This window comes from Rana temporaria, chromosome 10 (assembly GCF_905171775.1).
Source record: "Rana temporaria chromosome 10, aRanTem1.1, whole genome shotgun sequence".
Taxonomy (NCBI): Eukaryota; Metazoa; Chordata; class Amphibia; order Anura; family Ranidae; genus Rana; species Rana temporaria.
In genome coordinates this window covers 142,560,202-142,632,290 of record NC_053498.1, presented here as the reverse complement: position 1 = coordinate 142,632,290, position 72,089 = coordinate 142,560,202, and the positions used below count along the sequence as shown (strand labels likewise).

Below are 72,089 nucleotides of genomic sequence, written 5' to 3'. Positions count from 1 at the left end.
ATATATTTACATCGTTGGCTGAAAAAAGACACAAGTCTAGTTCAACCAATAAAAGAAAAACAAATAAATATATATATATATATATATATATATATATATATATATATATATATATATATATATATCTTGCCAAAATGTGCTTGGAATTTAAAAGATAATCAAAGCCCTGCCCTCTCTACTTACGATAGACATTTTTTTATATATATTCTTTATCTATAAGGTTATTCTTTGGACATATCCATAAGCGATAGAACAATAACATTGCAACAAGATGCTTGGAACATCATATTTCTTTAAGACCTCTAAAATTCCTTACAACGTTTACCCATACACATATGTGACCAGTGTTACCATGATATATCACAGATTAAAAAGACAAATAAGAAAAAAAAATCTGGTAGACTTATTTTCTAATAATGCACTTAAATATTTTTTGGTTTCGTCTGTTTATATCTATATATTTTTTTTTTTCTAGAAGATCACAAGCACTTATAAAGCTAGTTTTGAGGTCAAAATCAGAATATGACTTGATTATTCCCCCATATAATGTAACCATTATATGGGGGAATAATCAAGTCATATTCTGATTTTCAAAAAGTCCTGTTAAATTATTTTTTGTTAATTCTTTATTTAAATAATCATATTTCTTTACTACCAATTATTACATGTTATTATTATACAGGATTTATATAGCGCCAACAGTTTGCACAGAGCTTTACAGTACAGTTACAATACAATTCAATTCAAAAGAAGAGTAATCAAAGGCCCCTGCTTGTTAGAACTTAGAAGGGAGCATCTTTTTAACTAAAAGAAAAAAAAATAATAGCATGGGTCAAGTGATACAAAAGGTTATTTGACTCTCCATTTTATTTTATTTTTTGCTTAGTTTAAAAATATATATATATTATTATTTTTTTAAAGTTATACAAAAGGTTACCTTTTGTATCACTTGACTTTCCCTTCTTCTTTCTTTAGTTGAATTTTTTTTTACTATTTTTTAAATTATACAAACGGTTACTTTTATGTATCACTTGACTCTCCCTTCTTCTTTCTTTAGTTGAAAAAAAATGTTACTATTTTTTAAAGTTATACAAACGGTTACCTTTTGTATCACTTGACTCTCTCTTCTTCTTTCTTTAGTTGAATTTTTTTTTACTATTTTTTAAATCATACAAACGGTTACTTTTTGTATCACTTGACTCTCCCTTCTTCTTTCTTTACTTGAAAAAATTTACTATTTTTTAAAGTTTTACAAACGGTTACCTTTTGTATCACTTGACTCTCTCTTCTTCTTTCTTTAGTTGACAAAAATATAAAAAAAAAAAATTAAATGATACAAAAGGTTGACTCTCTCTTTTCGTTTTTTTTTTTTTTCTTTCTTTCTTTAGTTAAAAAAAATATGACTATATTTTAAGATTGAATAATGACATCAGAAGTGTCACTTTTTTTGCATTCACTGAGCATTAATTGAGTAAAAATTTCTGAGAAGATATTTCAAGCATGCTTTTAATTTATACAAACGGTTACTTTTTGTATCACTTGACTCTCCCTTCTTCTTTCTTTAGTTGAAATTTTTTTTACTATTTTTTAAAGTTATACAAACGGTTACTTTTTGTATCACTTGACTCTCTCTTCTTCTTTCTTCAGTTTAGAAAAAATATTAAAAAAAAATTACGGTAAATGATACAAAAGGTTGACTCTCTCTTTTCGTTTTTTTTTTTATTTATTTCTTTAGTTAAAAGAAAATATCACTATATTTTAAGATTGAATAATGACATCAGAAGTGACACTTTTTTTGCATTCACTGAGCATTAATCGAGTAAAAATTTCTGAGAAGATATTTTAAGCATGCTGACCAGAAGTGGAATGATAGAAACAAATTATATAAGATAATTATTTTCAATAAAATCATAAAATAATAGCTAATAATAATATAAACAAACAATAAAATACCATTGCCAATCCATGCTGATCACATGATCACTGATCAATAATTATTAAAAAGCGACAAGTGTTGTGTTTGTAAAACTTGTTTGAAAAGGCATTATTGTAGTGCAATAAATTCAAATTTTAAATCACGTTTGCTCACGTTTAAAAGATAAAGCAAGGAACAAAGTGCTGTAACCCAACGAATCAGAATTTACTGTCAAGCAAAGGAGGGTTCTGATTGGTTCAAACAAGTACTTCTTTTAGGCCATAAAGGTATCAAATTAACAAAATGCAGGATTTAAAAAACCTTACCCCCATACAATGGATCTTTAAATTACTTTAAAAAGTTTTATTATCAAAAACGTTACATATGACAAAGTAGCAAATATACCATTAAAAACCTTAATCATATAATATATATCTTTCAAAAAATGCACAATGGGGGCCAATATTTTTTCTGATCATTAAAGACTTTTTGCAAATTTCGTTGTTCTTTTTTTTTTTTTTTTTTTGGGGGGACAAAATTGAATAACCAATTTATATTTTTTGGAACCACAAGCTTTTTTTTTTTTTTTTTTTTTTTTAACCACGAAGATGAGACCTACTATATACAATAATGTTTATTTTTACAAGTTGTCCTCTTTGAAAACTGCAGTGATATTCATGAGATGGCTGTACATTACCGACCCATAAATTCTTTCTTCTCTTGTATCCCCCTGTTAAATTGTACATTGCTGGAAAGTGAAAACAGTTGTAAATGTCTGGATTTAATTTCAATGTTTTAGAGAAAAGAAAAAAAAAAAAAGATGTTTTTTTGGAACAACTTGATGCTTGTTCCAATTCCCTCTGGATTGTATATTGCTTCTGTTATGTTTCTAGGTAAATCTGTGCATGACTGGTGGGCTAGCCGTCATTGTGTCTGTTTGTGAATTTTTTTTTTTTTCAAAAGAGGAAAATCAAAAAAATCTAAAATAAAAAAAAAGATATTAAAAAATAAATAAAAAAAAATCTGTAGATGCACTTACTGTATATGTGATTAGGTTCTTTGTCCAGGACTTGATGCTTCGGCTGCCATTGATAGAGAGGGCGGCTGTTAATATGAACATTTTTAAATCGCTTATGTGGAAAAAAAAAATATAAAGAAAATGATATGAAGTGTAGAAAAAAAATTACAAAAAGCGATTTTTTTTGTGGGGAGGGAAAAAAAAATCTTTTTTGATGCTTGTGATAAATAAATAAAAAAAAAAAGACAAATGTACTTGAGTAGAGAAATTCCTTAAGATAATGAATAAGAAAAGCTGATTTTGAGTTTAATGCTGTAGAATAGGAATGTATACCAAATGTAATCTTTCCAATGCTACAATGAATTTATACATGAGATTGATATGCAATAAACCTGTGTGCTTTTTTAAAAGCTGCTTTATTTGTTTTTTGGGTTTCGATAAAAAAAATGTAACTAATTGACCATTTAATTAAACACATAAAAAAAAAAATATATATATATATATATCGATCTATATATCTATATATAGATAAATATATATATATATATATATATATATATATATATATATATATATATATACAGTATCTAGATAAATATATATATATCTATATATATATATATATATATATATATATATATATACTATGTTACCAAAAGTATTGGGACGCCTGCCTTTACACACACATGAACTTTAATGGCATCCCAGTCTTAGTCCATAGGGTTCAATGTTGAGTTGGCCCCGCCCTTTGCAGCTATAACAGCTTCAACTCTTCTGGGAAGGCCGTCCACAAGGTTTAGGAGGGTGTCTATGGGAATGTTTGACCATTCTTCCAGAAGAGCATTTGTGAGGTCAGGCACTGATGTTGGGCAAGAAGGCCTGGCTCACAGTCTCCGCTCTAATTCATCCCAAAGGTGTTCTATCGGGTTGAGGTCAGGACTACTACTACTACTAACCAAAAGATTGCCAGGACCCTGAAACTGAGCTGCAATGCCATACAGCAGTATAACAGGATGGGTTCCACTCAGAACAGACCTCGCCATGGTCGACCAAAGAAGTTGAGGTCACGTGCTCAGTGTCATATCCAGAGGTTGTCTTTGGGAAATAGACATTGCTGCAGAGGTTGAAGCATGGGCTTAGCATAAGGCATGGCAGGGGTCACAATCGTAACCCCGCCACTAGCTCCAGGGGGCCCCTAGCAGCCTCTTTGTCATATCATTTCCTCCACAAAGTCCAGCTCCAATCTGCCCTAGGGCCCCACAGCCAGGCTCCAGTATTGGGCTTCTACTTTGCCTTCCACAGTCCACACCCCTCCAATCTCATTGGCTGGGGAGAAGCTGTGGGGCATTTCCTGAATGGAGAGGAGCACAGGGTGAGAACAGCCCAGGATGCAGAAGTGTCTGTACTGTGTACATGAGAGGGCACACCTGGGACCAGCTGCATGGGGGGCCCCTGCACTTTCCCCATAGCAGCTGGTCCTTGAGCCCATGCTGCCCTAAAATTGGGGGTCACATGGTGGCACTGAGAGTGAAAGATACACAGGGGAGGCAGTCTGCCTCCTACCTACTTGATGTCTGTTTACCTGCACTGTCATCGTTGTAGGGGCCCCAGAGCATTTTTTCGTCCAGGGGCCCATGATGCTATTAAGACGTCCCTGTGCGTACTGGCGACATGGAATGGTAACCGCGCTTAGCGAGGCAAGAGGAGGAGAGTGCCGTCCTGTAGCCACGATGGGACCGATGTCACTGGTGAGGTAAGACACCGCTCAGTGTCTCCTAGTCACCACATGGGGTTCTCTACCCCACTTCCATGACAACTGGGGAAAAGACACACACCCCCGGGAGGTCACCTTCCCCCCAACACCTGCCAACACTGACAGAGAAACCTTCAGAAATTTCTAGAACAAATCCCTTTAACACATCCTGAGGGGGCCTCTGAAGGGCTGCAGGCCCAGGGCCGGACTGGGAATAAAAAACAGCCCTGGAAAAAATTCATACCGGCCCCATAGCATTATTATACCGGCCCAACAGCACAACATCATTATTTTCTTGTTCATGAAAGGTAAAACCATGCATTTTAAAGCACATTTGAAGAGTGCATTATATATAGAGAAGACAGATATGAAAGCACATAGGGCTAGGGATATATATATATATATATATATATATATATATATATATATATATATACCATATTTTCCGGCGTATAAGACGACTGGGCGTATAAGACGACCCCCTAATTTTCCAGCCAAAATGTTGGTTTTGGGATATACTCTCCGTATAAGACTACCCCCTTCCTACTAGTCATGCCTCACCTCACAGTGCCACCATTACATGCCAGACTGTGCCCCATTACATGCCAGACTGTGCCCCATTACATGCCAGACTATGCCCCATTACATGCCAGACTGTGCCCCATTATATGCCAGACTATGCCCCATTACATGCCAGACTGTGCCCCATTACATGCCAGACTGTGCCCCATTACATGCCAGACTGTGCCCCATTACATGCCAGACTGTGCCCTTACCTTATCCCAAGACATGCAGAATCGCAGCCGTACGATTTTTCAAAAGCCGCGCCTTCTACGTCTTCTGTTCCGTGATAGGCGGAAACACTCAGCTTCCCAGGAGGCACTGTGTTCAGTGTTCGCCTATCACGGAGGCCCTCTCGTCCGAGGAAGAGAGGGCCTCCGTGATAGGCGGACACTACATACAGGACGAGAGGGCCTCCGTGATAGGCGGACACTACATACAGGACGAGAGGGCCTCCGTGATAGGCGGACACTAAACACAGGACGAGAGGGCCTCCGTGATAGGCGGACACTAAACACAGGACGAGAGGGCCTCCGTGATAGGCGGACACTAAACACAGGACGAGAGGGCCTCCGTGATAGGCGGACACTAAACACAGGACGAGAGGGCCTCCGTGATAGGCAGACACTAAACACAGGACGAGAGGGCCTCCGTGATAGGCGGACACTGAACACAGGACGAGAGGGCCTCCGTGATAGGCGGACACTAAACACAGGACGAGAGGGCCTCCGTGATAGGCGGACACTGAACACAGTGCCTCCTGGGAAGCTGAGTGTTCCGCCTATCACGGAACAGAAGACGTAGGAGGCGCAGCTTTTGAAAAATCGTACGGCTGCGATTCTGGGATAAGGTTAGGTTACCGGCGTATAAGACGACCCCCGACATTTAAGAACATTTTAAGGGGTTAGAAAGTCGTCTTATACGCCGGAAAATACGGTATATACAAATAAATAAAAGCAAATTCCAGTTAAAAGTGCTAAAAGTGGTCAATGGGGGGACCCCAGGAACGTGGGGGGAGGGGGACTCTGTTGACCAGAGAACACCTTCCGCAGAAAGAATACACTAAGGTAAGGGGGATGGGTTTACTAATATAGGGGGAAACCTTTATATCAGAACCCCTTTTACATTGTTGCATTCACTCCCCCCCCTCTATATCAGTCACCCCCCCCCTCAGACTGGCCTTGAGGCGCTGTCACTGACCTCCTCTCACGTGCACCGTGCAGGTATCAGTCAGTCAGCTCCAGCTCTGGTTTTATCCCATAGTCTCCTCTCCACAGTCAACACAAGTCTGACTTCTCCCATGACCCCCATCCCAGCAGCACTCCCACTATTGAAACCTCTCCAGACTCCCTCAGAGACTGCAGACATGAGATAAGACAAGAGATGGCCAGAGACTGCAAACATGGTACAAGAGATGGTCAGAGACTGCAGACATGATACAAGAGATGATCAGAGACAGTAGACATGGTACAGGAGATGGTCAGAGACTGGAGACATGGTACAGGAGATGGTCAGAGACTGCAGACATGATACAAGAGATGATCAGAGACAGTAGACATGGTACAGGAGATGGTCAGAGACTGGAGACATGGTACAGGAGATGGTCAGAGACTGGAGACATGGTACAAGAGATGGTCAGAGACTGGAGTCATGGTACAGGAGATGGTCAGAGACTGGAGACATGGTACAAGAGATGGTCAGAGACTGGAGACATGGTACAAGAGATGGTCAGAGACTGCAGACATGGTACAAGAGATGGTCAGAGAATGCAGACATGATACAAGAGATGGTCAGAGAATGCAGACATGGTACAGGAGATGATCAGAGACAGCAGACATGATACAAGAGATGCTCAGAGACTGCAGACATGGTACAAGAGATGGTCAGAGAATGGTACAGGAGATTAATGCAGCCTCATCAGTGCCCATCAAATGCAGCTTTATGGTGCCCATTAATGTAGCCTCACTGTGCCCATCAATGCAGCCTTACTGTGCCCATGAATGCAGCCTGTGCCCATGATTGCAACCTCACTTAGCCCATGAATGCAACCTCCCTGTGCCCTTGAAAGCAGCCTCATTGTGCCCATCAATGCAGCCTCACTGTGCCCATGTATGCAGCCTTACTGTGCATATGAATGCAGCCTTACTGTCCATAAGAATGCAGCCTTACTGAGCGTATGAATGCAGTCTTACTGTCCATGAATGCAGCCTTACTGAGCGTATGAATGCAGTCTTACTGTCAATGAATGCAGCCCATGAATGCAGCCTTACTGTCCATGAATGCAGCCTTACTGTCCATGTCCATGAATGCAGCATTACTGTCCATGAATGCAGCCTTACTGTCCATGAAGCAGGCCCATGAATGCAGCCTTACTGTCCATGAATGCAGCCCATAAATGTAGCCTTACTGTCCATGAATGCAGCCCATGAATGCAGCATTACTGTCCATGAATGAAGCATTACTGTCCATGAATGAAGCATTACTGTCCATGAATGAAGCCTTACTGTCCATGAATGCAGCCTTACTGTCCGTGAATGCAGCCCATGAATGCAGCCTTACTGTCCATGAATGCAGCCCATGAATGCAGCCCATGAATGCAGCCTTACTGTCCATGAATGCAGCCCATGAATGCAGCCCATGAATGCAGCCTTACTGTCCATGAATGCAGCCTTACTGTCCATGAATGCAGCCCATGAATGCAGCCTTACTGTGCATGAATGCAGCCTTACTGAGTCCATCAATACATGATACTTGCCTGGATCACACACACCGGGCATCGCCCATGTGTGAGAGCTGGCCGGGTCTGTGTTCGGCTATGCTGTAGGAAGGTCCCGCACCTCTAGACCTACTCGTGTGATATTAGATAGAACACTGATTGAATCAGTGTTTTGCCTATCACACAAGTCGGTCTAGGGGGGCGGGATCTTCCTACAGCATAGCCGAACACAGACCCAGCCAGCTCTCACACATGGGCGATGCCCGGTGTGTGTGACATATAGGAGAGAGAGTGTGAGGGAGGGGAACGCTGCAGTCAGCCGCAGCTCAACGCAGCCTCAGGGCAGGCAGCCTACCGGTATCCCAGTAGGCCAGTCCGGCCCTGACTACAGGCTCCAGATTTTGTGTCACATGGCTTTGCCCTCCCAGATCTAGGTTGCAACCCCCCCTCCCCCCCAAAGCCCCCTGATCACCCCCTCTTCCCTGGATGCTATGCCCGGCTGCTGAGCTCCTTTCCCATTACAGCACTCTATACTGTTCCTCCTCTGCAGGGCTGAAATCACATTCCTTTACAACACAGCCAGTTAACCATGATCTACACAGGGTGTACCTACCTACTGAACTAAACTGCCATTCTAACCAGAGAATTGCACAGGTCAGGATGGCAACATAAAATCCAGAAACACCCTGTAAAGACTGACAGACTGTGTGTAAAGGAATGAGATTTCAGCCCTGTGTAGTGTTGGGGGAGGAGCTGTATACAGTGCATGGGATGGCAAAGGAGCTCTGCCAAGTGACCTGCCAGGGGTCCCTGTGCTCCGATTCTCTAGCGGTAATCCCTGTCCTCTGATTCTCCAGCGGTAATCCCTGTCCTCTGATTCTCCAGCGGTAATCCCTGTCCTCTGATTCTCCAGCGGTAATCCCTGTCCTCTGATTCTCTAGCGGTAAGCCCTGTCCTCTGATTCTCCAGCGGTAAGCCCTGTCCTCTGATGTAAAGAGGAACTCTGGAAACTCAAACCTCTTAAGCACCTTTGAGTATCTTGGCGTGCGGCGGATGTATCTGCACGCACGGTGGAAGTGGTGGTTGGTAATGGGGGGGGGGGGGGTCAGGTCAACTTTTGCATCGGGGCCCACAAGCTTTAAGTTTTGCCTCTGGGTTGAAGGGTTGGGAGGAGTCAGCCTGTCAGTGCTCAGACCATACGCCGCACATTGCATCAAATTGGTCTGCATGGTTGTCGTCCCAGAAGGAAGCCTTTTCTAAAGACGATGCACAAGAAAGCCCACAAACAGTTTTCTGAAGACAAGCAGACTAAGGACATGGAATACTGGAACCATGTCCTGTGGTCTGATGAGACCAAGATAAAGGTATTTGGTGTCAGATGGTGTCAGGCGTGTGTGGCGGCAACCAGGTGAGGAGGACAAAGACAAGTGTGTCTTGACTACAGTCAGGCATGGTGGTGGGAGTGTTATGGTCTGGGGCTGCCGGCACTGGGGAGCTACAGATCATTGAGGGGACCATGAATGCCAACATGTACTGTGACATACTGAAGCAGAGCATGGACCCCTCCCCCCCTCCCTTCAGAGACTGGGCCGCAGGGTAGTATTCCAACATGATAACAACCCAAAACACACCTCCAAGCCCAACACTGCCTTGCTAAAGAAGCTGAGGGTAAAGGTGATGGACGGGCCAAGCATGTCTCCAGACCTAAACCCTATTGATCATCTGTGGGACGTCCTCAAATGTAAGGTGGAGGAGCACAAGGTCTCCAACATCCACCAGCTCCGTGATGTTGTCATGAAGGAGGTGAAGAGGACTCCAGTGGGAACCTGTGAAGCTCTGGTGACCTCCATACCCAAGAGGGTTAAGGCAGTGCTGGAAAATAATGGCGGCCACACAAAATATTGACACTTTGGGCCCAATTTGGACATTTTCACTTAGGGGTGTACTCACTTTTGTTGCCAGCGGTTTAGACATTAATGGTTGTGTGTTGAGTTATTTTGAGGGGACGGCAAATTTACACTGTTATACAAGCTGTACACTCACTACACAACATTGTAGCAAAGTGTCATTTCCTCTGTGTTGTCACATGAAAAGATACAAGAAAAGATTTACACAAATGTGAGGGGTGTACTTACTTTTGTGAGATACTATACATAAACATATATATTCCTGCTGCATGCTTCATTTAAAGTCACAACCTTTCTCGTTTTGCTATATATATATACACACACATACAGATACATTTATAAATGCTTATATACAGATAACCACTAGATGGAGTATTTGCACATGAAATATAAGAGTCATTTAGAAGTATATATCATATAAACTGACAATTGCACGGTCATGCAACTAATGTTCCCAGACAAAATTTATAAAAAAAAAATAAAAAATTCACACAAATAGAGCTTTTTTTTGGTGGTATTTGATCACCACTGTGGTTTTTACTTTTTATTATATAAAGAAAAGACCGAAAATTTGGGGGGAAAAAAATATATATATTTATACATTTTATCCACTTCCCGACCGGTCAATAGTCAATTGACGCCCGGGAAGTGGTTGTGAAATCCTGACTGGACGTCTATTGACGTCCTGCAGGATTTCATGCCGGCGCGCAGCGCAGCGATCAGTGATGCGGGGTGTCAGTCTGACTCCCTGCATCTCCGATCTCAGAAAAGAGCCTCCGGCGGAGACTCTTTACCACGTGATCAGCCGTGTCCAATCACGGCTGATCACGATGTAAACAGGAAGAGCCATTGATCGGCTCTTCCTCACTCGCGTCTGACAGACGCGAGTAGAGGAGAGCCGATCGGCTGCTCTCCTGACAGTGGGGGTTCGCGCTGATTGTTTATCAGCGCGAGGATGCCCACACTGGACCACCAGGGATGCAAAACACACACTAGACCACCAGGGATGACATAAATAATGGATGCCAATCAGTGCCCGCAATGGATGCCAATCAGTGCCCACAATGGGCATCACTGATTGGCAGGCATTGTTTGGCACTGATTGGCATCCATTATTACAACACATACGTTAGTGCCACCTATCGGCGCCCATCTATGCCCAGCCGTGCCACCAACCAGTGCCCATTAATGCCGCCTATTCGTGCCCATCCCTGCCGCCTATCCGTGGCGCCTATCAGTGCCCATCCGTGCCGCCTATCCGTGCCCCCCTATCAGTGTCCATCCATGCCCCCTATCAGTGTCCATCCGTGCCGCCTATCAGTGCTGCACATTAGTGCCCATCATCAGTGCCCATCAATGCCACTACATCAGTGCCACCTCATCGGTGCCCATCAGTGCTGCCTTATCAGTGCCCGTCAGTGCAGTACCATCAGTGACCATCAGTGAAGGAGAAAACGTACTTATTTACAATGTTTTATAACAGAAGCAAAAAAATACTTTTTTTTTTTCGAAATTTTCGGTAATTTTTTTATTTATTTTTTGCAGAAAATAAAAATCGCAGAGGTGATCAAATACCACCAAAATAAATCTCTATTTGTGGGTACAAAATGAAAAAAATTTAGTTTGGGTACAGAGTAGCACGACCGCGCAATTGTCATTCAAAGTGCGACAGCGCTGAAAGCTAAAAATTGGTCTGGGCGGGAAGGTGCGTAAGTGCCCCCCGGTATGGAAGGGGTTAAAAAAAGGCAAATAAATAAATAAACGGGAGGGGGGTCAGCCAGGCCTGTAAGGGGCCCTGGGGACATTGCATTCAACATGTCATGTGACTTGGGGGTCTCACAAGTCAGGTCCCGGGTCGCAGCCGTGTAATCCGAGCCTTACTGGTGATCTGATTTCCCTGCTTAGCAGAGATCCCGCCTCCCTGAACACAGCTCTGTGTTGTTTACATTCACAGAGCTGTGTTCGGTGAGGCTCAGAGCTGATACCCGGGTGCCAGCGGTCAATCATTGGCCGGGACCCGGTGATTGGCATCAGGGCTGGTGCAAGGATTTTTGACACCCTAGGCGAAACCTAATTTCTCCGCCCCCCCTTTGGCTCCACCCCGGTCTCCACCCCCTTTACTTTTCCCTTGTAAACCCCACCTTTTTAATGAAGCGCCAATCAAATGCAGCCCACCAGCGCCCATCAAATGCAGCCTCACCAGCGCCCATCAAATGCACCCTCACCAGCGCCCATCAAATGCACCCTCACCAGCGCCCATCAAATGCAGCCTCACCAGCGCCCATCAAATGCAGCCTCACCAGCGCCCATCAAATGCACCCTCACCAGCGCCCATCAAATGCACCCTCACCAGCGCCCATCAAATGCACCCTCACCAGCGCCCATCAAATGCACCCTCACCAGCGCCCATCAAATGCAGCCTCACCAGCGCCCATCAAATGCAGCCTCACCAGCGCCCATCAAATGCACCCTCACCAGCGCCCATCAAATGCAGCCTCACCAGCGCCCATCAAATGCACCCTCACCAGCGCCCATCAAATGCAGCCTCACCAGCGCCCATCAAATGCACCCTCACCAGCGCCCATCAAATGCACCCTCACCAGCGCCCATCAAATGCACCCTCACCAGCGCCCATCAACGCAGCCTCATCAGCGCTCATCAATTCAGCCTCACCAGCACACATCAGTGCAGCCTCACCAGCACACATCAGTGCAGCCTCACCATCGCTCATCAAATGCAGCCTCACCAGCGCCCATCAAATGCAGCCTCACCAGCACCCATTAAAGCAGCCTCACCAGCGCCCATTAAATGCAGCCTCACCAGCACCCATTAATGCAGCCTCACCAGCGCCCATCAATGCAGCCTCACCAGCGCCCATCAATGCAGCCTCACCAGCGCCCATCAAATGCAGCCTCACCAGCGCCCATCAAATGCACCCTCACCAGCGCCCATCAAATGCACCCTCACCAGCGCCCATCAAATGCACCCTCACCAGCGCCCATCAACGCAGCCTCATCAGCGCTCATCAATTCAGCCTCACCAGCACACATCAGTGCAGCCTCACCAGCACACATCAGTGCAGCCTCACCATCGCTCATCAAATGCAGCCTCACCAGCGCCCATCAAATGCAGCCTCACCAGCACCCATTAAAGCAGCCTCACCAGCGCCCATTAAATGCAGCCTCACCAGCACCCATTAATGCAGCCTCACCAGCGCCCATCAATGCAGCCTCACCAGCGCCCATCAATGCAGCCTCACCAGCGCTTATCAATGCAGCTTCACCAGCGCCAATCAAATGCAGCCTCACCAGCGCCCATTAATGCAGCCTCACCAGTGCCCATCAACGCAGCCTCACCTGCACTCATCAATTCAGCCTCACCAGTGCCCATCAAATGTAGATTCACCAGTGCCCAACAATGCAGCCTCACCAGTGCCCATCAACGCAACCTCCCCAGCGCCCATCAAATGCACTCTCACCAGTGCTCATCAATGCAGCCTCACCAGCTGCATTGATGACTAACTAAGGTAGGGTGACCACGTGTACTGGCCTAACAGCGGCCCTGCCCATTGGGCACAGTACACCCTCCTAAAGTCTGAAGGACAGTAAACTGGCCCTTTGTTTAGAATGTTTGGAGACCCCTGCTCTAGACTGGTAAAGGAGTGACTGTGACTATGTGCCTGGCTGTGGGGCAACTATGGGGGAAAAAACCCTAGGGACCTAACCAGGGCTCATGTCGGCGTGAGCGCAGAGAACGTGTTTCTGTGTTCTGCATTGGTGACACACATGGTTCACATGAACACACAATGACATTAGAGGGGATGCATAGTACAGCGCATCCGGAAAGTATTCACAGCGCTTCACTTTTCCCACATTTTGTTATGTTACAGCCTTATTCCAAAATGGATTCAATTCATTATTTTCCTCACAATTCTACAAACAATCCCCCATAATAACAATAATGACAACGTGCAAGAAATTTGTTTGAAATCTTTGCAAATTTATTATAAAAAACAAAAAAAATCCCATGTACATAAGAATCACAGACTCCTCCCATGTACATAAGAATCACAGACTCCTCCCATGTACATAAGTATCACAGACTCCTCCCATGTACATAAGTATCACAGACTCCTCCCATGTACATAAGTATCACAGGCTCCTCCCATGTACATAAGTATCACAGGCTCCTCCCATGTACATAAGTATCACAGACTCCTCCCATGTACATAAGAATCACAGACTCCTCCCATGTACATAAGAATCACAGACTCCTCCCATGTACATAAGAATCACAGACTCCTCCCATGTACATAAGTATCACAGGCTCCTCCCATGTACATAAGTATCACAGACTCCTCCCATGTACATAAGAATCACAGACTCCTCCCATGTACATAAGAATCACAGACTCCTCCCATGTACATAAGAATCACAGACTCCTCCCATGTACATAAGAATCACAGACTCCTCCCATGTACATAAGAATCACAGACTCCTCCCATGTACATAAGTATCACAGGCTCCTCCCATGTACATAAGTATCACAGACTCCTCCCATGTACATAAGTATCACAGACTCCTCCCATGTACATAAGTATCACAGGCTCCTCCTATGTACATAAGAATCACAGACTGTTCCCATGTACATAAGTATCACACGCTCCCCCCATGTACATAAGTATCACAGGCTCCTCCCGTGTACATAAGAATCACAGACTCCTCCCGTGTACATAAGAATCACAGACTCCTCCCATGTACATAAGAATCACAGACTCCTCCCATGTACATAAGAATCACAGACTTCTCCCATGTACATAAGCATCACAGGCTCCTCCCATGTACATAAGAATCACAGGCTCCTCCCATGTACATAAGCATCACAGGCTCCTCCCATGTACATAAGAATCACAGGCTCCTCCCATGTACATAAGAATCAGACTCCTCCCATGTACATAAGAATCACAGGCTCCTCCCATGCACATAAGTATCACAGGCTCCTCCCATGGACATAAGTATCACAGGCTCCTCCCATGTACATAAGTATTACAGACCCCTCCCATGTACATAAGTATCACAGGCTCCTCCCATGTACATAAGTATTACAGGCTCCTCCCACGTACATAAGTATCACAGGCTCCTCCCATGTACATAAGTATCACAGGCTCCTCCCACGTACATAAGTATCACAGGCTCCTCCCATGCACATAAGTATCACAGGCTCCTCCCATGCACATAAGTATCACAGGCTCCTCCCATGTACATAAGTATCACAGGCTCCTCCCATGCACAGAAGAATCACAGGCTCCTCCCATGTTCATAAGTATCACACTCAGAAGCCTATGATACTTATGTAGATGGGAGGAGCCTGTTATACTTATGTACGTGGGAGGAGCCTATGATACTTATGTACATGGGAGGAGTCTATGATACTTATGTACATGGGAGGAGCCTACAATACTTATGTACATGGGAGGAGCCTGTGATACTTATGTACATGGGAGGAGCCTGTGATACTTATGTGCATGGGAGGAGCCTGTGATACTTATGTACATGGGAGGAGTCTGTGATACTTATGTACATGGAATTTTTTTGTTTTTTTATTTTTTTATAAATTTGCAAAGATTTCAAACTTCTTTCACGTTGTCATTATGGGAGATTGTTTGTAGAGTTTTGAGGAAAATAATGGATTGGATCCATCTTGGAATGAGGATGTAACATAACAAAATGTGGAAAAAGTGAAGTGCTGTGAATACTTTCCGGATGCGCTGTAGCTGTAAATTAAATTTGAACAGCAAAGTGAATGATGTCAATATTAAAAATAACCACTAGATGGCAGATGAGGACCACTTTATGCTTCATCATTGCAGAGCCAATCACACTTTTCTAGAATTAGAATAACTTTGCAGAGAAGTCAATCTCATACATTTGGACCCCGGATATCTCAATAAAGAGGACCTGTCATCCTTATTTCTATTACAAGGGATGTTTACCTTCCTTCTAATAGGAATAAGAGCCGGTCCACACCACAAAATCGCACTTTTTAACGCGTTTTTGGCTCGTTCCCTGCGTTTTTGATGTGTTTCCGGATGTATAAGTGTAAACAGACAGATCCCTATTCTGACAGGGGAAGAGAGAGAGATCTGCTGTTCCCACACCTCCCAACATTTTGAGATGGGAATGAGGGACACCTACTAACAAACGTATGCAGGCATAGGACACGCCCCCTGTCACGCCCTCTTAAAGGAGAATTAACCCCAAAAAAAGGTTAATTAAATCCACAAGGGAATTATTTTTATTTTTTTACCACTGAAATTCCTTTATATTGGCTTTTAAAATTTATAAATGCAGCCATTTAGAAATTGAATGAAAGGTTTAACACTTTTTGAAAGATATAAAGCGTATTTTTTATACAACTACATAGATCAGACCAAAATGAGGGACAAATGAGGAGAATGAGGGACAGAGGGGACATTGCTCCAAATCAGGGACAGTCCCTCCAATTCCGGGACAGTTGGGAGCTACAGTATGTGTTCCTAGTGATCAGGAACAGCGATCTCTCTCTCTCTCCTCCAGTCAGCCCCCTCCCCCCACAGTTAGAAACACCTCCCAGGGAACACATGTAACCCCTTGATCGCCCCCTAGTGTTAACCCCTTCCCTACCAGTGACATTCATACAGCAATCAGTGGCTATTTTTTAGCTTTGATCGCTGTATATATGTCACTGGTCCCAAAAAAGTGTCAAAAGTGTCCAATGTGTCCGCCGCAATGTCGCAGTCCACCTGCAATTTTTTTTTTTTAAGTCAGCAGCTACTAACACTGTAGCTGCTGACTTTTAATAAGGACACTTACCTGTCCGAGTCGCCCGCGATATCAGTCCCCCGCTGGCGATCACTCAGTTTTGGTCGCCTCTATCCTTAGTAAGAGAAACAGGCAGTGAAGCCTTATGGCTTCACTGCCCGTTTCCTACTGCGCATGCGCGACTCGCACGCCGCTTTGTGAATAGGCGCGTGCCTCCTGGGATACACAAAGGCCCAGATTCACAAAGCACTTACGCCGACGTATAACACGTTACGCCGACGTAAGTGCAAATGTGCGCCGGCGTATCTGTGTGCCAGACCCACAAACTAATATGCGCCTAAAAACAGGCTACACCTCGCCCACGTAGCTTGCACATGCCGGCGTAGGGTGGGCGCACATTTAGGCTGGGCACATGGTGCCGCTCCCATTGATTAGCCATTCAAACATGCAAATGAGGGAAATACGGTGATTCACGAATGTGCGTGTGCCGGCGCATGTTACGCGAGATGCGCATAAGTTGTACGTCCGGCGTAAAGTTATTCCCCATAAAGGAGGCGCAACCCAGCAGCAGACATGCTCAGGTCTACACCAGGGAACACAAGCCGGCGTATTGTGCGTTGGACGTGTGTCTGGCTGGGCGTACGTTATGTTCACGGCGTACGTGGTAATCCGGCGTAGCTTAGGCAGTTGTGCTGGCGTGGTTGTGAGCAGGCGCATGAGGGTGCTGTGCTTGCGTCCACGTCACAGCGCATGCGAAGTTCGTGATACGAACCTGTCTGGCGCTCAGCCCAGCATTTGCATGGGGTCACACCTCATTTGCATGGGTTCACGCCCACTTCCACCTACGCCGACGTGCGCCTTCGAAACCCACGCCACGCTGGCACAGTGTTGGGAGCACTGGCTTGCTGAATGCAATGCTTGCCTCTCTGCGCTGCGTTGGCGTAGCGTACAATGTTTGCTCTACGGCGGCGTAATGTGCGCCTTATTCTCTGTGAATCTGGGCCACAGTTCCCAGAAGGCAGAGCGGCTCATTCACCAGAAGACACGGCGACGGAGGATGAGGCAGAAGATCCACCGCGGTGGAAGAAGAGGCAGAAGAGCTACTTCCGACTAGCAACCGCCCTTTCAGGTGAGTATAAAAAAAACAAAAAAAAACGGGTGGAACACCACTTTAAAAACCACAGACCGCCATTACTAGTAAAAAAAAAAAATAATAATTAAAAAAATACCATAAAACTATCCCCTATTTTGTAGATGCGATTACTTTTGGGTAAACCAATCAATAAACGCTTATTGGTATTTTTCTTACCAAAAATATGTAGAAGAATACGTATCGGCCTAAACTTTTGTTTTTGTAATTTTTGGGGATATTTATTACAGCAAAGAGTAAAAAATAAAGTTGTTGTTTATATATAACATGGTTTCCTATGGGTCACGTTCACATTTGTGCCTTTTTTGGCCCAGATTCACAAAGAGATACTCTGGTGTATCTCGAGATACGCGGCGTAAGTGTAGATGTGCGCCGTCGTATCGATGCGCGGTACCCACAGAAGCACATACACGTGAACTTAGGCTTCACCCGTCCAACGCAACTGTCCTCCGCCGGCGAAACTTAGGCGCATATTTAGGCTAGGCGTATTCTTCGTTCCCATTGATTAGCTATTCAATTATGCAAATGAGGGAGAAATGCCGATTCACATGCGTACGATTGTCCGTCGTAGGCTACGCGCGGTGCGCGTAAGCTGCTAGCCCGATCTAAAGTTACCCTTCATAAAAGCAGGGGTAACTTTGCAACGGACTTGCACAGGTCAGCTGGAGAGCAGCAACAGCAGCAGCGTGACAGAGGAGCTGAGCAACAACACTTGCAGGACAACACATCTGTGTGCCAACATGTCAGGGGCAGCCGTGGTCATAGTACTACGGCGTCTACGCGCACGCAGGAGGAGGAGGAGGGCACAGGAGAGGGTACCCCGAGATCGCAGGGACCTCTTTGGCATGGTGGAATCGGAGGTGTTTCGCTTGTTGAGATTTGACACTGAAGCCATCATGGAAATAGTACGATCCCTGCAGGATGACCTCACCAGCCCAACACATCGATCACAAGCAGTGCCGCCACTGCTCAAGGTCATGGCAACCCTGCATTTTTTAGCCAGTGGATCATTTCAAAGAACCAGTGGAAATTTGGCTGGGATGTCCCAATCCACAATGAGTAGGTGCGTGCACCAAGTTGTACCAGCTATCCTGAGACGGATGTCCCACCACATTGTGAGACCCACCCAGGAGGTCCAGCAGGCAAAGGCAAGAACCGATTTCTATAAAATAGCCAGATTTCCACGCACTGTGGGGGCCATTGATTGTTCTCATGTGGCACTCCAGCCCCCCCGTGACGCTGAACATATGTACCGTAACAGGAAGAATTGGCATTCCATTAATGTACAAGTAATAACCGATGCTCAAGGCCTCATATGGCACGTCTGTGCTAAACACCCTGGGGCCACCCATGACAGCTTTATCTACCGGCAAAGCGACATCCCAAGACAATTTGAAGAGAACGTGTATGGGGACAGCTGGCTGGTTGGTGAGTGACATGGGTGTCAGGCATTACTGTCCCCCCCATGATGAGGACATCACGAGGGGCACATGCATGACTAACATCCTCCTGTCTTTTCCCTTCCAGGTGACTCTGGATATGCCCTGGGACCCCACCTGATGACCCCATTCCGGAACCCACAAACACCAGGAGAAAGAAGCTACAATGAGGCTCATATACGTACCCGGGGAGTGGTGGAGCGCACGTTTGGCCTCCTGAAGTCACGTTTCCGATGCCTAGATAGGTCTGGGGGTACACTGTTGTATGCCCCAGACTTTGTGTGCCAGATTATCGGTGCATGTTGCATTTTGCACAATTTCGCAATGAGAAGGGGCCTGCAGATTGAAGTCCGTCATGACCTGACCCCCGAACCAGACATTTCCCCCCCAACCGAGGGTCCCCCGTCTGCTGAGGGAAGAGCAGTCAGGAGATGCCTCGTGGTAGGCTTATTTTCACGTGCAACACGCACATGAAACATGTCACAATGCTAATGCACGCATGCACCCCACTGTGGTCCCTAACACACCCCCCCCCCCCCCCAAACACCAATAAATTGGATTAGACCGAAGTACACCGTGCGGTACTTGGGAGCAGCAACGCCACGTCAAGGCTCCAATTATGTTGCTGTATGTTTTTCAGAAAATATTTGTCAATATATATATCCCAAATAATAATAAAATAAATACAACTCCAATCGAGTATCATAATAACAAAATATCACTCATATCATGAGTATCAATTAATAACCAAAAATCAAATAGAATATAAAAATAAAATAATCTAAATGGCACTCATCTGGCCCGACGTGGACTACGCCTAGTGCCAAGGCTCCGTGCCCTCTGTTGCCTGGGGGCAGCCGCGGGTGGGGGGGTGGGTCATTGGGAGGAGGAACATCCCCCGGTCTCTCCCTGGCTGCCTGGATACCCTCTAAAGCCAGGGCTATGCGGGTAAGGACCGCAGTGGTCTGATTCCCCACCGCCTCAATGGCTGCTGTATTGGCCTGTATGGCCACTCCCAGGCTCCTCACCTCTGCCACAAGGCCTGAATTAGTGTCATCCAGGTCCCTAACGCAGGTCACCAACGCAGTGCTGTTGGCACTGACCTCCTGCACATTTTCGGTGATGGTGGCAGTGAAAGCAGCCTGGGTCTGCTGCATGGAGGCCAGGCTGGCTGCCACCCGGCGCATATCACATGCAACAGAACCCACATGTTGGGTCTGCCTGGCCAGGTCCATAGCCAAAGTGGCTTCTAAGGCATCAGGATCACCCCTCGTCTTCCTAATTGCCTTCCTGGGTGCAGGTGAGGCTTGGGGACGAATGTATGGGGAGGACCCTGAGGGAACTTCCCTTAGGGAGGATGGGCTTCCCAAAAGGTCGGAGGCCCTTAGGGGGCTTCCCAAAAGGGTGGAGGCCCTTGGGGGGGTTACAATAAAGTTTGAGTCCCTTGGGGGGGTATCCCCTATGGAGGTATGGGAGGGTCCAGCGACGGTGGTCTCATCCCCCAGATATATGCCATCATCCAGGTGCCCGTGCTCCTCCTCCACTTCCTCTAATGGAGAGGTGTGGACACTGGTATCCTGGGATGGGCTTGGTTGGCCAGCAGCCGAGGATGGGCCCGCTTCATCCTGCATATCTGTGGATGACACAAAACAGTAACATGTTGGTGGACCCACACACTTGTCACATATTCACCCCCCCCCCCCCCCCACATGCTATACACCAGATAAAATAAAAAAGACACTCACCTGTCCTCAAGGGCTGATCAACTGACTCGAAGCCCTCCAGGCCCTCCACCTGCTCCTTCTCCAGGCACCTGGCAATGACCTCCTCATCAGGTGTCAGTCTTAGTTTCAGGGCTGGTCCACCTCCGGTGCCCCTACTGTGTTTTTTTATCTTGGCCACCTTCTCCTTCACAAGACGCCGCAGGTCGTTGATCTTCTTGGCGATCTTGTCTGGGGTCCGGTTGGCATAGCCAAGGGCACTCACCTCCGCTGCAATCTGTGCCAAGATTTGATCCTTACGGACCTTGCTGGTCGAGCCACTTTCCTTGCCGTGGAGGAACTTGTTATATTTTCTCATGGCATCAATAATCACCGCCTTCTCCTCAATAATAAAGTTTTTTTCCCTCCTATCTTTCGTGCCAGCCTCAGACATCTTTTTTGATCTGAACAAAGCAAAAGTAGCCACACCAAACGACCAAAACCAGCAGGTGTACTTTTGCACTTGACTGGCGCATGTCCGTGCGGATTTATGCCCTGGGCGGAAACGGTGGGCTGGGTTATCGTGGGGGGGAATACGATCGGCGAATTGGGGCGCATGCGCAGTGGGACGCGGGGGATGCGATCACGTGACGGCGCATGCGCCGTTCGTTCGGACCTTAATTTGCATGGGGTCACGCTTCATTTAAATGGATCACGCCCACCTCCTTCCCAATTTGAATTACGTCGGGTTACGCCATCAAAATTACATTACGATGGCGCATCGCAGCGCGCATTTGCTTGCTGAATAGGCTGCTTGCCTCTCTAAGTTTCGACGGTCTAGTGTATCTGCATTGCGATACGCCCGCCTATTGATGCGCTGAGCTTCGTGAATCTGGGCCTTTATGTTTATGTTTTTTTGGTTCCATATACTTTAATGGATCAAAAACATGTATTGAAAAAGGCAAACTGCAACCTGCATAGGTGTGAATCCGACCTAAAGGAGAGACACAAGTAATGTTCATATTTCACCAGCAGAGGGCAGAGCAGTACAGCTGCTGATACAACGCTGTACATAAGGAGACCCGCCCCACCCTGCCATGACTTTATTTCAACAACCTGTACCTGTAAAACCTGTAATTACTGTTTGGATTTCTCAATCCTAGATGGTAAGAAACAAGCCGAGGACAAAGTGCAGCGACCTATGACCAATCAGAAGAAGTTCTTTTACAATCTGACCTAAAAACAGTGAAAGGTGAAAATATCGTTTGCAATTTATCCAGTGGCGGCTGGAGCTCAACCTTTTGTTTTTTGGGGGGGGGGGGGGGGGGGCGCAAACAAACTAAAAAAAATCTGGAAAAAAAAACATCAATTGCTGCCTCCAAATGCTGCCACTGTGCCCCAAATGCTGCCACTGTGCCCCAAATGCTGCCACTGTGCCCCAAATGTTGCCACTGTGCCCCAAATGCTGCCACTGTGCCCCAAATGCTGCCACTGTGCCCCAAATGTTGCCACTGTGCCCCAAGAGCTGGGCCCTAAATGTTGCCACTGTGCCCCAAGTGCTGCCACTGTGCCCCAAGTGCTGCCACTGTTCCCCAAGTGCTGCCACTGTGCCCCCACCCCCCCCCCCCCCCCCGCCCACCTGCCATCTACCTGGTCCTTGCCTTTCTCGGGTGGGCAGCGGGTGATGGCGGCAGGCGGCGAGCAGTGTCCTCCATTTCTTCCTCGATGTCTTCTCTTCTCCCGCCCACTCCTCCTTTCATCCTCTCCTATGATTGGACGCCTGTTCTTTCAGCCAATCAGGTGACAGGTAACACAGACCAGGTGCACCTGATTGGCTGAGAGGCGAGTCAGTGTTAGCAAAGCGAATTCCTTCGCTTTGCTAACACACAGCCAAGTGAATAGCGAACGCCCAGCATGGCGCCCGCTATTCACATTTTTGGGTGCCTATTAGAGCCTATGGCTCTAATCAAGTGCTTCCAGAAAACACCCCCCGCCGCTGTAATTCAGGCGCCCGGCGTTCAAAAAGGGGCCGGACACCTGAATAGGGGGTGTCAGCTGCGACCATAGATAGATTCATGAAATGCATGAATCTATCTATGGTGATTAGAGCGGTGCAGGAGGGAGGGGGCGGCGCTCCCGCGCCCTTTATGGACGCACCGCCACAGAATGTATGCCTGGTTACGTTTTTTTCTCCGCAATATCAAAGCACCCAACTGTCCCTGATTTGGAGCAATGTCCCTCTGTCCCTCATTCCTCCTCACTTGTCCCTCATTTTGGTCTGATCTCTATACAGGGTGGGTAGATGTAAATAAAATGCACTTGTTATCTTTCAAAAACTGTTTTCTAGTCCTAAACCTTTCACCTGATCTCTAAATTGCTACATTTGTAAATTCCAAAAGCCAATATAAAGGAATAGTAGTGGTAAAAAAAAAAAAGCCCTTGGGGGTTTAACCAATCTTTGTTTTTGTTTTTTTTGTACAATTCTCCTTTAAGGGGGTGTGGCAAGGGGTGTGTCCTATACCTGCATACTTTTGCTGATAGGTGTCCCTCATTCCCATCTCAAAAAATTGGTATAGGTAAAAGGATGGTAAGTAGGTGTAGAGAGAGAAAGAAGAAACTGAGATAGATGGGTTCCCTCGGCGTAAGCCGGCGTAGGTGGAAGTGGGCGTGAGCCATGCTAATCAGGTGTGACAGACAAGTACTTAAAACGAACGTCGCATGCGCCGTCCCGTGGACGCATCCCAGTGCGCATGCTCAGAATCAGAACTACTCCCTAAGATACAACGGATCACTGCCTACGACGTGAACGTAACCTACGCCCAGCCATATTCACGTACTACGTAATATAAGACGGCTGTGTTCCCTGGTCCATACCTTAGCATGAGTTGCACCTCCTATATGGGGAATAACTTTACGCTGGACGTACGACTTACGCAAACTGCGTATATTATGCGCCGGGCGCAAGTACGTTCGTTAATCAACGTATCTCCCTCATTTCCATATTTGAATAGGAAATCAATGGGGGCGCTCAGCGTAACTATGCGCCCACGATACGCTGGCGTAGCAAAGTTACGTCGGTCGTAGGAAGCCTATTTTCAGGCGTATCTCAGTTTATGGGAACGGCGCACAGATACGACGGCGCATACTTACACTTACGCGGCGTGTCTCGAGATACGTTGGCGTAAGTGCTTTGTGAATCCGGGCCTTCATGTATTTTGCAACATCAATGTTTATCTAATATTTGATTTGAAATGTTAATAATTTTACATTGAAGGTTCTCTCCTATAGGTAGATTCAGGTAGAGAGGAGCAAAGTTACGGCGGCGTAGCTTAGCGTGTTTAGGCTGCGCCGCCGTAAATTAGCTAGGCTAGTAATGATTCTCAATATACAGGCAGGCGTCCCAATACTTTTGGTAATATAGAGTATCTCTCAGAACCAAGGAAATAGAATGGATTGTGTGTGGCTTTTCCTGAAATGAGCCCAGTGAGGAGAAGAGGAGGGCACAGGTCATATATTGCCCCTTGTGCCCGTATTACCAGTCTTATCAATGAGCTCATTTTATCTGCACAGGATGGTGGGCGCCGTGCCATGGCCTGCCCTCTCCCGGCACCATGAGAACACTGGAGTGGTGTGATATCAGTGATTAGGAGACACATAACAAGCTCTTCACTTTGGAATGTTGGAGGAATTCCATTGCTGGAGGGTGTCGCGGGATGAACAGCCGGAGGGCCCTTCTCACAACAACGCTGGGAGAGATTTCTGGATTTAGTGTCAACCACCGTTCTAAAGGCCCTTGGGGGTACCAAGGGCCTCTTCCCCACAACCCTGGCCGGTGGTTGTGGAGGATCTGCAGGCGGGAGGCTTTTTGGAATTTGGAAGCCCCCTTTTAACCCCCCCGCCCGCCCCATGTGAATGAGTATAAAATAGATTGTACCCCTACTCATTCACCAAAAGAGTGTCAAAAATAAATAAAAACGAACCCCTCCCTCCCCCCTCCCATTTCCTTGGGCCCTCCCGAATCCACTTCTCAACTATTTGCAGGCAGTGCGGGCTCAAGGGGAAGCTGCCTTGGGCCCTACCACAGTGACTGGGCCCGGGGCAGCTGCCCCTTTTGCCCTGTGTTAAAGACGGCCCTGCTGAGACCTTGTAACTCTAACGAGTCACATGACACCGGGGGAGGGGAATGGATAATTGGGCCCAATTTGAACTTTCACTGATCACAGCGTGAACCAGGAAGTGCCGGTAAATGTCTTTCCTTGGTTTGTGCCAGGGAGAGCCGCATCAGTGTGCACTGATAATCAGCACATTAATTATCAATGCAGCCCCCATCAGAGGTGCCCACCACAATGGCAATCAGTGCCCACCCAAATGCTAATCTGTGCCCACCCAAACCGCCAATCAGTGCCCAAAGTGACAATCAGTGCCCATCAAAGTGACAATCAGTGCCCATCAAAGTGCCAATCAGTGCCCATCAGTAATGCCTGTCAGTACCTCATCAGTGCTGCCTATTAGTGCCATCTATCAGTGCCCATCAGTGCCTCCAATTAGTGCCCATCAGTTCCGCCTATCAGTGCCCATCAGTGCCACCTATCAATGTCACCTATCAGTGCCCATCGGTGCTGAATATCAGTACAGTCTATCGGTGCCCATCAGTGCTGCATATCAGTGCTGCCTATCAGTGCCACCTATCAGTGCCCATCGATGCTGCATATCAGTATAGACTATCGGTGCCCATCAGTAATGCCTGTCAGTACCTCATCAGTGCTGCCTATCAGTGCCACCTATCAGTGTCCATCGGTGCTGCATATCAGTATAGTCTATTGGTGCCCGTCAGTGCCTCCTATTAGTGCCTATCAGTTACGCCCATCAGTGCCACCTATCAGTGCTGCATATCAGTATAGTCGATCGGTGCCCATCAGTGCTGCCTATCAGTGCCCATCAATTCTACATAATAGTGCCACCTCATCAGTGCCCATTAGTGCAGCCTCATCAGTGCCCGTCAGTGAAGGAGAAAAACACATTTTATAACAGAAACAATGAAAAACGTTTTTTCTTCAAAAGTTTCTGTCTTTTTTTTTAGTTGTTGCGCAAAAAATAAAAATCGCAGAGGTGATCAAATATCACCAAAAGAAAGTTCTATTTGAGGGAAAAAAATGATAAAAAAGTTGTTTGGGTACAGTGTGGCACGACGGCGCAATTGTCATTCAAAGTGCGACAGCGCAGAAAGCTGAAAATTGTCCTGGGCATGAAGGGGGAAAAGTGATTTCTCAGCAAAATAAAGCAGGGAGACATGGATGGATGGACGGGGGGGGGGGGGGGGGGGGGGGGGAGTCGGCTTTGAGTAATAAAAATGAATAAAATAGCGCCCGGTTTCGGTTTGTGGTGATCGGATGCAGCGCAGTTCCACTTTAGAAGTAAAAGCCTCAGTGCAGCGCAGGGGATCTTGATTTTTCCTGCTTGTCCAATCTATTCCTGTGGCGCGGCGCGGCGAAGGTTTGCCGCGGCGGAGTTCTTTTTCCCCCCGTAGCTGCGCTCTTCTTCGGTGAAGTGACAGTGGCTGGAATGTCACCCTTCACCTCCAGCAATAAAAGAGTTAATTGTCTTCCTCCCACTCTCTGTCCTCCTCCGCTGCACTCCCAGCCGCAGTCACATGACCGCCCACCGACACGCCGCCCGACGACACGCTGCCCGCCGACACGCCACCCGACGCCACGCCACCCGCGTCTATTGGAGGGGCTCAACCGATAAAATGACTTTAAAGTTACCGAAAGTTTTTTTTTTTTCCTTTAAGTTACTGAGTTTTTCTTTTTTAGTGCGTTCATTTCATCCGCGCTTTTAAAATCTCACAAAACGCTCTCTGTCCGATGACGTGCGCTGTCAGCTGACAGCGCTGTTCACGCGGCCGCGTTCGCGTTTGGTCACGACAAAATGTATCCCCAGGTGTAAAGTTTGGCTCGCTTTTGCAAACGCATTAAAAAAAAAAAAGAAAAGAAACGGCGTAAGCGCATCAAAAAATTCATTTTAATCCCATTCGGCGTTTGCGGTGTCTAAAATTTTAAAGCACGCCCAAATGAGACCTTAGCCCCTCCCCCAAGTACAGAGACCCCCCCCCCCCCCCGGTGCGATTATTATTTTTAATGTAGCGCAGGAACCTTTTTTTTCAAAGTCGCAGCGCGCGATTCGTGGCAATTTGGACGATTCCATTGCCGGGCAATGGGGGTGCGACTTGTCACGCCATTTGGAACTGTCAAATCGCACGTCTAGTCGCCCCCCCCCCCCCCATTGCCTGGCAATGGAATCGTCCAAATTGCCACGAATCGCGCCGCTGCGACTTTGAAAAAAAAAGCTTCCTGCGCTACTTTCTTCCCTTGCGACTTGCATAGACGTCTGTTAAAAAACGAAGTCGCAAATTACACAGGAGGTGCAGATTTTCCGAATGCATGTCGCGGTAAAAATCGCAATAAAAAAATACAGCAAAAAGCACTGCGGAAACGCTCAAGGGCAACATGCACAGGTGTGACTGGAGCTTAAAAAAAGAAGACGAATGCAGCCGTCACATTTAAGAACTGGTACGCTGCAATATAATAAATGTTTGCTTTTCGATTTAACCGTTTGCCGACCGGCTGGCGCCGATATATGTCAGCAGAATGTCACGGCTGCGCAAAGCGACCTATACATAAGTCACTTTGAATTTCGCGCCGCCGGTGGCGCGTGTGCGCCCATGCCGCGAGCCCCGCGACCGCGATGTCCGCCGGTGTCCCGTGATTGAGTCACCGAGCAGCAGAATGTGGAGATGTCTGTGTAAACAAGGCATCTCCCTGTTCTTCCTAGTGACAGGACACTGATCTACTGCTCCCTGTCATCGGGAGCAGTGATCAGTGTCTTGTCACTGGTAGCCCATCCCCCACGCAGTTAGAATCACTCCCTAGGACACACTTAACTCCTTCCCCGCCCCCTAGTGGTTAATCCCTTTACTGACAGTGTCATTTACACAGTAATCAGTGCATTTTGCATCAGTGCATCAGTGCATAATGTGGCAGTAACAATAAAAATCGCTGATCGCCATAACTAGTAAAAAAATATTAATAAAAATGCCATAAAACTATCTCCTATTTTGTAGACGCTACAACTTTTGCGCAAACCAATCAATAAACGCTTATTGCGATTTTTTTTTTTTTACCAATAATATGTAGAAGAATACGTATCGGCCTAAACTGAGGAAAAAAATGTTTTTTTTTTACCGTATTTATCGGCATATACCGCGCACTTTTTTGCCCTGAAAATCAGGGCAAAATCGTGGGTGCGCGATATATACGCCGATACCCACTTTCCCGCGCCGAGTTTGAATACTGCGCCGGCATATACCGAGCGCAGTACACTCATGTATAGTCGGGCAGTCTCGGCTCCTTCCGCGCTCACGTCCTGGACGTACAGGACGTGAGCGCGACAGTAGCCGAGCCTGCCCGAGTGTACTGCGCTTGGTATATGCCGGCGCAGTATTCAAACTCGGCGCGGGAAATCGGGAAACGAGCGAGGAGGGCGCCGCAGAAGGACGCCAGACCCGACGAAGAGGACACCCGAAGCCGCAGACGGACGCCGGAACCCGACGAGGCCGCCGATGGACGCCGCGCAAGACACCAAAACTGTAAGTACAAAATCCTTTTTTCCACAGGAATTTCTGGCCAACTTTAGGGGTGCGCGCTATACGCGGGAGCGCGCTATACCCCGATAAATACGGTATATATTTTTGGGGGATATTTATTATATCAAAAAGTTCAAAATATTTTTTTTTTTTTTTTTTCAAAATTGTCGCTCTATTTTTTGTTTAGATCGCAAAAAATAAAAACCGCAGAGGTGATCAAATACCACCAAAATAAATCTCTATTTGTGGGGAAAAAAGGACGTAAATTTTGTTTGGTTGCCACGTCGCACGACCGCGCAATTGTTAGTTAAAGCGACGCAGCGCCGAATCGCAAAAAGTGCTCTGGTCAGGAAGGGGGGTAAATTCTTACGGGGCTGAAGCGGTTAAAGTTGGACATGTGTGAAGGGAGCCTTCGTGATCGTTTCATGCATGCTGGGAGTTGTAGTTGCCCTTTCCGCCGCAGCGAACGCTTCCCAACGCAGCAGTCGCAGTCCTAAGCAGCTTGGGAAGGGGGGGGGGAGGAACCATTCCAGTGTGATGGCAGCTCTGCAGAGAGCCCTCCCTCCCCCTTTTTCTGGGAAGTGCTGCAGCTTTTGTCCCGCACACACCTGAGTGATGTCAGCAGCTGAGTGGGGCCGACCTAGAGAGGAGAGACGTACACAGGAAATGACTGCAGGGAGGAGACACTGCACAGCCAGAGCACAGTAATGTCTTCTCCTGCAAGGACAGCTTCATTATGAAGAGCCTGAGTCCCCCCAACCCGGGTCCCTTCTAACCTTCGCCCCATCCCCCCCCACCTGGAGGATTCTGGGAACTCCCACACAGGTAAGGGCCAAACTTCCCGACAACAGCTGCAAGTAATCTCTGCACCGTCTCTGCATGTCCCCTCCCTCTATACTCCTACAATAGATCCTGCACACTAACCGATTGCTGCTGGTTGTCACCGATCTTCCCCCCCACCGCCTATTGCCACCGATCTCCCCCCCGCCGCCGCCTATTGCCACCGATCTCCCCCCCGCCGCCGCCTATTGCCACCGATCTCCCCCCGCCGCCTATTGCCACCGATCTCCCCCCGCCGCCGCCTATTGCCACCGATCTCCCCCCGCCGCCTATTGCCACGATCTCCTTCCGCCGCCGCCTATTGCCACCGATCTCCCCCCGCCGCCTATTGCCACCGATCTCCCCCCCGCCGCCTATTGCCACCGATCTCCTTCCGCCGCCTATTGCCACCGATCTCCCCCGCCGCCTATTGCCACCGATCTCCCCCGCCGCCTATTGCCACGATCTCCTTCCGCCGCCGCCTATTGCCACCGATCTCCCCCCGCCGCCTATTGCCACCGATCTCCTTCCGCCGCCTATTGCCACCGATCCCCCCCCGCCGCCTATTGCCACCGATCTCCCCCCACCGCCTATTTGTCACCGATCTCCCCCCGCCGCCTATTTGTCACCGATCTCTCCCCCCCCGCCGCCTATTGCCAGCGATCTCTCCCCCCCCCCCCCCCCCCACCGACTATTGTCACCGATCTCTCCCCCCCCCCCCCCCCAACCGACTATTGTCCTTCCTTGTTAACCATATTCACTAAATGTTCCCACCTGCTTAGATTGTAAACTTTTCTCCGGTTGGGTTGTTGTGTGTGTGTGTGTTTTTTTTTTTTTATTCCCATTTAAGTATGCAAAGCTGTCATTGCCATAGCCCCCCCCCCCCCCCCCATTATAGACTTTGTACTTCGTCACTGAACAAGTTGGCCCTATACTCCAAAAATTCCATCCACTGGAAGCTTTCTACTCTCTAGTCTCTTCCCGGGTTTGGGTGTTTGTGTTTATTCCCTATTGGTTTATAGGTATGCTCTACTTACTGTCATTGTTCAATTGTGCTCTCCTGTCACTGTAACCCCCCCCCCCCCCCCTTTATAAACATTGTACATCGCCGCAGAACATGTTGGTGTTCTATGCGGAAGTCATAGCAATATTTAAACTTGAACATTTAAACTCAGGTTGGGTTGTCATAATAATAATAATACTAATACTAATGATATTATTATGATGACAACCCAACCTGAGATGATTTTCAAGTTTAAATATTGCTATGACTTCTGCATAGAACACCAACATGTTCTGTGGCGATGTACAAAGACTATACTGAAGGACTAATAATAATATTTTTTTTTCCTTTTCCCATTTACGTATTGTCTACTGTTAATAATAATAATAATAATAATAATAATAATAATAATAATAATAATAATAATAGTAGACAATACGTAAATGGGGGAAAAGGAAAAAGTAAATAAAAAAAAAATATTATTTTTATTATTATTAGTCCTTCAGTATAGTCTTTGTACATCGCCACAGAACATGTTGGTGTTCTAAGACTATACTGAAGGAATAATAATAATAATAATAATAATAATAAATAATCATCATTATTTTTTATTTTTTCCTTTTCCCTATTTACGTATAGTCTACTACTGTTATTATTATTATTTATTATTATTAATAATAAAAATAACAGTAGACTAACTATACGTAATTGGGGAAAATAAAAAAATAAAAAAAGATGATTATTTTTTATTAATAATAATAAAAAATAATCATCATCATTTTTTTAGTTTTTTCCTTTTCACATTTACGTATAGTCTACTGTTATTAATAAAAATAATATATTTTTTTTCCTTCTCCCATTTACGTATAGTCTACTGTTAATAATAATGATAATAATAATATTATTATTAACAGTAGACTATAAGTAAATAGGAAAAAAATTTATTATTATTATTAATATATTTTTTTCCTATTTACTTATAGTCTACTGTTATTATTAGTATTATTAACAGTATACTTTACGTAAATGGGAGAAGGAAAAAAAAAATTATTATTATTTTTATTAATAACAGTAGACTATACGTAAATGTGAAAAGGAAAAACTAAAAAAAGATGATGATGATTTTTTTTTTTATTATTATTAATAAAAAATAATCATCTTTTTTTTTTATTTTTTCCTTTTACCCATTTACGTATAGTCTACTGTTATTTGTATTATTAATAATAATAACAGTAGACTATACGTAAATGGGGGGAAAAGGAAAAAATAAAAAAAGATGATGATTATTTATTATTATTATTATTATTATTATTATTATTATTATTAGTCCTTCGGTACTGTATAGTCTTTGTACATCAGCCCACAACATGTTGGTGTTCTATGCGGGAGTCATATTAAAGCGGAGGTTCACCCAAAAAAAAAAATTTTAACATGACATTCAGCCGCGTTGTCAGAATGACAATCGGCTGTTTTTTTTTTTTTTTTTCAGTGCCGTACATACCGTATTTTCACCGCCGCTTCCGGGTATGTAATCTGCGGGACTGGACGTTCCTAATTGATTGACATCCTTCCGACCGTCGCATACAGCGCGTCACGAGTTGCCGAACCAGAACATCCAGGTGTCCACTCCAAAAAAAATGCGCGGAGGTCCCCGCAAATTCAATAACCAGACCCTTTAGGTCTGGTATGGATATTAAGGGGAACCCCGCCGTCAATTTAAACAAAAAATTACGTGCAGTTCCCCCTAAATATCCATAACCAGACCCGTTATCCGAGCACGTTGACCGGCCGCAGAAAAGAGGGGGGGACAGAGTGCGCCCCCCCCCCTCTCCTGAACCGCACCAGGCCACATGCCCTCAACATGGGGAGGATATCCCCATGTTCATGGGGACAAGGGTCTCATCCCCACAACCCTTGCCCGGTGGTTGTGGGGTTGTTACCCCTACCATTTCACGAAGGAAGTGTAAATTCTTGTAAAAAAAAAAAAAAACACACACACCGTAGAATAAAGTCCTTTATTAATAAAAAAAAAAAAAAGAAAAAAAGAAAAAAACTCCAGCGGTGATAATCCACTCGTTCCCGGCTTCCTGCTCCAACGTTGTCTGTATCCAGCGACGGGTGATCTCAAGCGATGAGAAGATCCATCCATCCAGAGCGCAGCATCGCCGACCTCCTCTCACCGCTGGACACAGCCCAGCGAATGACGCGTGAAGCTGTGACATTACTTATATAGGGGAGGCAGGGCCACCCGTCACGTGACCCCGCCCCCTCTGACGTACCCTCTGCTACGTCACTGGGGAAGCCCAGGAAGAGGGAAGCCGGGGCTTCCCCAGTGACGTAGCAGAGGGTACGTCAGAGGGGGCGGGGTCACGTGACGGGTGGCCCTGCCTCCCCTATATAAGTAATGTCACAGCTTCAGCGCGTCATTCGCTGGGCTGTGTCCAGCGGTGAGAGGACGTCGGCGATGCTGCGCTCTGGATGGATGGATATTCTCATCGCTGGACCGGAGATCACCCGTCGCTGGATCTTCTCATCGCTGGAGATCACCCGCATCCGTCGCTGGATACAGACAACGTTGGAGCAGGAAGCCGGGAACGAGTGGATTATCACCGCTGGAGTTTTATTTATTTTTTATTAATAAAGGACTTTATTCAACGGTGTGTGTGTGTGTGTTTGTTTTTTTTTATTTTATTTTTTTACAAGAATTTACACTTCCTTCGTGAAATGGTAGGGGTACAGTGTACCCCATTACCATTTCACACTGGGGGGGGGGGTCAGGATCTGGGGGTCCCCTTTGTTAAAGGGGTCTTCCAGATTCTGATAAGCCGCCCGCCCGCAGACCCCCACAACCACCGGGGTTGTGGGAATGAGACCCTTGTCCACATCAACATGGGGACATCCTCCCAATGTTGAGGGCATGTGGCCTTTTCTGCAGTCAGCCAGGTCAACGTGCTCGGATAACGGGTCTGGTTATGGATATTTAGGGGGAACCGCACGTCATTTTTTTTTTAAATTGACGGCGGGGTTCCCCTTAATACCCATACCAGACCTGAAGGGTATGGTTTTTTTGAATTTGCGGGGACCTCCGCGCATTTTTTTTCTAAAAGTCCGTGTCCCATTGACTACAATGGGGTTCGGGTTCCCGAACTTTTTTTTTTTTTTTAAAGTTCGGGTTCGGACCCGAACCCGAACATCCAGGTGTCCGCTCAACTCTAGTTGTAAGTCAAAGTAAGTTGCACCATCGTTGCTGTAGGCCCCAACATAGCCGTACATCGCCACAGAACACGTGGGTGGTATATACAGAAATTCTATTCGCCGAACGTTCCCCGGAGATTGTAAACGCCACTCGGGTCAGGTTGTCGTGCTTCTTTTCCAATTTAGGTACGCTCTACTGTCTTTGTTATAGCCCCCAAAGTAGCCGTTGTACATCAAAGTAAGTTGCACCATCGTTGCTGTAGGCCCCAACATTACCGTTGTACATCGCCACAGAACACGTTGGTGCTTCCTATCCTATCCACTGAAAATGTTCATGTCTCCTGAAGTTGTAAACTCTTCATTTTGGGCTTTCTTGTCATATTTATTCTCTTTTGCATTTAAACACGCTTTTAGCCCCTAATGTAGCCGTTGTACATCGCCACAGAACAGGTTGGTGCTATATGCAGAAATCCTATTCGCCCAAAGTCCCCCTGAGATAGTAAACTCCTCCCAGATCGGGGTTGTTTTCCTTTTTTCATATTTAGGTATGCTCTAATGTCTATGAGATTCGCCATTGTACATCGCCACAGAGCATGTTGGTGTTATATGTGTAAATAACAACATCCTGACGTTCCTCACGGACCATCTGTTCCCTCTTCTGAATCCTCACATCTCGTCTTCTCCTCCCCGCTGATGGAGGAAGTTTATTCCAAAACAGCATTCCAAATCCCAAAAGTTTGTTTTTTCGTCCAACATGTAGCGCAGCCGGCGGTGGCGTAGATCCCGCCCTCGGATTACATTGGTGCAGCGGCCGGAAAAGGACCAATTAAAATTGAAGGAAAGGTCGTAAAAGAGCAAAGTCGGGACGTTTGATGTGCAGTCAGGCTCCGTCCTGATATCGCGTTGTGAAAACCGGCGTTCCTGCTTGCGATTTTTTTTTTTTTTTAAAAAGCGTGATTTACGCGCAATTTTGAGTGTTGCGCACAGAGTAGCCAATTCACTTCAATGAGCAGCCCTTTTCCGCGTTGGTCGCCCAAAAGAAGCTCCTGCTCCTTTTTTGGGGGGGGGGGGGCCAAGATTAACGCTTTTTTTTTTTTTTTTTTTTTTAAATGCACATTTTGCCACATGACAATTGCGGCAGAATCGCATCTGAGATGCCATTAAGGTGCCGTTTACTTTAAAAAAATTGAGCAGTTTGCATGCGACTTTGTTTTTGTGTCGCATAGGGCCAGCCCATTCTTACACGCCTTTGTCGTCTCCAAAAAAAATAAAAGTATCTCCTGCTCCTTTTCTGGGCGACCAGCTTTTTGGATTTAGAAAGGCGTGTTTTGCTGGGATTTGCCCTGCGACAATCGTATCGCATTTTGGGGTGCCATTAAGGCTGCGTTCACATTATGGCGTTTTTGAATCGCGGGCAGATGTGCCGCAATTCTCCTGCGATCTCAAAGTGCCGAGGTGTAAATGATTAATTGCAGAAAGCACATTTTTGAATAACGCCTAAAATCGAGGTGCGGTTCTACCGCGATCGTCGCGATTCAATCACGGCAAACCCACGTTGCCCGAAGCTGATCTCTCAAGAAAAGTGATGCGGGTTGCCGCGATTGCAGCACAATTTTTTTTTGCTACAATCGCGGCAGAACCACACTGCGATTTTTTTTTTTTCCTTTTTTTTTAAGTGTGAATGGAGCCCAAGAATAACGGCACCCAAACACGCGTCACTCAAAATCATGGCGACTTTGGCCCGCGATCGCCTAATGTGAGTGGAGGGGCCCCAGGGTCAGGCGTCTAGATAGAAAGTTTGTGTTCTCACTTTTATTGATGATCTGGAAATCTTATGCTGTGTATTTTGTTGCACTTTCGTGTTTTGTTATTTTGTTGCACTTTGTATTATATTGTTGTTGGGAAGTGCTGAGTGTTGCATTGTAAATGATTTTGCTTTGTGGTTATCTGAGCCGTACCTCCCCCATCCCCCTCCTCTGATCTGCTGTCTTTAGCCTGCAGGCATACAGTTGGATTATTACAAGTTTGGAATGTCGCAAGACCTTCTCTACAGATTGGTTGTGATCTTCTTTTGTGGTTTTGTTTTCCTTTTTTATGGGAGATTTTGACACCCGATGAGCTGCGAGTACAAGTTTTCTTCTAGTTGTGTTTGATTGCTTTTGCTTGTGTGAGGTTTTTATATATAATTTATTTTTGTATATATTCTATGTTATATTTTTATATAATATAATTATGTATTATACTTTATTTTATTTTTTTATATTCTATTAGAATTTTTTATTATTATTATTAAAATATATATATATATATATATATATATATATATATATATATATATATATATATATATATATATATATATATATATATATATATATATATATATATATATATACACACACACACATAATAAAAAAAAAAATTGGCGCTATAAAAACAATATTTTTTTATTTTTGGCTATAAAACATACCCAGTATATATTTTTTCTTCATTTTATTTTAAAATCTAAAATTTCTTCATCAGTTTTTTGCCGATATGTATTTTTCTACATACAATAAATAAAAAAAAAAAATAATCCCAATAAGCGTATATTGAGAGAGACATATAATATATCTCGGGGTATTGGGCGCACCCCCAACCTAGAAGGGAAATTTTAGAAAAAAAAATTAAATACTTGCAGTTTGAATGCCCCTCGTCGGTGTCTTGCCCGGCGGTCTTCTCCGGTCCGGCGTCCGTCTGCGGCCTCGGTGGTGTCCTCCCGCGCTGTCTCTCAGTCGAATCCCCACTCTGTGTTTGAACGCCGCCGCCGACCTATACCGAGCGCAGTACACTCGGCTTCTCACGCGTAAAGGCTAGGAGGCGTCACAGAGTGTGACCGCGAGTGAAGCCGAGCCTGGCCGAATGTACCCGAGTGTACTGCGCTCGGTATACGTCGGCGGCGCAGTTCAAACTCAGCGCGGGTATCGGCGTATATCGCGCACCCACGAATTTGCCCTGATTTTAAGGGCAAAAAAGTGCACGGTATACGCCGATAAATACGGGTACATACATTTATATATTATGCAAGATAAATATTTGTATCTATTTTTTCATTGTACTGGGGTCTAGTGCATTTTTGATGCGTTTTTTTTTTTTTTTTTTTTTTTTTTTACCACGTTCCAGTGTAGAAAAAAAATGCTTTTCCTTATTTTTGTCAATGAGCACAGCAGGGGGAGGGTGGGAGCCCCTCATAATGGGGGAGATTCACAAAGAGATACGACGGCATATCTCCTGATACGCCGTCGTATCTCTGATCTCTGAGATTCATAAGAATCAGTTACGCATAGATCTCCCTTAGATCCGACAGGTGTAAGTGACTTACACCGTCGGATCTTAGGCTGCAATCTCCCGCCGTCCGCTAGGTGGCGCTTCCATTTGTATACGCGACGAATATGCAAATGAGGAGATACGCCGATTCAGAAACGAACGCCCGCCCGTCGCTTTTTTTTTTTTTACGCCGTTTGCGTTCGGCTTTTTCCGGCGGAAAGTTACCGCAGGGGTAAGTGCGGCGTATCCCATGTTACGTATGGCCGTCGTTCCCGCGCCGAGTTTTGAATTTTTTACGTCGATTGCTTAAGTCGTTCGCGAATACGGCCGGACGTAATTTACGTTAAAGTCGAAACCAATGACGTCCTAGCGACGTCATTCGGAGCATGTGCACTGGGAAAAATCGCGGCCGGCGCAGTACGATCGGCGCGGGGACGCGCCTGATTTAAATAATACACTCCCCCTAGCCGTGGAATTTGAATTCCGCCGGGGGAGTTACGATCCGCCGGCGCAAGTTTGGAGGTAAGTGCTTTATGAATACTGCACTAGCCTCTCAAATTTGCGCCGGCGGATCGGAAATCGGATAGATTACGCGGATCTAAGGCTGCATTCACACCTGAGCGACAAAACGCCCGACGCCGGACGCTTCTGCCGCTAGAGGGGAGAATTCCCATTGCTGTCTATGGAGATGGTTCACATCTCATAGACGCCGAACGCCTGTCGCCTGAAAAAAAGTCCCTGACCCTTTTTTTCAGGCGACAGTGGCGTTTTCCCATTGACAGCAATGGGAAGACTTTTAAAAAAAAAAAAAAAAAAAATTGAAAGTTTCACACCCGCGGCAAAATACGCCGCTACCGCCGAACGCGGCTGTCGCTCAGGTGTGAATGGGGTCTAAAGACCCGCTAATCTATCTGAATCTGCCCCAATGAGCGCCTAATCAGAAGATGTCCATTACCAAAAGCCCAGTTTGTCCTGAAAAAGCGCGGTATAATCCACCTGGACGCACAAAGTGGTTGTGGTGATCTGTACGGTTTTACTAACGCACGTCAAAGTTGAACAATTCTGCTGTAGGCATTATAGATTTGTTTTACTCTTAGGCGCGAAGGATTTTTTTTTTTTTTTTGTCATCACTTTTTCTCCGATGTTGGAAGTTTCTGTGATCAGAACCTTCTATGGAGTCCCCACTCCCCGGCAGACGATAAGCCCCGGGGAGCTCCGATCTGCTTTTGTTTAGGAGTAAAAAAAAAAAAAGCAAACAAAACGCCCTGTCGCTGCGATCGGACAATAAAGTTTGCACAGCGAGGGCGTCTCCGTACTCCGGGGGATCTACACTGTAATCTGAAATCCGGGTGTGAGCTCCCGACTCGCCTCCCCTGCAGCAGGAAGAGCTTTGTATGTACGGGGAGATCGGGACGGCTGGACGTAGACAATCGGGTCTGCCTGTGTGAGAAGCCACAGATGGAAGCTGTCGTGCTCAGCTGACGTCTGGAGCAGGGAAACCGAACCTGTCCAGCTTTGCCTCGAGTTCTGACAACGGTATGTCATTCAGGGGGGGTGGGTTCAGCTTCCATCTGAGGCTTCTCACCCAGGTATTTTTTATTTGTGAAAGCTAGTTGTAGATCTCGTTGAACGATCTCGTATGGGTGGTGATATCTGCAGACTCGGCTTTATCTGTGAATTCTGCAGTCACACGAGTGCCCCTGTCGAGGGTTCGGAGCAGAGAGGGTCCAGATGGGTGCAGTTCTGGTTTATCTGCAGGAACGGGAGAGATTGGACAAGATTTGGTAACCTCAGATCTAGACTAGAAAGGGTAAAGGCTGACCATACACTATACAATCTGATTGTACAATCTCCTTTTAAGGCTGACCATACACTACAATCGCCTTTAAGGCTGACCATACACTACAATCGCCTTTAAGGCTGACCATACACTACAATCGCCTTTAAGGCTGACCATACACTACAATCGCCTTTAAGGCTGACCATACACTATGGGCTAGATTCAGAAAGAATTTACGTTGGCGTATCTATTGATACGCCGGCGCAGCTTTGAATTTACGCGGCGTATCTTCTTTCTGTATTCGGAAAGCAAGATGCGCCGAAATTAGGCTAAGATCCGACTGGCGTAAGTCTCTGACGCCGTCGTATCTTAGTTGCATATTTACGCTGGCCGCTAGGTGGAGCTTCCGTCGATTTACGCAAGGAATATGCTAATTGGGTAGATACGCCGATTCAGAAAACGTACGTCCGCCCGGCGCTTTTTTTTTTTTTTTTTTACGCCGTTTACGTAAGGCTTTTTCCGGAGTAAAGTTACCCCTGCTATATGAGGCGTATCCTATGTTAAGTATGGACGTCGGGCCAGCGTCTAATTTTCCGTCTATTACGTAAGTCGTTCGCGAATAGGGCTGTACGTAAGTTACGTTCACGTCTAAAGCATTGACGATTTGCGGCGTCATTTCGAGCATGCGCACTGGGATTCTTTCGCGGACGGCGCATGCGCCGTTCGTAAAAAAACGTCAATTACGCGGGGTCACAAATTTAAATAAAACACGCCCACATCATCCACATTTGAATTAGGCGGGCTTACGCCGGACCACATACGCTAGGCCGCCGTAACTTAGGGCGCAAGTTCTTTATGAATACGGAACTTGCGCCCTAAGTTACGGCGGCGTAACGGATCTGAGATACGTTACGCCCGCAGAACATTACGCCGGGCTATCGGAATCTAGCCCCTATATATACAATCTGTTTTAGATCTAAAACTATAGAGTAGGAGGACAAACCTGCCCAACCCATTCAGTTTGTATCCAATCGGGCAGCTCGGGTTCTTGCACTACTTTTTTGTTTGCTAGTAGAGCTAAAGGAGAACGTACAATCCGATTGTCTGTCCAGTGTATGGTCCACTTTACAGCTTGCCCATACATCATGCGATCTGATTGTTTGATCCCCTTTTTTAAGGTCACCGTGTGTATTACAATCCTGATTTAAACAATTTCCTTTAGCTCTATCCAACAACTCTGTAGTGCAAATTCCTGCCGATTGGCCGCTAACTGATTGGTTAGATTAGGTGCTCAGATTACCTAGAGTCGCCATACAATCTGGTTGTACAATCGATTTTTAGATCTGCAATAAACTTTGTAGTATAAGCGCCAGTCGATTTCAATACAAATTGGTCGTAATGGTTAGGAATTGTCCTCGTATTGCATATCTAAATTGTCTTGTACAGTCAGATTGTAACGTGTGTGTGTGGTTAGTGTAAAGGAGAATGCACAATCAGGTTGTATAGTCAGCTGTAAGGCGGTCATACACTATACAAGTGACACCACTGGCCTGAGTTATCGTGCTGCCAAAGTCTTCTCTTCTGTTTACTTCTTGGAGGGGTCCTTCTTCAGCTGCCCATGTCTCTGCCTGTGTGATGTAGACACTTCCTATTGGGTGGCTTCTCCTCTGTTTTACTTCCTGAACGGGTCCTTCTTCAGGTGTCTGTGTGGTAATTCCTGTGCGATGCTGACATCACATTCCTATTTTATGGTTGCTGCCAGAGTCTTCTTTTCTGTTTACTTCCTGGAGGGGTCCTTCTTCAGGTGTCCACGTCACTGCCTATGGGATGTAAACATTTCTCATTGGATGGCCACCACTGGAGTCTTCTTTTTACTTCCTGAGGGGGTTCTTCTTCAGGTGTCCATGTCTCGGCCTGTGTGATGTAGACACTTCCTATTGGATGGCCTCTACTGGAGTCTTCTCTTCTGTTTACTTTCTGGAGGGGTCCTTCTTCAGGTGTTCGCACCACTGCCTATGTGATGCTGACAATTCCTATTGGATGGCTGCTGACAGAGTCTTTTCTTCTGTTTACTTCTTGGAGGGGGTTCCCCTTCAGTTGTCCATGTCACTGCCTATGAGATGTAAACACTTCTCATTGGAGGGCCACCATTGGAGTCTTCTTTTTACTTCCTAAAGGGGTCCTTCTTCAGGTGTCCATGTCTCTGCCTGTGTGATGTAGACACTTCCTATTGGGTGGCTTTTCCTCTGTTTTACTTCCTGGACGGGTCCTTCTTCAGGTGTCTGTGGTAATTCCTGTGCGATGCTGACATCACATTCCTATTTGATGGCTGCTGCCAGAGTCTTCTTTTCTGTTTACTTCTTGGAAGGGGTCCTTCTTCAGGTGTCCGAGTCACCGCCTATAGGATGTAAATACTTCTCATTGGATGGCCACCGCTGGAATCTTCTTTTTACTTCCTGGATGGGGCCTTCTTCAGGTAACCATGTCTCTGCCTGTGTGATGTGGACACTTCCTATTGGATGGCTGCTGCCACAGTCTTCGCATTTGTTTACTTCCTGGAGGGGTCCTTCTTCAGGCATTTACGCCACTGCCTGTGTGATGCAGGCACTTTCTATTTGATGGCCACCACCAGAGTCTTCTCCTCTTCTTCTGCTTCTTCATGGAGGGGCCCTTCTTTAGGTACAAACAAGTGACCAACCAAATTGACCTGTCTAATAATATGCATTAAGAATAGGGGTTTAGGCCAGGGCCATCTTAATAGCATCGTGGTCCTCTGGGCAAAGTAATGCTCTGGGGCCCCTACAAAGGAGACGGTGCAGGTAAACCGATGGACACTGCCTATTGGATACAAACCACTGGAGTCTTTTCTCTTTTTCATGGAGGGGTCCTTCTTTAGGTTTTCACATCCCTGCCTGTGATTTCTCTTCTGTTTACTTCCTGGAGGGGGTCCTTCTTCAGGTGACCATGGCATTGCCTGTGTGATGTGGACACTAACTTTTGGATGGCCAGCAGTGGGGTGCTCTCAGGAGAGAGAAGAGGACAAGGTCATCAGGGAGATGGCAGGAGACTGGCGGGGCACCATTGCAGCGCTGGATCAGCAGGGCCCCCGCACTGGAAGTAAGGGACTTGGACTAGAGCTGCCACCTGTACGGGATTTACCCGGACAGTTTGGGTTTGGAAACGTACATCCGGGTTTCAGACTGCCTGAAACCCGGACACATTATTCAGACCTGTCTATGGCTTCCCAGCAGGGTTACTGGCTACAGTTGTCTAAGCTGAGTGTGTCTGTCACACTTTGTCATGCTGCCCAAAGCCAACATTAACAAACCCCCCCCCCCCCCCCCCCCCCCCCCCCCCCAACACACACACACACACACACACACACACACACACTGGAGAAGAGAAAGGGCTCGGGTCTGCACCTCTCCCCTCTACCCCTCTGTGTGCCCACACTCCAATCCCCGGTGCTGTGCCTCAGAAAAGGAAAGTGCTGACTGCCAGTGAGCTCACCATCCATCCCTGTCTGTGACTAAAGCCCCCTCCCCTCTCTCTCCTGTCTCTGAGTGAGTACACTAAGGAAAATCAGGGTTCTCAGAGCACCCCTTACATCAGAGTTCCCCTTTACACCAGAGGCCACTGTGTTCCCCTTACATCAGAGTCCTCTCCATACAGAGTTCTCAGTGTTCCCCCTTAGATCAGGGATCCCAGAGTATCCCTTATGTCAGAGTCCCCAGAGTTCTCCCTCACATGAGAGTCTGCAGAGTCCCCCCCCCCCTTTTATAGTGAAAGGGAACTCTGTGGACTGTAAAGGGGAACTCTTGTGATTAGAAATGTTATTTAATGGCAACATCTATGTATAATTTATCTATGCATATTATTTAAAAAATGTTAGGGTTTGACATGAAGGAAAGGTGGCAACCCTACCTCGACGGGGGTCTTAGGTGGGTATATCTGCCTTCATCGGGTACGGGGGGGGATAGTGAAAAATGTGTTTTTGGTCAGGGTGGGGCTTTAAAATTAGCCTCCTTTATGGCATGTAAAATGCAGACACCGTGTGATGTGTTGCATTACAAATTGTGTGACATATCCAATTTTCAGGACGAATTATTATTTTCAATGGGCGGCCTTAACACAACGCATGTCGTAACACGCTGCGCAAATGTACAGTCAATGGGCCCAATTCCACTTTTTAATGACATTTTTGTTTTGGAATGCATTTAGCAAATTGTAAAGGGTTTGATCGCCCTTTTAAAAAATAAAAGGTAAACTAACGCTTGGGGGGGGGGGGGGTTCTGTACTGGGGTTCAGTGCATTTTTCATGCATTCCAGTGTGGAGTTGGCTGCACTAGTGTGAAAACTATGCCTATTGATAACCATATAACCTACTTTTTCATGCGGTTTTGATACAGAAAAAAAATGCACTGGACTGCATGTGGTCTAACCCCTTCCAAACAGGGCATTTTCACCCCCTTCCTGCCCAGACCAATTTTTAGTTTTCAGCGCTGTTGCACTTTGAATGACAATTGCGTGGTCATGCAACACTGTACCCAAACTAAATCTTTGTTTTTTTTCCCCCACAAATAGAGATTTATTTTGGTGGTATTTGATCATCTCTGCAGTTTTTTTATTTTTTGCGCTATAAACAAAAGTAGAGCGACAATTTAAAAAAAAAAAACACTTTTTTATTTAATAAATATCACAATTTAAAAAAAAAAAATAATAATTTTCCTCAGTTTAGGCCGATACGTATTCTTCTACATATTTTTGGTAAAAAAAACACAATAATTGTATATTGATTGGTTTGCGCAAAAGTTATAGCGTCTACAAAATAGGTGATAGATTTATGGCATTTTTATTTTATTCATTTTTTTTACTAGATTTGCGTTTTTTTTTGTTTTTTTTCTGTGACCGTGACATTGCAGTGAACACATCGGACACTTTTGACACGTTTTTGGGACCATTCACATTTATACAGCGATTAATGCTATAAATATGCATTGTAAATGTGACTGGCAGGAAAGGGGTTAAACACTAGGGGGCGCTGAAGGTGTTCCCTAAGGTGTGTTCTAACTGTAGAAGGGAGGGGACTCTCAAGGGGAGGAGACCGATGTGTGTTCCTCTGTACTGGGAACACACATTGGTCTCCTCACCGCTGACAGGAGGTGGATCTGTGTGTTTACACACACAGATCCACACTCCTGCCGTGATCACCGACAATCGCGGGCACACGGCGGCAATCGCGGCCGCCGGGCAACCGCACCGGGTCACGAGCGCTGCCGCGCGCCCTAGATCGTAGGGAATACAGGACATCATATGACGTCCACCCGGATCGGCGAGGGGTTCCTGCCGCCGTCATTTCACAATGACGCGGTATGGAAGTGGTTAAACTGGCTTTGAATTCGCAGCTTCACATGGATTGGAAGGTCATTTGATTTGCTTTTAAGGGCCAGTTCACACCAGATGCAGTTCCGTTTTTTTTTTTCTGCACCAATACGGTCAGTTCCGGTCAGTTTCTGCACCAAAAACTGACTGCATGGTGTGAACTAGAGCCATGGAAAAAACTGTGCATACATTTTTAGTGCAGAAAAAATGCGCACGGAACTGCGTCTGGTGTGAACTGGCCCTAAATCAGAATAAATGACTGACTGTTCACAGTCATCCCTTTTTTTAACCACTTCCGGACCACCGCATGTAGATATACGTCGGCAGAATGGCACGGACAGGCACATTGGCGTACCCGTACGTCCCTGCCTAGACGGGGGTCCGATCGGGACCCCCCCCGGTACATGCGGCGGTTCCCGTGGCTGTCCGAGCGATCCGGGACGAGGGCGCGGCTATTCGTTTCTAGCCGCTCCCTCGCGATCGCTCCCCGGAGCTGAAGAACGGGGAGAGCCGTATGTAAACATGGCTTTCCCGTGCTTCACTGTGGCGGCGCATCGATCGAGTGATCCCTTTTATAGGGAGACTTGATCGATGACGTCAGACCTACAGCCACACCCCCCTACAGTTGTAAACACACACTAGGTGAACCCTAACTCCTACAGCGCCCCCTGTGGTTAACTCCCAAACTGCAACTGTCATTTTCACAATAAACAATGCAATTTAAATGCATTTTTTGCTGTGAAAATTACAATGGTCCCAAAAATGTGTCAATATTGTCCGAAGTGTCCGCCATAATGTCGCAGTCATGAAAAAAATCGCTGATCGCCGCAATTAGTATTAAAAAAAAAAATAATAATAAAACTATCCCCTATTTTGTAAATGCTATAAATTTTGCGCAAACCAATCGATAAACGCTTATTGTGATTTTTTTTTTTTTTTTTTTTTTTTTTTACCAAAAATAGGTAGAAGAATACGTATCGGCCTAAACTGAGGGGGAAAAAAAAAATTTATATATGTTTTTGGGGGATATTTATTATAGCAAAAAGTAAAAAATATTGCAAAGGGATGCCAATTTTGTTTGGGAGCCACGTCGCACGACCGCGCAATTGTCTGTTAAAGCGACGCAGTGCCGAATTGTAAAAACCCCTTGGGTCATTTAGCAGCATATTGGTCCGGTCCTTAAGTGGTTAAATGCCTGGCTTGGAAGGTGAGATTGGGACACGCTGCCCCCCCCCCCCCCCTTAATCTCATTCTGTCTAATCAGTACATGAAGAGTGAGTGGGAGTTCCAGATATGGGAATTCCCGGGATATAAGATCTATCGCTTCACTTTCACTTTTGGCCATCCATGTCATAGAGGAGTGTGAGGAGCGATCTGCTGAAATAGCACCGTCATCAGGAGTTCACATGACACTAAACGCTAAAAATATATTCCATTATAAATGTATAACTCAGAAAACTCCCGTCTATTACTCTCAGCCTCCTCCAAATCTCCACATTCCTTTTCTTCTTCTTTTTTTATTTTTTTTATTTCCAGCTGTGATGTGACTTGCTGTTAAAAGGTGGCTCCATGATCCCCCCCGTATGTAAGAAGGTCGTCACCTTCTCTTGCTCGCTCCTGAGACTATAGGATGTGTGGTGTGTACAGGTTGACTAACCTGTACTGCTCCTTCCCCACAGAAGTGAGGGGGAAAATGTGACATTTGGGAGCTCACAGAGGATGTTACAAGGAGGCAGAAAAAGAGTAAGAAACAAATATAAAGTGGAACTATAGGCAAAACTCCTACCTTCTGGGGTTATAACGGTTATAACCATACCTCTTAACTTTTCAAATGTCCACTGCAGGACATTCATGTTGTTGAGCGGGGGGGAAGGGGGGGGCTGACAGTTGTTGAGTGGGGGGGGGAGGCTACCGAGAGATGGCGACCATCAGACAATAGAGTAGGTAAGCGGGAGGGCGGCTCCCACCGACTGTCGGTGACATCTTGCCTTCTCCTCCCATGCTGCCTCCACTTCCTATCGCGGGACTGCGGGAAGAGATTGTCTATGCAGGAAAGTCCCACAGAATCCGTGCCGATTGGGAGGTATGGTTATAACCTCTGTCGGATATATATATATTCACCATCTGTGTCCCATTGGGGTGATTTCCCTTCACTTCCTGTTCCATAGCCAAACAGGAAGTGGGAGGAAATCCCTGAAAATTAGGGGAATTCCTTGGGGACCCCCCAGGTCACTAGAACTAGTGTCCTCATTCGAAGATTTCTCCTCTATTACTTTTTCTGGGAATAACCCAACATCTTGATGAAGGTCATCTGCTGAGCTGAGAACTGTAGTGGGGACTTTTAAAGGCAAATATAATCACAGGTAGTGTTACTCACTGTGTCTCCGACTTTGTGGTTTTCTCGTAGCAGTGACACCTATGCTGAAATTGGCAGATTGGGTCTCCTCCAGCCCCTCCTACTTCACATTCCTCACCAGTCAGCTGACCTCTAGTCTCTGCCTCCCAGCTATGCTGTGAATGGACGGCCTTAAAGAGGCAGAGTGGGCGCAGGTTTCGGGAACAGCCCAGGTTTTGGGGGACCCCTGGCAAATCCTCATTTGACCCCCAAGGGGGTCCCGACCCCAGGTTGAGAACCACTGCTCTAGGGCAGTGATGGCGAACCTTGGCACCCCAGATGTTTTAGAACTACATTTCCCATGAGGCTCATGCAGTGTAGTGGAGCATCATGGGAAATGTAGTTCCAAAACATCTGGGGTGCCGAGGTTCACCATCACTGCTCTAGGGTCTCTGCCCAAATATATATATATATATATATATATATATATATATATATATATATATATATATATATATATATATATATATATATATATATATATTTTGGGGGTTCTAAGTAATTTTCTAGGAAACAATATGGATTTTAACTTTTAGCAACAAATGTCAGAAATGGGCCTAGGCATGACATGGCACATCATGTGATTTCAGCCGCCTCCCTCTAGACTGCATATCCTGCATAGTGATCCCGTCTGTACATGTGTTGTAACACGTTATCAGATTTCTATGAAGTGTTTCTATCATCACGTCTCACCTTTAGCCGTCTTCTATTTATAATAAATTGATGCTGTAGAATTTCCTCTAGAAATGGAACTTGTGATCACTTTCATTTCCCGAGTGATGCACAATTCCAAAGTGAATTTCTACCTATGGGTTTAATATTACCGCCCCCCAATCCTAGCCATGTGTTATTATCCTCGGGGGACGGTCTCGTGCCTCTAAAGGTGCCTGCAGACCTCTGGGGCTGAAGTTTCTTAACCACTTGATCTCCAGAAGATTTAACCCCCCCCCCCCCCCCCCCTTTCATGACCAGGTCATTTTTTTGCGTTGCACTGCATTGCTTTAGCTGACAATTGTGCCGTTGTTCCCAAATTCATGTAATTTTGTTTCTCACAAATGGAGCTTTTTCTTTTGGTGGTATTCGATCACCTCTGCGGTTTTTTTTTTTTATTTCTTTTTTTGCGCTATAAACAAAGGCTGACAATTTTCAAATTTTATATATAATAAAATATATATATATATATATATATATAATATATATATATATATATTATAAAAAATTCTGCTGTAAAAAACATTAAATGTAAAAAATAAAAAAAAATAATCAAATGTAGGCCAATTTGTATTCTGCTACATGTTTTTGGATAAAAAAATAAAATAAAAAATCCCAATCCCAAGTGTATATAGATATTTTTATTTATTTTTTTTAACCAAAAACATGTAGCAGAATACATATTGGCCTACATTTAATTAATTTATTTTTTATTTTTTTTACATTTAATGTTTTACAGCAGAATTTACAGCAGAATTTTTATATAATAAATAAATATATATATATTATAAAAGAATTCTGCTGTAAAACATTAAATGTAAAAAAAAAAAAATAATTAAATGTAGGCCAATATGTAATTTATTTTTTTCACATTTAATGTTTTACAGCAGAATTTTTATATATATATATATATATATATATATATATATATATATATATTCTGCTGTGAAACATTAAATGTAAAAAAAATAAAAAAAATTAATTAGATTTATGCCAATATGTATTCTGCTACATGTTTTTGGTTAAAAAAAAAAAAAAAATCCCAATAAGTGTATATAGATTGGTTTGTGCAAAGGTTATCGTGTCTACAAACTATGGGATGTTTTTTTCATTTATTTTTATTCTATTTTATTTTTACTAATGGCATATGTTTTTAATGTTATTTATATATTATTATTATTTTACTAGTAATTGCGGCAATGAGCGACTTTTATAGTGATATTGCTGCAGACATTCTGGAGCTTCTTGTTGACCAGTGACACTTATACTAAAAAAACGGGCACTGTCGCTGTACTAATTAATGACACTGGGATGGGAAGGGGTTAATATCAGGGGCGATCAAAGGGTTAGGTGTGTGCCTAGCCAGTGTTTTATGTGTACTATGGGCGAGGGGCTTTTATTAAAGGGAAGGCATGGATCCTTGTCCCCCGCTTTGCAGGAACACAGGATCCATGCCTTCCCTCCTGACAGAGCGGCGATCTGCCTTGTTTACATGACCGTTCTGCCTCTCTGCCAAATGATCGGCGGGTGCTAGCGGACATTGGGTACCCGCTGGTCGTCTTTCGCTGTGTGTAATCGCACTGAAAGCAAGCCACCGGTCAGCACCGGAAGAGTCGGGTTACGTGTGTGTGTGTGTGTGTGTGTGTATATATATACGTAATCTGGCGCTCAGGTGCCACCCTGTAATAGTAAAACTTCTATAGGACGGACCTGAAGCGGTTATTGCGCTCAAGTCACAAAATTCACATCTTCACTCCCACATTGTATTACCGTATTTATTGGGGTATAGCGCGCTCCCGCGTATAGCGCGCACCCCTAAAGTTGCCCCGAAATTCCTGTGGAAAAAAGATTTTTGTACTTAAAGTTTTGGTGTCTTGCACGGCGTCCATTGGCGGCCTCGTCGGGTCCGGCGCCCGTCTGCGGCGTCCTCCCCGCTCGTTTCCCGCACCGAGTTTGAATACTGCGCCGGCATATACTGAGCGCAGTACACTCGTGTATAGTCGGGCAGGCTCGGCTACTCTCGCGCTGACGTCCTGTTCGTCCAGGATGTCAGCGCGAGAGGAGCCGAGACTGCCCGACTATACACAAGTGTACTGCGCTCGGTATATTCCGGCGCAGTATTCAAACTCGGCGCGGGAAAGCGAGTATCGGCGTATATTGCGCACCCACGATTTTGCCCTGATTTTCAGGGCAAAAAAGTGCGCAGTATACGCCGATAAATACGATACTATGATTCCCAGCCGCCTCCTATTATTCTGGACCATCTTGAAGTCTATAAACGTACTTTGTGACGATCCCCCACACTTTTACTTTCTTGAATCTACTCGCAATGCCCTGTGAGTAAGGCACCGCTTTGTCACACATTGCACAGAGCCTGCCTTTTTAAAAGGGAGGGGTTTCAGGAGGCGAGGTCGGTACAGGAACCGCCACTTGCAGGCAGCAAGGTACCATGGGATATGTAGTCCTTAGAAATGGAGGGGAAGCTGCAAAGCATACAGGGAATCCAGGAAGAGACGGCCAGTAAGGATGGGCTCCGGCGTGTTAGCAAAGCCCACGTGCTGAGCCTGACAGGAAGCCGGCACTGCGCTAATCGCGGCTCCTCTGTAACTCAAAACCTGCAACCTATAGAATTGTTTAAAACGTCGCCTATGGAGATTTTAAAGGGAAAAAGTTTGTCGCCATTCCACGAGCGGACGCAATTTTGAAGCGTGACATGTTGGGTATCAATTTACTCGGCGTAACATTATCTTTCACAATATAAAAAAAAATTGGGCTAACTTCACTGTTTTTTTTATTTTTACGGTGTGACAGAAAGTATTGCAACGACCGCCATTTTATTCTCTAGGGTGTTAGAATAAAAACATATATATAATATTTGGGGGTTCTAATTAGAGGGAAGGAGATGGCAGTGAAAAACACATTAGAACAGCTGTTTTGCTACTTGTAATGCCAACGGCCGCCACAAGATGGCGCCAGATCACAGAAGGAAGCTTAGGCCCGCGCCGGCCAGGTAATTGAGGCTGCGGCTTTGCGGCCTTCTGCAGGCCTAAGCTTCCCCAGGCGCCAGGTCACAATTTGTTGTCGCAATTGCGACCGGGCGCCTGGATTTTGTCGAGCCCTGTTGTATGGTAATATAATTTGTCTATTCGTATTATTAATAGAAGTATTTTTAATTTTCATTTACATTTTTGTTTTTCTAGAACCCGCCTGCACCATGTCTCACAGATATTCTGACCCATCTGTGGGTGACAGATCTTACCTCGTGTATGAAAAAAATGCCACCTCTACAGCCAACAACTCCATACCACGAAAAACGCTGAAGCCCGTGGATAATGCCTCGTATGTACCAGACGGCGGGGCCCCTACCCCGGTGGAGGCCCACCGAGTCATCCTGAGCACGGAGAGCCCGGCCGCCCACAAGCTGGGGACCCAGCAAATGATTCCAAAAAGTTTGGCCATCGCCACGAAGACCAAGGCCACTCGGCACCACACCATCGCATCGTCCACGATCAGCAAGGAGTTCGTACAGCAGGAGCAGAGGAAGCTCTCCGCCCGCGAGGCTTCTGTGGAGGATGATATAAATGTGGGCGGGTTAAAAAGGAATCTAAGGAATCAATCTTACAGGGTAGCTATGAGGGGTTTTAAAGATGAAGAGTACCAGCCCATAAAGCCAATGTCGACCCTGAAGCCGGTGACGGAGAATCCAAACGCTCCGCCCCCGAGGAGTCCTGGAAGATCTAAGGTTTGCCTAAATTTTCATTCGTATTCCACGCTCCCTTTCTTTTTTATTTCCTGTGTTGCATCATGACATGGCTGCCTTGACTCCATGTACACTATGACCCGGATTCACGTAGAAGCGCGTATCTTTGTGCGGGAGTAACGTATCCTATTTACGTTACGCCTCCGCAACTTTGACAGGCAAGTGCCGTATTCTCAAACCAAAGTTGCGGCGGCGTAGCGTAAATAGGCCGACGTAAGCCCGCCTAATTCAAATGTGGTAGATGTGGGCGTGTGTTATGTAAATTTAATGTGACCCCCACGTAAATGACGCTTTTTACGAACGGCGCATGCGCCGTCCGTGAAAGTATCCCAGTGCGCATGCTCCAAATTTACCTGCAAGTAGCCAATGCTTTCGACGTGAACGACGCCCAGCCCTATTCGCGAACGACTTACGCAAACGACGTAAAATTTTCAAAATTCGACGCGGGAACGACGTCCATACTTTAACTTTGGTACGCTGCATCTACGCCTCATATAGCAGGGGTAACTTTACACCGGGAAAAGCCTAACGTAAACGGCGTAAACGTACTGCGTCGGCCGGGCGTACGTTCGTGAATTCGCATATCTAGCTGATTTACATATTTGTAGGCGTAAATTGGCGTACACGCCCCTAGCGGCCAGCGTAAATATGCAGTTAAGATACAACGGCGTAAGAGACTTACGCCGGTCGGATCTAATACAAATCTATGCGTAACTGTTTCTAAGAATCAGGCGCATAGATACAACGGCTCGGACTCAGAGTTACACCGGCGTATCTGGAGATACGCCGGCGTAACTCGTACGAGAATCCGGGCCTATATTTCCAAAAGTATTGGGACACCTCCTTTTACACACCCATGAACTTTTAATGGCGTCCCAGTCTTGAGTTGCTTTCACACTGAGGCGCTTTTGAGCTAAAAATGGCGCCTGCAAAGTGCCCTGAAAGAGCCGCTCCTTTCTCTCCAATGTGAAAGCCTGAGGGTTTTCACACTGGGGCGGTGCGCTGGCAGGGCGGTAAAAAAAAAGTCCTGCCAGCCGCATCTTTGAGGCGCTGTAGGAGTGGTGAATGCCCGGCTCCTACAGCGCCCATGCCGATTGAAATCAATGGGTTGAATACTGCTTTAAGACCCGGGTAAAGGGAAGTGGCGGGCGGAGAGGAAGGGGTTAACTGATGTTTTTGAAGCTGCTTTGTCCGTATCTCTCCTTCGCATAACCGTTTTTATTTATCGTTTTTATATATTTTTTAAATAATATTTTTTTTTTTTTTTTTTTTTATAATAATTTTTTTTTTGTTTTTGCTTTCCAGAAAACATTCGGAAAGAAAAAAATGCAGCGCCACGCGGGTTCCTTTAAAGACGGTAAGTGTGCGAGTCGCTATTTATTGGAGGGGGGAAGGGGGAGGGGGAGAATCTCCTAAATCCAGCCAATAAAATCTTTAGCACGGAGTGATGAATGACGTCTGTTAGGCCCGGAGCCGATCTGGAGAAACACAAGTAAATTCTACGAGGCGGCGCTATGAATAATGCAATGCGTAATTAACGGCGCTGAATTTTCCAGGACGCGCGCCTTCCGATATACGGTTATTTTAAAGGTGATTAAAGAGATTTGTGCCGATTTTGTCAATTTGCCAAGAGAGGTGAGCAATAAACGAGCCCAAGCCCGACGCTAATAGTTTACTTCTCCCAACAGCCACCATTTTTCAGAGTAGTTGTAAACCTGTCTGCTGCCTCCTTCCTGTGCTATCAGTATGAGTCACTTCTGACAAGTTTTCCTGACACCGAGAAAAATGGTGACAGGGGAGGGGCCTCCAGCACACAGCCTGTGATTGACAGCCTCAGCTTTATTCCTTTTGGGGGGGGGGGGATCCCTTCTCTTCTCTTTTCTTCTCTTTTTTTCTTTTTCTCTTCTCTTCTCTTCTCTTCTCTTCCCTTCCCTTCCCTTCCCTTCCCTTCCCTTCCCCTCTCCTCTTCCCTTCTCTTCCCTCCCCTCCTCTCCTCTTCCCTCCTCTCCTCTTCCCTTCAGTTCCCCTCTCCTCTTCCCTCCTCCCCTATTCCCTTCCCTACTTTTCCCTTCCCTTCCCTCCTCTTCTCTTCCCTCCTCTTCTCTTCCCTCCTCTTCTCTTCCCTTCCCTTCCCTCCTCTTCTCTTCCCTCCTCTTCTCTTCCCTCCTCTTCTCTTCCCTCCTCTTCTCTTCCCTCCTCTTCTCTTCCCTCCTCTTCTCTTCCCTCCTCTTCTCTTCCCTTCCCTCCCCTCTTCTTCCCTTCCGTCCTCTTCCCTTCCCTCCTCTCCTCTTCTCTTCCCTTCTCTCTTATCAGCTCTCACTTCTCTATGTAGGGTGTAACTTCAGCTCCCTACCCCCCTGCTTTCTGGAAGCTCAGACAAGCCGTATAAATTCTGCACTTTTAATGAATGTAGAGACGTGAAGACTGCAGCTAAATAGGTACAACTTAAGTAGGAGGGTGTGTTTCACTACTTGCCACCCTGCAGCAGGCTGGCACAGCTGCGCAAATCGCCGTCATTGTACGTCGGCCACCTTAAGGAGCTAAAGGGCGAGTGTGCCCGCGACGCCAGAGCTGATGCACCTGGCCGGCGGCCACGATGTCTGCCACCCCCCCCCCCCCTGCAATTGCTTCTCTGAGCCAGAACAGATCCCCGTTCTGAGGCCCCGTACACACGACAGAGTTTCTCGGCAGAATTCACCGAGAAACTCGGTCAAAACCCGGATTCTGCCGAGAAACTCTGTCGTCTGTACACTTTTGGCTCGATGGAGCCGCCGAGGAGCTCGACGAGAAAATAGAGAACATGTTCTCTATTTTCTCGTTGTTCTATAGGAGAAGGCGTCCCGCCGAGCTCCTTGGCGGCTTCATCCCAAAACTCGACGAGGAACTCGACGTGCCAAGCACGTCGAGTTCCTCTGTCGTGTGTACGGGGCCTGACAGGGAAGTAGAGAGAGATCTGCTGTTCCTGGTGATCAGGAACAGCGAACGATCTACTCCTCCAGTCAGTCCCCCCCCCAGTTAGAAACACCTCCCTAGGGAACATTTAACCCTTTGATCGCCCCCTAGTGTTAACCCCCTTCCCTGCCAGTGTCAGTTTACACAGCAATCCCCTCCCCTCTCTTTCTCTTCTCTTCTTCTTTTTCTTTTCTCTTTTTCTCTTCTTTTTCTCTTCTCTTTTTCTCTTCTCTTTTTCTCTTCTCTTTTTCTCTTCTCTTTTTCTCTTCTCTTTTTCTCTTCTCTTTTTCTCTTCTCTTTTTCTCTTCTCTTTTTCTCTTCTCTTTTTCTCTCTTCTCTTTTCTCTTCTCTTTTCTCTTCTCTTTTCTTTTCTCTTCTCTTTTCTCTTCTCTTTTCTCTTCTCTTTTCTCTTCTCTTTTCTCTTTTCTCTTCTCTTTTCTCTTTTCTCTCCTCTCTCCTTTCCCTTTCCCTTCTTCCCTTCCCTCCTCTCTCCTTTCCCTTTCCCTTCTTCCCTTCCCTCCTCTCTCCTTTCCCTTCTTCCCTTCCCTCCTCTATTCTTTTCTTCCCTTCTTCCCTTCTCCTCTTTTCTTCCCTTCCCTTCTTCCCTTCTCCTCTTTTCTTCCCTTCTTCCCTTCCCTTCCCTTCCCTTCCCTTCCCTTCCCTTTCCTTTCCTTCTTCCCTTCTTTTCTTCCCTTCTCCTCTTTTCTTCCCTTCCCTCCTCTCCTCTCCTCTCCTCTCCTCTCCTCTTCTCTTCTCTTCCCTCCTCTTATTAGACTCAGTGGCGGTGAGAGCCAGAGGGGGCGGCGCTCCATCGCCCTCTATGGACGAACGGCCACTGTTCCCTAATATTGGCCCCTCAGCCAATCGGGGTCTGGTTACCGGTCACCTGATTGGCTGAAGTGACAGGCACTGTGATTGGATGCATCGGGTGTCCAATCGTATCAGAGATGACATGAAGAGGACGGGAGAAGACATCGAGGACTCGGAAGGAGCATGGAGGACGGCACTGCTCCGAGAAAGGGAAATGCATTGGGGAATTGGCGGCTATTGATGGGCACATTGGCTGCATTTGATGGGCACAGTGAGGCTGCATTTTTTTTTTTTTCATTTTTTTTTGCACCAGCCCCCCCAAGATTTTGAGCACCAGCCCCCACTGGCTCCAAGTCCAGCACTTCCATTCCTTGGATAAGCCTTTGAACACTCCAGCTTATTCCTCTGTTGTAATCGTTGCTGGTTTGTACGGCGCGGTGCGTGCGGAGACTTGCAGCTCACGCTGGGATCTGGAACGCGTTGACACCTGTACAGAGACGGGACAAACGTCTGGGGTCAGGAAGGAGGACAAACTTGCGCTGGGATCTGGAACGCGTTGATACCTGTACAGAGACGGGACAAACGTCTGGGGTCAGGAAGGAGGACAAACTTGCGCACTTTCTGGCCCGAGATTTGGCTCCGATCTACAGAGTCTGTTCTGTTCGGTAGAGAAAGGAAACAATGTAACAATGACCCGACTTGTTCTCTCCACCCAAAACTGATCAGATGGGGCCCTTTGTATCTCGGCCCGTTCCCACAAAGCCACAGCGAGGATCCCAACACATTACAGGAAGTAGCAACTGATGGGATGAACTGCCTTGCATCGGGATTCCCAAAGTGCGGCCTGTCACGACTAGCTAAACAATCGCAATGTTTTTCTTTAACCACTTGCTTACTGGGCACCCTTCGTGCCCAGGCGAAATTTCAGCTTCCGGCACTGCGTCGCTTTAACTGACATTTGCGCGGTCGTGCGACGTGGCTCCCAAACAAAATTGACGTCCCTTTTTCCCCACAAATAGAGCTTTCTTTTGGTGGTATTTGATCACCTCTGCGGTTTTTATTTTTTGCGCTATAAACAAAAAAAGAGCGACAATTTAAAAAAATATATATTTTTTTTTTTACTTGTTGCTATAATAAATATCCCATTTTTTTTTTTTTTATATATATATATTTTTTCTCAGTTAAGGCCGATACGTATTTTTCTACGTATTTTTGTAAAAAAAAAAAATCGCAATAAGCGACTGGTTTGCGCAAAAGTTATAGCGCCTACAAAATAGGGGACAGAATTATGATTTTTTTTTTTTTTTTTTTTTTTTTACTAGTAATGGCGGCGATCTGCGATTTTTATTGGGACTGCGATATTGCGGCGCACATATCGGACACTTTTGACACAAATTTGGGACCATTCACATTTATACAGCGATCAGTGCTATAAAAATGCACTAATTACTGTATAAATGTGACTGGCAGTGAAGGGGTTAACACTAGGGGGTGAGGAAGGGGTTAAATGTGTATCCTGGGTGTGTTCTAACTGTGTGGGGGGAGGGGGGGTGACTGGGGGAGGTGACTGATGCTGTGTCCCTATGTACAAGAGACACAGATCGGTCTCCTCTCTCCTCTGACAGCACGTGGAGCTCTGTGTTTACACCCCATCATTACACACAGAGCTCCACGTCCTGCTGTGTCACCGCCGATCGCGTGTACCCGGCGGACATCTCGGCCGCCAGGTACACGCATCGGCTCTTCAGCGATGCGCCGGGACAGTGTTCACCTGCTGCGCGCCACCCAGTGGCGCGCGCGGGTAATGCTTTTAAAAAGACGTCCACCCGGCACTTGAGAGCCGCGCTGTTGACGTCTTTTGTCAATAGCGCGGGTCTGAAGTGGTTAATGCAAATATTCGGTGTGTGTGTCGGATAGTCTGTGTTCACGTGCCGGTACGGCGGGGTCATGGGTCCCACAGCAAGAGTGGCATTTATTTAACCTCTTCACATCCGCCCGTCTTTTTACGGCCACAAGGTGGCTCTCAAATGCCGGGAGGCCGTCAATATACGGCCTCCGGCCCCTCGCTGCTGGGGGGGCGCGTGCGCGCCCGCCGGGTCGCTCAGGTGCCTGCCAGCCGCAATGTCCGCCAGGCACCTGCGATCGGCAGTCAGAGACAGGGATGTGGATCGGTGCGTGTAAACACAGAGATCCACGTCCTGTCAGGGAGAGGAGGCCGATGGTGTGTCCCTTGTACATAGGGACAACCATCGGTCACCTCCCCCAGTCAGTCCCCTCCCCCCCACACAGTTAGAATCACTCCCAGGGTACACATTTAATCCCTTCCCCGCCCCCCAGTGTTAACCCCTTCCCTGCCAGTCACATTTATACAGTAATCGATGCATTTTTATAGCTCTGTTCACTGTATAAATGTGAATGATCCCAAAAATGTGTTAAATGTGTCCGCCGCAATATCGCAGGCCTGAAATCGCAGATCGCCGCCATTACTAGTAAAAGTAAAAAATCTTGCACTTTTTTTCAAAATTGTCGCTCTATTTTTGTTTATAGCGCAAAAAATAAAAACCGCAGAGGTGATCAAATGCCACCAAAAGAAAGCTCTATTTGTGGGAAAAAAAGGACGCCAATTTTGTTTGGTAGCCACGTCACACGACCGCGCAATTGTCAGTTAAAACTACGCAGTGCCGAATCGCAAAAAGGTATTGCCACAAATACCTGTTGATCCTGCCCAGACACGTGTGGGGTAATAACTTCCTGCACTCTCTGCCTGTGTACAAGGAGGAGGGGATAAGTTATGGAGACGAGGAGGGGAGGTTATGGAGACGAGGAGGGGATAAGTGCTGGAGACGAGGAGGGGATAAGTGCTGGAGACGAGGAGGGGATAAGTTATGGCGACGAGGAGGGGATAAGTTATGGCGACGAGGAGGGGATAAGTTATGGCGACGAGGAGGGGATAAGTTATGGCGACGAGGAGGGGATAAGTTATGGCGACGAGGAGGGGACAAGGAGGGGATAAGTAATGGAGACGAGGAGGGGATAAGTAATGGAGACGAGGAGGGGATAAGTAATGGAGACGAGGAGGGGATAAGTAATGGAGACGAGGAGGGGATAAGTTATGGAGACGAGGAGGGGATAAGTTATGGCGACGAGGAGTGGATAAGTTATGGAGACGAGGAGGGGAGGTTATGGAGACGAGGAGGGGAGGTTATGGAGACGAGGAGGGGAGGTTATGGAGACGAGGAGGGGATAAGTTATGGAGACGAGGAGGGGATAAGTTATGGCGACGAGGAGGGGATAAGTTATGGAGACGTGGAGGGGATAAGTTATGGAGACGTGGAGGGGATAAGTTATGGCGACGTGGAGGGGATAAGTTATGGCGACGAGGAGGGGATAAGTTATGGAGACGAGGAGGGGATAAGTTATGGCGACGAGGAGGGGATAAGTTATGGAGACGAGGAGGGGATAAGTGCTGGAGACGAGGAGGGGATAAGTGCTGGAGACGAGGAGGGGATAAGTTATGGCGACGAGGAGGGGATAAGTTATGGCGACGAGGAGGGGATAAGTTATGGCGACGAGGAGGGGACAAGGAGGGGATAAGTAATGGAGACGAGGAGGGGATAAGTAATGGAGACGAGGAGGGGATAAGTAATGGAGACGAGGAGGGGATAAGTAATGGAGACGAGGAGGGGATAAGTTATGGAGACGAGGAGGGGATAAGTTATGGCGACGAGGAGTGGATAAGTTATGGAGACGAGGAGGGGAGGTTATGGAGACGAGGAGGGGAGGTTATGGAGACGAGGAGGGGAGGTTATGGAGACGAGGAGGGGATAAGTTATGGAGACGAGGAGGGGATAAGTTATGGAGACGAGGAGGGGATAAGTTATGGCGACGAGGAGGGGATAAGTTATGGAGACGTGGAGGGGATAAGTTATGGAGACGTGGAGGGGATAAGTTATGGCGACGTGGAGGGGATAAGTTATGGCGACGTGGAGGGGATAAGTTATGGCGACGAGGAGGGGATAAGTTATGGAGACGAGGAGGGGATAAGTTATGGCGACGAGGAGGGGATAAGTTATGGAGACGAGGAGGGGATAAGTTATGGCGACGAGGAGGGGATAAGTTATGGCGACGAGGAGGGGACGAGGAGGGGATAAGTAATGAAGACGAGGAGGGGATAAGTAATGGAGACGAGGAGGGGAGGTTATGGAGACGAGGAGGGGATAAGTTATGGAGACGAGGAGGGGATAAGTTATGGAGACGAGGAGGGGATAAGTTATGGAGACGAGGAGGGGATAAGTTATGGCGACGAGGAGGGGATAAGTTATGGCGACGAGGAGGGGACGAGGAGGGGATAAGTAATGAAGACGAGGAGGGGATAAGTAATGGAGACGAGGAGGGGAGGTTATGGAGACGAGGAGGGGAGGTTATGGAGACGAGGAGGGGATAAGTTATGGAGACGAGGAGGGGATAAGTTATGGAGACGAGGAGGGGATAAGTTATGGAGACGAGGAGGGGATAAGTTATGGAGACGAGGAGGGGATAAGTTATGGAGACGAGGAGGGGACGAGGAGGGGATAAGTAATGAAGACGAGGAGGGGATAAGTAATGAAGACGAGGAGGGGATAAGTAATGGAGACGAGGAGGGGAGGTTATGGAGACGAGGAGGGGATAAGTTATGGAGACGAGGAGGGGATAAGTTATGGAGACGAGGAGGGGATAAGTTATGGAGACGAGGAGGGGATAAGTTATGGAGACGAGGAGGGGATAAGTTATGGAGACGAGGAGGGGATAAGTTATGGAGACGAGGAGGGGATAAGTTATGGAGACGAGGAGGGGATAAGTTATGGAGATGAGGAGGGGAGGTTATGGAGACGAGGAGGGGATAAGTTATGGAGACGAGGAGGGGATAAGTTATGGAGACGAGGAGGGGATAAGTTATGGAGACGAGGAGGGGATAAGTTATGGAGACGAGGAGGGGATAAGTTATGGAGACGTGGAGGGGATAAGATATGGAGACGAGGAGGGGATAAGTTATGGAGACGAGGAGGGGATAAGTTTTGGAGACGAGGAGGGGATAAGTTTTGAAGACGAGGAGGGGATAAGTTATGGAGACGAGACAGAGAGGTTATGGAGGGGAGGACGAGGGCTGTCTGTTCTTTGCAATCCATCAAAAACGCAGTAGGCAGGGCTGACACCAGGTGCTTATGAATTCAGAGCTGTGTTGTCATGTGAAAGAGGTGGGAAGGAGCTCGCTGTATTTCTGGCTCATCAGCAGTTATTTTCCTGTACTTAGAGTGTTTAAAGAAATAAAACTTGTGAAATGCGCAGGTCATCCAGTCACTTCTGACAAGTTTTCCTGACACCGAGAAAAATGGTGACAGGGGAGGGGCCTCCAGAACACAGCCTGTGATTGACAGCCTCAGCTCTATTCCTTTTGGGGGGGGGGAGGGATCCCTTCTCTTCTCTTCTCTTTTCTTCTCTTTTTTCTTTTTCTCTTCTCTTCTCTTCTTTTCTTTTCTCTTCCCTTCCCTTCCCTTCCCCTCTCCTCTTCCCCTTCCATTCCCTTCCCTTCCCTTCCCCTCTCCTATTCCCTCCTCTCCTCTTCCCTTCCCTTCCCTTCCCTCCCCTTCCCCTCTCCTCTTCCCTCCTCTTCCCCTCAGTTCCCCTCTCCTCTTCCCTCCTCTCCTCTTCCCTTCCCTCCTCTCCTCTTCCCTTCCCTCCTCTCCTCTTCCCTTCCCTTCCCCTCTTCTCTTCCCTCCTCTTCTCTTCCCTCCTCTTCTCTTCCCTCCTCTCCTCTTCCCTTCAGTTCCCCTCTCCTCTTCCCTCCTCTCCTCTTCCCTCCTCTCCTCTTCCCTCCTCTCCTCTTCCCTCCTCTCCTCCTTCCCTCCTCTCCTCCTTCCCTCCTCTCCTCTGCCCTTCCCTTCCCCTCTCCTCTTCCCTCCTCTTCTCTTCCCTCCTCTTCTCTTCCCTCCTCTCCTCTGCCCTTCCCTTCCCCTCTCCTCTTCCCTCCTCTTCTCTTCCCTCCTCTCCTCTTCCCTTCAGTTCCCCTCTCCTCTTCCCTCCTCCCCTCTTCCCTTCCCTCCTCCCCTCTTCCCTTCCCTCCTCTCCTCTGCCCTTCCCTTCCCCTCTTCTCTTCCCTCCTCTTCTCTTCCCTCCTCTTCTCTTCCCTCCTCTCCTCTTCCCTCCTCTCCTCTTCCCTTCAGTTCCCCTCTCCTCTTCTCCCCTCTTCCCTCCCCTCCTCCCCTCTTCCCTTCCCTCCTCTCCTCTGCCCTTCCCTTCCCCTCTCCTCTTCCCTCCCCTCCTCTTCTCTTCCCTCCTCTCCTCTTCCCTTCAGTTCCCCTCTCCTCTTCCCTCTTCTCCTCTTCCCTTCAGTTCCCCTCTCCTCTTCCCTCCTCCCCTCTTCCCTTCCCTCCTCCCCTCTTCCCTTCCCTCCTCCCCTCTTCCCTTCCCTCCTCCCCTCTTCCATTCCCTCCTCCCCTCTTCCCTTCCCTCCTCCCCTCTTCCCTTCCCTCCTCTCCTCTGCCCTTCCCTTCCCCTCTTCTCTTCCCTCCTCTCCTCTTCCCTCCTCTCCTCTCCTCTTCCCTTCAGTTCCCCTCTCCTCTTCCCTCCTCCCCTCTTCCCTACCCTTCCCCTCTCCTCTTCCCGCCTCTCCTATTCCCTTCCTCTCCTCCTCTCCCTCTCCCTCTCCCTCTCCCTCTTCCTCTTCCTCTCCTCTTCCCTCCCCTCCTCTCCTCTCCTCTTCCCTTCCCTTCCCTCCTCTCCTCTTCTCTTCCCTTCTCTCTTATCAGCTCTCACTTCTCTCTGTAGGGTGTAACTTCAGCTCCCTACCCCCCTGCTTTCTGGAAGCTCAGACAAGCCGTATAAATTCTGCACTTTTAATGAATGTAGAGACATGAAGACTGCAGCTAAATAGGTACAACTTATGTAGGAGGGTGTATTTTCACTACTTGCCACCCTGCAGCAGGCTGGCACAGCTGCGCAAATCGCCGTCATTGTACGTCGGCCACCTTTAAGGAGCTAAAGGGCGAGCACGCCCGCGACGCCGGAGCTGATGCGCGTGACCGGCGGCCGCGATGTCTGCCGCCCCCCCCCTGCAATCGCTTCTCTGAGCCAGAACGGGGATCCGTCAATGTAAACAAACAGATCCCCGTTCTGACAGGGAAGTAGAGAGAGATCTGCTGTTCCTGGTGATCGGGAAACAGCGAACGGTCTCCTCCTCCAGTCAGTCCCCTCCCCCCACAGTTAGAAACACCTCCCTAGGGAACATTTAACCCTTTGATCGCCCCCAAGTGTTAACCCCCTTCCCTGCCAGTGTCCGTTTATACAGCAATCCTCTTCCCTTATCCCTCTTCCCTTATCCCTCTTCCCTTATCCCTCTTCCCTTATCCCTCTTCTCTCCTCTTCTCTCTTCTCTCCTCTCTCCTCTCTCCTCTTCCCTCTTCTCTCCTCTTCTCTCCTCTTCTCTCCTCTTCTCTCTTCTCTCTTCTCTCCTCTCTCCTCTCTCCTCTTCCCTCTTCTCTCCTCTTCTCTCCTCTTCTTCTCTCTTCTCTTCTCTCTCCTCTTCCCTCTTCTCTTCTCTTCTCTCTTCTCTTCTCTCCTCTTCTCTCCTCTTTTTCCTCTCTTTTTCCTCTCTTTTTCCTCTCTTTTTCCTCTTCTCTCTTCTTCCCTCCCCTTCCCTTCCCTTCCTTTCCCTTCCCCTCTCCTCTTCCCTCTTATTAGACTCAGTGGCGGTGAGAGCCAGAGGGGGCGGCGCTCCAGCGCCCTCTATGGAGGAACCGCCACTGTTCCCTAATATTGGCCCCTCAGCCAATCGGGGTCTGGTTACCGGTCACCTGATTGGCTGAAGTGACAGGCACTGTGATTGGATGCATCGGGTGTCCAATCGTAGCAGAGATGACATGAAGAGGACGGGAGAACACACCGAGGACTCAGAAGGAGCATGGAGGACGGCACTGCCCCGAGAAAGGGAAGTGCCAGGTGGGGGGGAGGGAGCAAACTGGCGGCCATTGATGGGCACATTGGCTGCATTTGATGGGCACAGTGAGGCTGCATTTTTTTTTTCAGTTTGTTTGCACCAGCCCCCCCCAAGATTTTGAGCACCAGCCCCCACTGGCTCCAAGTCCAGCACTTCTCTTCCTTGGACAAGCCTTTGAACCCTCCAGCTTATTCCTCTGTTGTAATCGTTGCTGGTTTGTACGGCGCGGTGCGTGCGGAGACTTGCAGCTCACGCTGGGATCTGGAACGCGTTGATACCTGTACAGAGACGGGACACACGTCTGGGGTCAGGAAGGAGGACAATCTCGCGCTCTGTTCACTTTCTGGCCCGAGATTTGTCTCCGATCTACAGAGTCTGTTCTGTTCTGTAGAGAAAGGAAACTGTAACAATGACCCAGCTTGTTCTCTCCACCCAAAACTGATCAGATGGGGCCCTTTGTATCTCGGCCCTTTCCCACAAAGCCACAGCGAGGATCCCAACACATTACAGGAAGTAGCAACTGATGGGATGAACTGCCTTGCATCGGGATTCCCAAAGTGCGGCCTGTCACGACTAGCTAGACAATCGCAATGTTTTTCTTTAACCACTTGCTTACTGGGCACCCTTCGTGCCCAGGCGAAATTTCAGCTTCCGGCACTGCGTCGCTTTAACTGACATTTGCGCGGTCGTGCGACGTGGCTCCCAAACAAAATTGACGTCCCTTTTTCCCCACAAATAGAGCTTTATTTTCGTGGTATTTGATCACCTCTGCGTTTTTTATTTTTTGCGCTATAAACAAAAAAAGAGCAACAATTTAAAAAAAATATATATATATTTTTTACTTGTTGCTATAATAAATATCCCATTTTTTTTAATTTTTTTTTTTTTTCTCAGTTAAGGCCGATACGTATTTTTCTGCGTATTTTTGTAAAAAAAAAAAAATCGCAATAAGCGACTGGTTTGCGCAAAAGTTATAGCGCCTACAAAATAGGGGACAGAATTATGATTTTTTTTTAAATTTTTTTTTTTTTTTACTAGTAATGGCGGCGATCTGCGATTTTTATTGGGACTGCGATATTGCGGCGCACGTATCGGACACTTTTGACACAAATTTGGGACCATTCACATTTATACAGCGATCAGTGCTATAAAAATGCACTAATTACTGTATAAATGTGACTGGCAGGGAAGGGGTTAACACTAGGGGGTGAGGAAGGGGTTAAGTGTATTCCCTGGGTGTGTTCTAACTGTGTGGGGGGAGGGGACTGACTGGGGGAGGTGACCGATGCTGTGTTCCTATGTACAAGGGACACAGATCGGTCTCCTCTCCTCTGACAGCACGTGGAGCTCTGTGTTTACACCCCATCATTACACGCAGAGCTCCACGTCCCTGCTGTGTCACCGCCGATCGCGTGTACCCGGCGGACATCGCGGCCGCCAGGTACACGCATCGGCTCTTCAGCGATGCGCCGGGACAGTGTTTACCTGCTGCGCGCCACCCAGTGGCGCGCGCTGGTAATGCTTTTAAAAAGACGTCCACCCGGCACTTGAGAGCCGCGCTGTTGACGTCTTTTGTCAATAGCGCGGGTCTGAAGTGGTTAATCCAAATGCAAATATTCGGTGTGTGTGTCGGATAGTCTGTTCACGTGCCGGTACAACGGGGTCATGGGTCCCACAGCAAGAACGGCATTTATTTAACCTCTTCCAATCCGCCCGTCGTCTTTTTACGGCCACAAGGTGGCTCTCAAATGCCGGGAGGCCATCAATATACGGCCTCCGGCCTCTCGCCGCTGGGGGCCGCGCGCCCGCCGTGTCACTCAGGTGCCGATGCGCGTGCCTAGCGGCCGCGATGTCCGCCACGGGCAAACTGGCGGCGTTTGATGGGGGCAAACTGGCGATGTAAACACAGAGATCCACGTCCTGTCAGGGAGAGGAGGCCGATGGTGTGTCCCTTGTACACGGGGACAGCCATCGGTCACCTCCCCCAGTCAGTCCCCTCCCCCCCACACAGTAAGAATCACTCCCTAGGGTACACATTTAACCCCTTCCTCGCCCCCTAGTGTTAACCCCTTAGCTGCCAGTCACATTTATACAGTAATCGGTGCATTTTTATAGCTCTGTTCACTGTATAAATGTGAATGGTCCCAAAAATGTGTTAAATGTGTCCGCCGCAATATCGCAGGCCTGAAATCGCAGATCGCCGCCATTACTAGTAAAAGTTAAAAATATTGCACTTTTTTTTCAAAATTGTCGCTCTATTTTTGTTTATAGCGCAAAAAATAAAAACCGCAGAGGTGATCAAATACCACCAAAAGAAAGCTCTATTTGTGGGAAAAAAGGACGCCAATTTTGTTTGGGAGCCACGTCGCACGACCGCGCAATTGTCAGTTAAAGTGACGCAGTGCCGAATTCGCAAAAAGGTATTGCCACAAATACCTGTTGATCCTGCCCAGACACGTGTGGGGTAATAACTTCCTGCACTCTCTGCCTGTGTACAAGGAAGAGTAATGGAGGAGGGGAGGTTATGGAGACGAGGAGGGGAGGTTATGGAGACGAGGAGGGGAGGTTATGGAGACGAGGAGGGGATAAGTTATGGAGACGTGGAGGGGATAAGTTATGGAGACGTGGAGGGGATAAGTTATGGAGACGTGGAGGGGATAAGTTATGGAGACGTGGAGGGGATAAGTTATGGAGACGTGGAGGGGATAAGTTATGGAGACGTGGAGGGGATAAGTTATGGAGACGTGGAGGGGATAAGTTATGGAGACGTGGAGGGGATAAGTTATGGAGACGTGGAGGGGATAAGTTATGGAGACGTGGAGGGGATAAGTTATGGAGACGTGGAGGGGATAAGTTATGGAGACGTGGAGGGGATAAGTTATGGAGACGTGGAGGGGATAAGTTATGGAGACGTGGAGGGGATAAGTTATGGAGACGTGGAGGGATAAGTTATGGAGACGAGGAGGGGAGGTTATGGAGACGTGGAGGGGATAAGTTATGGCGACGTGGAGGGGATAAGTTATGGCGACGTGGAGGGGATAAGTTATGGCGACGTGGAGGGGATAAGTTATGGCGACGTGGAGGGGATAAGTTATGGCGACGTGGAGGGGATAAGTTATGGCGACGTGAAGGGGATAAGTTATGGCGACGTGGAGGGGATAAGTTATGGCGACGTGGAGGGGATAAGTTATGGCGACGTGGAGGGGATAAGTTATGGCGACGTGGAGGGGATAAGTTATGGCGACGTGGAGGGGATAAGTTATGGCGACGTGGAGGGGATAAGTTATGGCGACGTGGAGGGGATAAGTTATGGCGACGTGGAGGGGGATAAGTTATGGCGACGTGGAGGGGATAAGTTATGGCGACGTGGAGGGGATAAGTTATGGAGACGTGGAGGGATAAGTTATGGAGACGAGGAGGGGAGGTTATGGAGACGAGGAGGGGAGGTTATGGAGACGTGGAGGGGATACGTTTTGGAGACGAGAAGGGGATACGTTTTGGAGACGAGGAGGGGATACGTTTTGGAGACGAGGAGGGGATACGTTTTGGAGACGAGGAGGGGATACGTTTTGGAGACGAGGAGGGGATACGTTTTGGAGACGAGGAGGGGATACGTTTTGGAGACAAGACGGAGAGGTTATGGAGGGGAGGATGAGGGCGGTCTGTTCTTTGCAATCCATCAAAAATGCAGTAGGCAGGGCTGACACCAGGTGCTTATGAATTCAGAGCTGTGTTGTCATGTGAAAGAGGTGGGAAGGAGCTCGCTGTATTTCTGGCACATCAGCAGTTATTTTCCTGTCCTTACAGAGTGTTTAAAGAAATAAAACTTGTGAAATGCGCAGGTCACCCAGAACTCTACTAGACATGTTTTTTTTTTTTCTTGACATCCACTTTAAGTTTTCTTGTCTATTGAATCCGGCGCATTGTGAGAAGCGGCATGGAGGGAGGCCGAGCGCTCAGATGTTCCTTTGTGGAATGTTTGCTATTGCGAACTCCCGTCCTATTGTGCCAAGTGTTGTATTTCACAGAAAGTTATTCTTGGTCTTTTAGTGACCTTTGGGGAAAACATGCCTTTGCTGATATTGTGCAGCTTTAGTTTTTATAAGTTCAGTAATTGAACGGCCTTTCATTCTGTGAAGGAACTGTACTCCGCATTGTAAACACAAAATACCGGAGAAGATTGTTTTCACACCAAACCATTAGCCAGAATTCATCAGCGTCCCTTTTTTTTATCACCATAAAGAGAACCTGTCATCAAAAGAAGCCTTCGTTCTTATTTTATATTATAGAGATTGTAAGAGGCAGAGCTGGGACACATAATGGAAAGATCGGGACTGACCTGGACCACCAGGCTCCACTTATAACTGAAATATTGCTTTGGGCTGTTATGTGTCATGGGGGGGGGGGGGCTTATAATAAATCCTGGGGCTTATCATGCAAATTGACTCTCTGGCATTCATAGAATACAGTCTACATGACACGTGACTTATTTGGCATTACAAGTCTGTTTCTCTGCACACAGTGAAGATTATCTGTTCTTGTTGATCTGGCATTGAAATTCTCATTAGTCACATAGTCCTGGTTAATGATCTGTATGCCGCTCACGTGACTCGCATAATGGAGTGGCCAGACAGGTTCTACTACCTGGGTCATGTAATGTACCTGTCTACTCTACTCTTCCTTATCTCCTTCCTTGCTTTTTTTTTTTTTTTCTTCTTCTTCTTCTTCTTTCTTACTTCCTTTTATCCCTCCATCAATGTATCCCTCCTTCCCTACCATACATCTGTCAATCCCTCCTGCCCTCTGTACATCAGTCTATCCCCCAATTAGTCCATCCAACCTCGCCACCCATCTTTGCATCTATCTCTACATCCCTTCATCAATCCATCTTTCCCTCCTTGCCTCCATACGTCTGCCCGTTCGTCCCTCCTTGCCTCCATACGTCTGCCCGTTCGTCCCTCCTTGCCTCCATACGTCTGCCCGTCCGTCCCTCCTTGCCTCCATACGTCTGCCCGTCCGTCCCTCCTTGCCTCCATACGTCTGCCCGTCCGTCCCTCCTTGCCTCCATACGTCTGCCCGTCCGTCCCTCCTTGCCTCCATCGGTCTGCCCGTCTCTCCTTGCCTCCATACGTCTGCCTGTCCGTTCCTCCTTGCCTCCATACGTCTGCCCGTCTCTCCTTGCCTCCATACGTCTGCCCGTCTCTCCTTGCCTCCATACGTCTGCCTGTCTCTCCTTGCCTCCATACGTCTGCCTGTCCGTCCCTCCTTGCCTCTGTACGTCTGTCCCGTCCCTCCTTGCCTCCATACGCCTGTCCGTCCCTCTATACCAGGGATCTTCAAACTACGGCCCTCCAGCTGTTGCAGAACTACTCATCCCATGAGGCATTGTAAAACTCTGACATTCACAGACATGACTAGGCATGATGGGAATTGTAGTTCCTGAACAACTGGAGGGCTGTAGTTTGAAGACCCATGCTCTATACGTTTGCCCGTCCCTCCTTGCCTCCATACGTTTGTGAGTCCCCCCCTCTGCCCTCCATCCGCCTGTCTGTCCCCCCCCCCTCCATCCGCCTGTTTGTTCCCCCCCCCCTGCCCTCCATCCGCCTGTCTGTCCCCCCCTCTGCCCTCCATCCGCCTGTCTGTCCCCCCCTCTGCCCTCCATCCGCCTGTCTGTCCCCCCCTCTGCCCTCCATCCGCCTGTCTGTCCCCCCCTCTGCCCTCCATCCGCCTGTCTGTCCCCCCCCTCTGCCCTCCATCCGCCTGTCTGTCCCCCCCCCTCTGCCCTCCATCCGCCTGTCTGTCCCCCCCTCTGCCCTCCATCCGCCTGTCTGTCCCCCCCCTCTGCCCTCCATCCGCCTGTCTGTCCCCCCCCTCTGCCCTCCATCTGCCTGTCTGTCCCCCCCCTCTGCCCTCCATCTGCCTGTCTGTCCCCCCCCCCTGCCCTCCATCCGCCTGTCTGCCCCCCCCCCCTGCCCTCCATCTACCTGTCTGTCCCCCCCTGCCCTCCATCCGCCTGCCTGTCCCCCCCCTGCCCTCCATCCGCCTGTCTGTCCCCCCCCCCCCCTGCCCTTCATCCGCCTGTCTTTCGAAGTGTAAAAATGGGGGGGGGGGGAACAAGCATTGCAAAATGTGTTGACACTGCACAACAGCGCACATGTTATACGTACAATAGCACGCTCCATGTGGTGTGAAAGAGCCCTTGGCGATGGAAAATCTCCTAAATGGTACACAGCAAAAACAAACAAACAAAGCGGTTTCATCATTCTCTATGCTATCCAAAAAAAATAAAAAATAAGTTTTGGTTTGTCGACATGGTTTAGGTTTCTGCTTACCAAGGTAACTCGCGGCTGGCATTGGATGCAGCCTTTATTAATCTATCTTGGTTGCTACTGGAAACAACATCTCTTGCCTCTGCTACTTTCAGGCCCCCCCCACCATGATTTATTATGTCCTTGCAGTACAAATAATGTATGATTCCAGAGTGCATGTTCATTTATAAGCCCCTGTCAAAGTCTTTGAGTTCAAGATGTTAAATTCAACACTTGGCTCCTATATTACTCCAGCAAGTTGCTGAAGCAAACAGGAGCAGTGTTGGTACACCATGTCAGTTCAAAGCATGGGGCAGAACGCAGTGGAGGAAAGCCTAGTGCTGGGCGTATTCCGGAGGCTTTCCGGGGCGTCCTGGGCCAGGCGGGACAGTTTGACGGCCCCGTTGGTGTCTCTCTTCAACAAAACCGTAGAGGAGAGCTCTGCCAACCTCAATAATATTTCCGAGAACCTTTCTATTTTCCTGAGCCGTCTCTTCTCTTCAGACCCCAGGCTGTACCAGGAGTTCACCGAACGGGGGCTCATCTCCAACAGTCAGGAGTCCGACGACGACCTGCTAGAAGACAGCGCTACCCCGACCGTGCCGCGTCCAGATGAAGGCATTGTGGTGAAGAACTACCGCCCCGCCCAGCTGATCTGGAGCCAGCTTCCACAGGTTGGTGTGTCTTTTTGTGTGGTGGAAGTCTGTGTGGGGGGCACTAAAGTGGGCCTACAGGTGTTGCATGAATGTTCGCCCAATTTGACCATTGGCGGTTGGGTTGGAGAATGTTTGTTTGTATGTTTGTAGGCTTTACATGTCCACAACCACTTTTTGGGAGACCAGTAGGCTGGCCCTTTTTTTCCCTAGGGTAATAGCCATTGTTTGCCCCACCAAAAGAGGTTGCCATCCAACATAAGAGTTTCTACGTTTTTTTATTAAACTTCTCCATAGGCACAAATGGGCACATTCACCCTACACAAATGTACATGTTGGTTGGCAGATGGGGTTTTACGTGCTTGGCTGGCCCACCATCTGGTGTCTGTAGACCAGTGGTCATCAACCATGTCTTCAGGGCCCACTAACAGGCCAGGTTTTATGTATTGCCTTGGGAGATGCAAACTAGAATACTGCAATCGCTGAACAGCAAATTATATCACATGTGATGTTTTTAAGTTATTTTGAAAACCTGGCCTGTTAGTGGGCCCTGAGGACCGGGTTGATGACCACTGCTGTAGACCATCTATCAATGGTGCCAATTCTTATAATGTCAAAGTGGCTGCCATAAGGAAATGCAACAGAGGTGTCCTTGTAAACTGGGGGGGAGGCCAGCTTTCCTATCTGGCATTCCAGAAACAGACGCCCAATGGGTAATCACTAATGTTGGCATCCAGCATGTCAAAAAGCCCATAGCCAGAAACATGCACATTCACCCTACATAAATGTACTTGTTTGTCGATTGTGTTGGCAGTTTGGGTTGTACATGCTTGGCTGACCGGCATGCACCTATCAATGGTGCCTATTATTTTCTGGCAGTTTGGGTTGTGCATGCTTGGTTGATAGGAGACTCAAGGGCACTGGATACCAATCAGTGTCGTCAATTATTAAAAAAACAAGTGTCTGCCATGGGAAAATGCATCAGAGTGGTCCTCGTACACAGATGGGAAGCCAGCTTTCCTATCTGGCTTCAAGAGACAAAGTCCCTACGTAGAAAGTCAAATGGGTAACCACTATTTTCCCCTGAAGGAGGTTGGCATCCAGTGTGGCTAAGCATTTCCTTTTACCTTCTCCATAGGCACAAACATGCCATTCACCCTACACAAATCTACATGCTTGTCAGTTGTTTGGGTGGTTGGGAGTTTTGCCTGCTTTGCTGACCAGCATCCATTGTTCATAGACCACCTATCAATGGCGACTATTCTTATAAAATCCAAATGGCTGCCATGGGGAAATGTATAAGAGGTGTCCTTGTGCACATAGGGGAAGCAAGCTTTCTTGTCTGGCTTCAAGAGCCTGGATCCCTGTGTAGAGAATCCAATGGGCAACCGCTATTGTCCCCCCCCCCCCCCCCAAAAAAAAAGTCATCCAACATGTCCAAGTATTTCCTTTACCTTCACCATAGACGCAAACCTGCACGTTCACCCTACACAAATGTTCATGCTTGTTGATATACTTTTTTTTTCTTTGGGGGGGGGGGGGTGGTGCATGCTCGGCTGACTGGCGTCAAGTGTCTGTAGACCACCTATCAGTGATGCCAATTTTTAAAATGGGTTTACCATGGGTAAATGCTGCAGAGGTGTCTTTGCGCACATAGGGGAAGCCAACTTTCCTATCTGGCATGCTTGGCTGACCTCCAGTGTCCATGGACTACCTATCAATGGCGACTATTCTCATCAACTCCAAGTAGCTGCCATGGGGAAATGCATCGGAGGTGTCCATGTGCACATAGGGGAAGCAAGATTTTTTTATCTGGCTTCAAGACTGGGTCCCTGTGTATAAAATCCAATGGGTAACCGCTATTGTTTGCTCCGCCCCAAAAATTGGCACCCATCATGCCCAAGCATTTCCTTTACCTTCACCATAGACGCAACCCTACAAGTTCACCCTATACAAATGTTCATGCTTGTTGATATTTTTTTTTTTTTGCTTTTGGGTGGGTTGGGTTGTACATGCTCGGCTGACTGGCGTCAAGTGTCTGTAGGCCACCTATCAATGATGCCAGTTCTAAAAATCCAAGTGGCTGCCATGGGGAAATGCAGCAGAGGTGTCCTTGTGCACATAGGGGAAGCCAGCTTTCCTATCTGGCATGTATGGCTGACCGGTGTCCTTGGGTGGGTTGGGTTGTACATGCTCGTCTGACTAGCGTCAAGTGTCTGTAGACTACCTATCAATGATGCCAATTCTTAAAACCCAAGTGGCTACCATGGGGAAATGCAGCTGAGGTGTCCTTGTGCACATAGGGGAAGCCAGCTTTCCTATCTGGCATGTATGGCTGACCGGTGTCCTTGGGTGGGTTGGGTTGTACATGCTCGTCTGACTAGCGTCAAGTGTCTGTAGACTACCTATCAATGATGCCAATTCTTAAAACCCAAGTGGCTA

At 47.2% G+C, this 72,089-nt stretch overlaps 1 protein-coding gene across 1 annotated transcript; it reads left to right on the top strand.

The window, feature by feature from the left end:
- Positions 1–29,189: 29,189 nt before the first annotated feature.
- LOC120915716 (rho guanine nucleotide exchange factor 16-like) lies at positions 29,190–69,815 on the top strand. Its single transcript, XM_040326455.1, has 4 exons — positions 29,190–29,426; positions 50,393–50,934; positions 52,258–52,309; positions 69,499–69,815. Exons 2-4 carry the CDS (start codon positions 50,407–50,409, stop codon positions 69,798–69,800), a joined length of 882 nt encoding a protein of 293 aa, XP_040182389.1. The 5' UTR covers positions 29,190–29,426; positions 50,393–50,406; the 3' UTR covers positions 69,801–69,815.
- The last annotated feature ends 2,274 nt before the right edge of the window (positions 69,816–72,089 follow it).

Excerpts from the sequence above, each read along its gene's own strand:
- LOC120915716 (XM_040326455.1), top strand. The coding sequence starts at position 50,407 with ATGTCTCACAGATATTCTGACCCATCTGTGGGTGACAGATCTTACCTC. Across the intron at positions 50,935-52,257 it reads GGAGTCCTGGAAGATCTAAG|AAAACATTCGGAAAGAAAAA; the intron begins GTTTGCCTAAAT and ends TTTGCTTTCCAG. Across the intron at positions 52,310-69,498 it reads CGCGGGTTCCTTTAAAGACG|ACCCCAGGCTGTACCAGGAG; the intron begins GTAAGTGTGCGA and ends TCTTCTCTTCAG.